At 39.5% G+C, this 58632-nt stretch overlaps 1 pseudogene; it reads right to left on the reverse strand.

The window, feature by feature from the left end:
• Positions 1-3309: 3309 nt before the first annotated feature.
• On the reverse strand, positions 3310-54225 carry LOC147579932 (potassium channel, subfamily K, member 16-like; annotated as a pseudogene).
• Between the last annotated feature and the right edge of the window lie 4407 nt (positions 54226-58632).

Here is a 58632-nt window from a genome sequence, read left to right on the forward strand (position 1 = left end):
AACCAGAAGATAGAAGTTACTTGTTGCGATCCCTCTATATCATACCTGTAAATACATCCTGAAGTGGAAAGAAAAAAGAAGGCTGCAGTGATCTTCCTTGTCGCCTCTCTGCCCTTGATCCTGGGGTCTGCTGGGGCGAACAGGCCATTCAGGTCAGATTTGACCCATGTGTCTCAGTCTGTTCAAGCAGCTGTAACAAAATACCATAGATTAGGTGGCTTATAAGCAACAGAAATTTATTTCTTATAGTTCTGGAGCCTGGAAGATCTGAGATCAGAGTGCCAGCTTGGCGGAGTGAGGGCTCTCTTCCTGATTTGTAGTCTTCTCACATGTTGGAAGGGGGCTGGGGATCTCTGTGGGATCTCTCCAACAAGACAGCTAATCCCAAACTAACCAGCTCCCAGTCAGCCACGCAATCACAAGGACATACACCCAATATGCTGACAACCATTCTGTGCTCATACAACCATTCTGTTTTTCGCTTTCAGCACAGTACTCAATACATTACATGAGATACTCATCCTTCCATTATAAATAGGCTTTGTGTTAGATGACTTTGGCCAAGGTAGGCTAATGCAAGTGTTCGGAGCATATTTAAGGTAGGCTAGGCTAAGCTATGCTGTTTGTTAGGTATACTTAACGTATTTTCATCTTATGGTATTTTCAGCATATGATGGGTTTATCCAGACACAACCTCACTGTGAGTCAAGGAAGGTCTATACTGTTAAAAGATAAACTGAGACATATTAAATATTTTAGGAGTTTACGTGAGCAAAAATAAATGTGAGCAAAAATAAATGTCAGTGCCAAAACAGAAGTGCTTAGGAGCACTCTGCCAATAGGAGCTGGGTACAAGAGCTATAGGATAAAGAGCTCACCAAACTCCACACCCGAAAAACAAATAACCCAGTGAAGAAATGGGCAGAAAGCATGAATAGACGCTTCTCTAAAGAAGACATCCGGATGGCCAACAGGCACATGAAAAGATGCTCAACGTCGCTCCTCATCAGGGAAACACAAATCAAAACCACACTCAGATATCACCTCATGCCAGTCAGAGTGGCCCAAATGAACAAATCAGGAGACTAGAGATGCTGGAGAGGATGTGGAGAAACGGGAACCCTCTTGCACTGTTGGTGGGAATGCAAATTGGTGCAGCTGCTCTGGAAAGCAGTGTGGAGGTTCCTCAGAAAATTAAAAATAGACCTACCCTATGACCCAGCAATAGCACTGCTAGGAATTTACCCAAGGGATACAGGAGTACTGATGCATAGGGGTACTTGTACCCCAAATGTTTATAGCAGCACTCTCAACGATAGCCAAATTATGGAAAGAGCCTAAATGTCCATCAACAGTGAATGAATAAAGAAATTGTGGTTTATATACACAATGGAGTACTACGTGGCAATGAGAAAGAATGAAATATGGCCCTTTGTAGCAATGTGGATGGAACTGTAGAGTGTTATGCTAAGTGAAGTAAGTCAGGCAGAGAAAGACAGATACCATATGTTTTCACTCTTATGTGGATCCTGAGAAACTTTAACAGAAACCCATGGAGGAGGGGAAGGAAAAAAAAAAGAGGTTAGAGTGGGAGAGAGCCAAAGCATAAGAGACTCTTAAAAACTGAGAACAAACTGAGGGTTGATGGGGGGTGGGAGGGAGGGGAGGGTGGGTGATGGGTATTGAGGAGGGCACCTTTTGGGATGAGCACTGAGTGTTGTATGGAAACCAATTTGACAATAAATTTCATATATTGAAAAAATAAATAAATTTTCAGTGATATCTCAAAATAAATAAATAAATAAAATGCATAGGAGTAAAAAAAAAAAAAAAAAGAGCTACAGGAAAGACCCAGAAGCAAAGCAAGGAAATTAATTGATTGGCTATAGCTCAGGCAAGTTGCCTTACTTGGGAAAATCTAATTGGCTGTTTGTAATTGGTTGTCCTCAGGTTTTTTGATTTCTTAACCTTGAGGCACTGGCAGGCTTAGATTGGGTTTGCTTCCTTAGGCTGCCAAGGCATTAGAAATCACCCCAGTCTAATGGCCTCCCTGTTTACTTTAACAATATATAGTGTATATACGTATATATACATACATACGCATATGCATATATATAAACAAAAGATTGGTTTTGCTTCTCTGGAAAACCCAGACTAATACAGGGTCAAATGCTGTCAAGAGCCTATGACTCTTGAATGACCAGTTTTACATTCTGTACACCTTGGTCACCTACACTCCACATCCAGTCCCAAGTACAGGCCAATGATTCTTGCAATTCTTTGGTTTTACAATACCTATTCTTCCTTCACAGACCACCATGTCCCCTGGAAGTTTATGCAGGGATTTAACTCTAGTTGTGGCCTGGCAGACAGGAAAGGCAGTGGATGTTACTTCTGAGGGGAACATTTAGTAGCTTGTCTGAGAGAGACCCCCTGAAGCATTTTCTAGCAGAACAGCTTCTCTTAACAGGGAAAAATGTGAATCAGTTCTGCAGCCGCAGGGGGTCCAGGCCAGAAGGATGTAGAGTCAAGATCCTCAGGAGTAGCCATCCCAATTTCCCTGTCCCAAGTTTCAGGATGCACACTAGGGCCCTAGCTTTTGCATAATATACCTGCTTTGACTGAGCATTCAGAGGTTTCTAGAGTGCTGTGACTCTAAGAACTAGGTTTTCAGGCTGTTGTTCAGCTATGACCTTCCACTGTAGGAGATAAAGGGCTTTTTGTAAGCTACAGAAAGGCTCTTAACTGTAGACACAAACACACCTTTGTCTATGTCCATACCCACACCTATGTCTACATAGAGAGAAATCACACTTCGGTCTTTTAAAAGGAACACAGTGAGCAATATTTTATAGTGTTAAAGACTAAATTTCCTCACTTTCCCAAAAAGGGTAATGCTATAATTTATGGATCATACCTTCTGAAATAAATCTCTCATGCCCTAACTTTAGGGTTAACATACTTTTTGTTTAATGCACAAAATTTTAAGAGGCAATGGATTGATAATTAGAAATAATATGTGAAGAAACAGATCTCAATGAAAAGAGCCTTATACAGTTTTGTACATGTGTATTTCTACCTTTACTGAAATACATGAGGGGACAAAAACAATGCAAACCCGGCTTTCAGAATGAGCTTCTATTGTATACAAATGCCAGTGTGAGTCCAAGTGTGGGGTAAGGCAGATATGGGGAAAGTTGACAAGGAGAGCTGAGATTTGCATTATATTTTTAAGGTATTTTTCTTAATGACAACACAAAATTAAAATAAATAAATGTTTTTTGTGCAAATATAATGTGCACAAGAGGTTTAGGGAGAAACACTTGGTTGTTTTACTATTCCTTCTTCCTGTTCTGACACTTTTGGATGTGTTCCATATAAACCCTTTGCAGTTTGGGTGGAGAAAACCTCCTCAATATTGATATCTAGCACCTGACTTCTTTTTCCTTCTCCAACTTCTATCTCAGATGTGTCTTTATGTAGCTTTGATTCCATTTCTTGAAAAACATTGGTTATTAAGTTAAACAGAATAGCAATCAAGGCAAGACCTTGGAGATTCCAAATTAATAATAAGATTGAATAAATGATGTTTCTATTCTCTTTCACAGGATTTGAAACTAAAGACAGGATGGAAATAACATGCAAATACTCAGATGGTGACTTTTCTCCATATTTTCTTTCTATTCATTAGTACCTAGAAAAATGCCTCCTTTTAGAATCTGATTCTGAGGACAAATTAGTTAAAATAAGGCATATCTAGGGGCATATGGGGCATAGGGGTATATCTGGGTGCCTCAGTCAGTTAAGCATCTGACTTCAGCTCAGGTCATGATCTCATGGTTCATAGGTTCGAGCCCCGCATCTGGCTCTGTGTTGACAGCTCAGAGCCTGGAGCCTGCTTTGGATTCTGTGTCTCCCTCTCTCTTTGCCCCTCCTCTGTTTGTGTGCATGCACCCACTATCAAAAATAAATAAACATCAGGGGCGCCTGGGTGGCTCAGTCGGTTAAGCCGCCGACTTCGGCTCAGGTCATGATCTCGCGGTCCGTGAGTTCGAGCCCTGCGTCGGGCTTTGTGCTGACAGCTCAGAGCCTGGAGCCTGTTTCAGATACTGTGTCTCCCTCTCTCTGACCCTCCCCCATTCATGCTTTGTCTCTCTCTGTCTCAAAAATAAATAAACGTTAAAAAAAATAAAAAAAAAACATTAAAAAATAAAATAAGGTATATCTAAAATTATCATTGCTTTCAAGGAAAGACTATAAATTACCCATATTCTGGCGCCTGGGTGGCGCAGTCGGTTAAGCGTCCGACTTCAGCCAGGTCACGATCTCGCGGTCTGTGAGTTCGAGCCCCGCGTCGGGCTCTGGGCTGATGGCTCAGAGCCTGGAGCCTGTTTCCGATTCTGTGTCTCCCTCTCTCTCTGCCCCCTCCCCCGTTCATGCTCTGTTTCTCTCTGTCCCAAAAATAAATAAACGTTGAAAAAAAAAATTAAAAAAAAAAAAATAAAATAAATTACCCATATTCAGACTCTTGCTTTTTAGAGCACACCTAGAGGGTAAAAATTTTCTTTCCCTTTGAAAATTGTCCTATTGAGGGGCACCTGGGTGGCGCAGTCGGTTAAGCGTCCGACTTCAGCCAGGTCACGATCTCGCGGTCCGTGAGTTTGAGCCCCGCGTCGGGCTCTGGGCTGATGGCTCAGAGCCTGGAGCCTGTTTCCGATTCTGTGTCTCCCTCTCTCTCTGCCCCTCCCCTGTTCATGCTCTGTCTCTCTCTGTCCCAAAAATAAATAAAAAAAACGTTAAAAAAAAAATTAAAAAAAAAAAAAGAAAATTGTCCTATTGAATACCATAATAAGTATAATATTTTGCAGTGAGTAATTTATTTACCATTGTTACTGCTAGGAAACCTTTGAAATGAGGGAAGGAAAAGATAAGTATGTAACAAAATCATTTAAAATAGGATTTAGATTCTATTAACAAAATTACGGTTCATTTCACTGTGCCACTTATCTGTACTACTGAGTTTAACATTCTAGAAATTCATTGCCTTTGTCATTAGAAATCCTGAGGAACTCTCTGAAGAAGGAAAAGAAAATCACTCATAATTCAATTATCCTAATACTTCAATACTGTAACTTTTACCTTCCCTTTGGGGGTCTTGTCATTTGTTTTTCATGACCGCAATCTACATGTTTGAAGAGACGCAGTGAAAAGAGCGTGAACTTTGAAGGCAAAGAGAAGTAACCAAAAACCAATAACACAATAAACACATTGTGATTTATCACAAGAATGCAATTTAACTGTGCTTATGAGAGCATAAAATAACAGAAAATATTTTAAATTATCAGACATTAAATTATTCAGTATTTACCTATAATTTCATAAATTAATCAGCTAAGATCAGTGAAGTATAATTATCAGAGAGTAAACTGAATAAGTACAACTGGAAGGCTACACTCACTTTTGATTTAAAAGGATATTTGGTTAACTGTCCCTGATGTAGCTTCTCCAAAATACCGCCTCCCAAAACATGTGTGCGTGTGTATGTGTGTGCATGCGCAGACACACCCACTAATAAAAGCAAAATATATCTAAGACTGAGAGTCCAATCTATTGACATAATCTGAGTGCATTGTTTACTAGCTAAAAAAAGCAAATGTAAGGAATTTCTGCATTAGTATGTGGAAAATCACAAGAGATGATCATCGCCACACTAACAGAGAAAGAAACCAGATAAGCTGCAAGATCAGATTTTATTTAAAAAAAAATCAGAGAGCTGAGGAGATGGAAAAAAAAATCCTAAATGAACCAAACGTTAGAAAGTGACAGCCGTTCCTAGGAGAGAAGCTATGCATGGCGACTTGTTTTCCTGTGGAGTGATACCCGCTGTGGGTGTATTCCGAGTACAAGAGAGGTTGTCCGCTGAAGCCTGGAAGCGGGGCAGGAGAACAGAGGGAACCTGCCTGAAGCACACCAGGTTTCACTGAGTGAAGGCAGCAGCCGGGACAGCAGAGAAGCTGGAGAACAACAAGAACAACCCAGGAACGCAAATGGCTGTAACCAGGCTGTAAACTAGAAAAAGATGCAATCCTGTGATTGTCTCACTGGCATTCAGTAACCAAACCTTGCCAAAGGGTATGTTTTCATTTTTGCCTCAAAATATTACAAGCCAGTGGTGGACTAAATCTAGCCAATGCTTCATGCAACAAAGCCCAGGTCCAGACTCTCTAAAAATGCAATAGTTTTACCCCTACACCGCCCCCCCATACTAGTAGCCTGGAAAAAGAAAGGTAATGGGTATGCCTTTTTCTGAAGGTAAACATTATTCTCTGCAGTCTCTACTACCAGAGGCTGGCATACAATAAAAACTTAAGAAATAAAATGTGACACACGCTCCAGAGAAAATGCAGTCCACAGTCTTAGAGATGGACAAAGTATTAGAACGATCAGATAGACATCTAAAATAATTCCCACAAATATGATAAAGGATATAGTAGAAACAATGGATAACATATAGGGGATAACAGTTGGGGAAATTTCAGCAGAGAGAAAGAAACGAACGAGAAGTAAATGGAAATGCTAGAAATAATTGAAATGTAAAAGTAATAGAAATGCTAGAATAGGAAGTGAAGAAATCATGTGATGGGCTTATCGTGGATACAGCAAAGGATATCATCAGTGAAACTGAAGACCGTTCAATAGATATTATTCAACATTAAGGACAAAGAGAAAAAAAAAAAGAACTTAACAAAAAAGAACAGAATCTCCAGGATCTCCGTTTGAAATCTTTGGGACCTGGGACTAGGCAAGATGTTCTTATGATATAAAAAGCATGGTCCATCAGGCAGAAATGGTAAGTGATATTTGATTAAGATTAAAAACTTTTTTTTTCCTTTTGGTATTTATTTATTTATTTATTTATTTATTTATTTATTTATTTATTTCAATATATGAAGTTTATTGTCCAATTGGTTTCCATACAACACCCAGTGCTCATCCCAAAAGGTGCCCTCCTCAATACCCATCACCCACCCTCCCCTCCCTCCCACCCCCCATCAACCCTCAGTTTGTTCTCAGTTAAGATTAAAAGCTTTTGATCTGCAAAAGAGATTGATAAAAGAACTAAAAGACAAATTATAGACTGGAAGTAAATATTGGGTGCTGTATGGAAGCCAACCTGACAATAAATTATATTAAAAAATATTTTCAAATACTATATCTAGCCAAGGACTTGTATCCAGAATATACAAAGAATTCTTAAAACTCAGTAAGAAAACAAAAGGTTTGAACAAATTTCAAAAGAGAAGAATGCAGATTTCAAATAAGCACATGAAAAGACAGTCGATATCATTAGGTACTAAGGACTTGCAAACTGAAACTACAAAGAGATCCCCCACTAATCCATTAAAATGGCTAAAGTTAAAAGAGAGAGAGAGAGAGAGAGAGAGAAAAGGCATAATCCAAAGGTTGAACAATAACAAATTCTCCTATATTGGGAATTAAACTTGTTCAGATACTTAGAAAATAATCTGGTAATTTTTTTATACAGATACATTTATCATATGACCCAGAAGTTTCACTCCTGGCTGTTTATTCAACATAAATGGAAACCTAAGTTTGTTACAAAAAACTATATGTAAATATCTATAGCAGTGCTATTCATAATTGCACCAAACTGGAAACAACACAACTGTCCCTCATCTACGGACTGAATAAACAAACGGTATATCCCATACCAGGGAAACTAGTCAGCATTAAAGAAAAAAACAAGAATTATTGATATATGCAACAATAAGGATGAATCTCCTATACATTATGCTAAGAAACCAGTCTAACAACTCAACATTCTGTATCATTCCATTTAAATAATATTCTGAGAATAAATAAGTAGTTGCTAAGGGCTAATGAGAAGGAGGGGATTCGATTATAAAAGGTTAGCACAAGAGAAATTTGTATGTGTGCGTGCACATATGTGTTAGGGGTGGGGTATTTGAACCATCTGTATCCTCTTTGCAGTGCTTACATGCACTTCATGCATTTTTCAAAATTCATTGAATTACATATAAAAATGTAAATTCTACTATCTGTAAATTTAAAAGAAGAAATACCTAAAATCAATAAAATAGTTGGAAAAAATTCACACTGCAAGATGTGTGAATGACCGATAAGCACATAAAAATGTGCTCAGCCATATTTGTCACCAGGGAAATGCAAACTAACCCACAATGACATATAATTTCATACCCATTGCAATGGTCAAATTCAAAAAAAACAAACGATACCAAATACTGGTAAGTTTGTAGGACAGTTAGAACTCTCATATATTGCTGATGAAAGTGTAACATGATATAACCCCTTTGAAGAACAATTTTAGCTTTATTTTATAAAGTTAATATACATCAACTTATGATCTGATAAAATTCTACCCTTACCTAATTACTCAGAAAAAATTAAAACATAGATTCACAAAAACTTGTATGAAATGTTCGTAGCAACCTTATTTATAATAGCCAAAAATTGGAGACAACCCAAATGTCCATCAACCAGAGACTAGATCTTTTAAATTGTGGTATATTCATGCAATGTAATACTGTACAGCAATACAAAAACAATGAACTAACAATGCAAAAGCATGAATGAATCTCAAAAACACATCAAGCAAAAGTAGAGAAGCACAAAAGCATACTCTATACCTCTATTCATTTGAAATTTGAAACATGCAAAATAACTCCGCTGACAGAAATCAGAAAGTGGTTGCTTCTTTGAATGAGAGGGAAGTGTTATAGAAATGAGCCAAAGAAAATTTTTGTATATTAGCCCTATGTTATTTCTTCACAGAAGGCCGGGCCACTGGCTCAAAAGCGCACAAGCACTAACTCGAACTATTCTACACCTGACTGTTTTAAAAATAGCCTAACTAAGCCAATTTTTAGTCATTTAGCACCCGCATGCTTTGCACATCCTGTGAAACTGTACCCAGCACCTGGTAACCATAAGATAAACATAGTAGCTATAAAAGTCTCCAAACCACTGCTGCTCTTAGAGCTCTCCGACACAGAGACCCTGACTCCAGGCTGCTGAGCAACACTGCCTAGATCCACAAGACCCCCTGATTCTCCTCTGCTCAGAAGTTCCCTTTCTCTCCTCTCCTGTGCAATGGCCTCCATGTTGTAGCCTCTAGATGCTTCCATGTGGTGAGGGATTTACCCTACCTGCAAACCTGTCAGAGTGCAGCTCAAGTAAAGCTCATACATGCTATTGCCACCTTACGGTCATATCCAACCCCTCGATCAGCTCGGGAATCTGAATTCATTGCAGGAATTGATAGCAAAGGATCATAATGATACTGTTGAGGTGATGGAATGTGACAAAATCTGGCTTCATTTTTGGTATTTGCTGACAGTTTCCAAGCCTCATCTCTCCTTCTTTCTGTCTTGGTTCACATCTGGGCAAACTTACAAGAAAGCCCTCATGTTCCCTCCCTTGCTGATGGTGGGAAGTTCAACCACACTGACACTGGCCCACTCGGGGGGGGGGGGGTTCATCCCTTCCCCACGCCCTCATCACGGTAAAAGCCAAAGCCAGCCACTCTTTCTTGCTCTCTCGGGCAATTTGTAGACCTGCTTGAGAGTTGTCCTGCTCTACCCAAAAAGCTTCATCATGTGTGATGACTTTATACAACTACAGCTAACCCTTGAACAACATGGGTTTGAGCTGCATGGGTCCACTTATACCCAGCTTCTTAAAAAATAAACACAGTATAGGGGCGCCTGGGTGGCGCAGTCGGTAAAGCGTCCGACTTCAGCCAGGTCACGATCTCACGGTCCGTGAGTTCGAGCCCCGCATCAGGCTCTGGGCTGATGGCTCAGGGCCTGGAGCCTGTTTCCGATTCTGTGTCTCCCTCTCTCTCTGCCCCTCCCCCGTTCATGCTCTGTCTCTCTCTGTCCGAAAAATAAATAAAAAAAAACGTTGAAAAAAAAATTTAAAAAAAAAATAAACACAGTATAGTACTGTAAATGTGTTTCTCTTCCTTACAATGTTAATAAATGTTCTGTTCTCTAGCTTACTTTATTATAAGAATACGGTATATAATAGATAGGACATACAAAATATGTGTTAATCAACCGTTGATGTTATTGGTAAGGCCATCAGTCAACAGTAGGCTATTAGTAGTTAAGTTTTGGGGGAGTCCAAAATTGTACATGCATTTTTTGATTGTGCAGGGGTCAGTGCCCCTAGCCCCCGTGTTGTTCGAGGGTCAACTGTATTACACATTACTCTATATACAACAGTCTATCACTACTCCCATATACTCTTGGGGTATGTGCGTGGCATCATCTCAACATCTAAACCAACGTTTGTTACAAAGTCTATTCTGCCTCTCTAGAGCGATCACAACACTGAGATATTCTATATACTGTTTTCTGAGCGGTTACACCGAAGCATATGCTAACCAAATATCACTGAACTGAATACTTATATCTGTCTTTTACCATAGTTAAGTTACATCTCAATTTCAAAAGAAAGCATATTTAAAGAAACTTCCATTTATGGTATTGGTAACCAAGGATATTTAGACCAACTTTCTACACTAAAGACAAATGAAAACATTTGATTACATATTTCAAAATGTTAAAGTCATCAGAAAACATAAAAGTTTAGGGAAATACTGGGCCACATTATGAATACCAAAGTACCTAAGCCATTTTTTCTTTGAAGGTATTTTCTGATTCTAGAACACTAGAGGATTGGTTTTGGCAGCTCCCGGTGGTGTGGTAAAAGCAACATGAAACAAAGTCAATATTTGAATCAGAAATAATCTCACCAGCCATGCAAAGAAGCAGGAAAATATCCTTATCCAGGAGGAAAAAAAAATCAATCAATAGAAATAAACTCACAAATGATAGAAAATGTTGAAATATCTGACAAGAACTTTAAAATCAGCTGTAAGTGAAATATTAAATTTTATTTAAAATAGCAGGTATTTCCATTTATGAAGAGTTTTTAATGACTTAGGGAAATCCTGATCTACATAAAAGGATACAGAATTATATATACTAATTATGTCAAGTGGGTGAAGATTTTTTTTAGATGTAGAGAATTCAGGTAACATATTGATAGGAGCTGATAGAATTATTATTCTTTTTTTTTTAATTTTTTTTTCAACGTTTATTTATTTTTGGGACAGAGAGAGACAGAGCATGAACGGGGGAGGGGCAGAGAGAGAGAGAGACACAGAATCGGAAACAGGCTCCAGGCTCTGAGCCATCAGCCCAGAGCCTGACGCGGGGCTCGAACTCCCGGACCGCGAGATCGTGACCTAGCTGAAGTCGTACGCTTAACCGACTGTGCCACCCAGGCGCCCCAGAATTATTATTCTTTAAAAAAACCTTTTTTTAATGTTTATTTATTTTTGAGACAGAAACAAAGCATGAGCGGGGAAGGGGCAGAGAGAGAGAGGGAGACAGAATCTGTGGCAAACTCCAGGCTCTGAGCCATCAGCACAGAGTCATCAGCACAGAGGCCGACGCGGGGCTCGAACTCATCAACTGCGAGATCATGACCTCAGCCGAAGTTGGACGCTCAACTGACTGAGCCACCCAGGCGCCCTGAATTATTATTCTTTTTATGATAAGAGAATATGATTAGAAAAATGGGTAGTAAGCTACATAATATAAGATGAAAAATTCTAGAATAAAATTAGTAGAAAATTTCTATGGGAATGCCTAGAAAATACCAACTATCTCTGCTCTGGGAAAAATGTAACAGACTTTTCTGAGTGATATTTAAAAATAGTTCTTAGAGGGGTGCCAGGGTGGCTCAGTCAGTTGAGCATCTGAATCTTGATATCGGCTCAGATCATGATCTCATGGTCATGGGATCAAGCCCCATTTTGGGCTCTGCACCGAGCATGGAATCTGCTTGGGATTCTCTCTCTCTCTCTCTCTCTCTCTCTCTCGTTCTGCCTCTCCCCTGCTTGTGCATGCTCTCTCTTTCTCAAAATAAATAAATAAACATTTAAAGAATAGTTTTTACAGTTTTAGGTGTAGCCTCAAAATATGTTTATTTTTATAAAGTTATCAACCTAGATGTTATTCATGATTTAATTTTTAGTCCTATTTAGATTAAAAATAAATATTATGGGGACTCTTTCATTTCTGGGTAGAATGGAGTAGCTAGTGATAGAACAATGCTCCAGATGAGAACTAGAGAAATCAGATAAATTTTAAAAGATTGTATGTTTAAAGGCACTAAAGAGTTGCTAAAGTAATAAAGACTAAAAAGATTAAGATACCAGGTAAGGAAAATAGGGCAGAAAATCTGCAACTGTTTTTTCCCTTGGCATTTTTGCTAATTCTGGGCACAGGCAAGAGGTTATGGATCTGGGCTTTATCTAAGAAGAAAGATACGACTGAGGAACAGGGACATCAGCAGAGCTTTTGGTTGTCCTGCATGGCTAGATTGACAAAATTGCAGATTTAAGGGTTTGAAATCTCCAGTTCATTTTCCCCTCCAATATACTGCCATATTCCGAAGCTGCATGAGGTTGAAGGCTAAAAAGTTAAGCCAAAGACCTTAAAAAGCAAAACAGAATTTCCAATAGATCCAAGCATCAGGACACAAAAGAATTAGCTTCAAGATCAACCTAAGGGAATGACCCTGTGAACACAACAGGCTTTCATTTGAAGAACTATGATTTGGGAATAAGAAGAAACCAAAAGGAGACTAAGCCTTGCCAAATTTTCTTTTTTTTTTAAATTTATTTATTTATTTTTTAATTTTTTTTTAACGTTTATTTATTTTTGAGACAGAGAGAGACAGAGCATGAAGGGGGGAGGGGCAGAGAGAGAAGGAGACACAGAATCGGAAGCAGGCTCCAGGCTCTGAGCCATCAGCCCAGAGGGGCTCGAACTCACGGACCGCAAGATCGTGACCGGAGCTGAAGTCGGACGCTTAACCGACTGCACCACCCAGGCGCCCCAGCTTTACCAAATTTTCAATCTAGTCTCAAATCAGATCATTCCTTGACTGAATTAAAGTGTTCAGTTATCCTCCCACACTCCTATATCTCTATATGTTTAACAGAGGAAACAGTAAAACCTCTCCACAGGAAGATAACATTACCTGAAGCATCTACAATTTTTAAAATATGCAATGTACAGCCTCCCACCAGAAATTATCAAGTATGCCAAGAGACAGGGCAATATGGCCAAAAATCAGAAGAAAAAAGACTGTTAAATAGGCCTACAGGTGTTCAGATATTGAAATTAGTAGATAAGAACTTGACAATAACCATGATTATATATTCTTAAATATAAGATAATATGGAAAACTAGATGGAAAGATGAAGAATTTCACCAGAGAATTCAAATACACCAAAAGGGTGGGAGAACAAAAAATATGATACTAAGAACTCAATAAATGGATTTAAAAGCACATTATATATAGAAATTAGAATTAGTAAACTAGAAGGTTAACAAAAAATATCTTGAGAGAAGACAAAAGAAAAAAAAAAGGAAAACAGAGAAAGTACATTAGAACATGTGAAACCCAGTGAGGAGGTCTTACATTCATGTAATTAGTGTCCCAGACAACAAGGAATACTCAATATTTGAACAGATAGTAGCTGAGAATTTTCAAAACAGATGAAAAATATCAATTCCTCAATTCAATAATCTGTGTGATCCCCAAGCAAAATAAATACAAAGTAAACCACATTGAAGTAGATAATAAATTGCTGAAAATCAAAGACAAAAAGAAAAGCTTAAAAGCAGGTATGGTGCTGGGGAAGTATGAGGTGCAAGGGGACGGCTCTGGACCTCAAAGGACCAACAATAAAACCAACAGTTGACTTATCAGAAATCGATGGAAACCAGAGAATGAAATGGAGTTATTAAAGTACTAGCTTACAAATCTATATCCAAAATGACTTATGTGCTATTTATCTTGACTCAGATATTTATGAAAACATTTAGGGTCTGTATGGATCTATCCATTTCCTTTCCCCCCTTTATTTTAGGAAGGAATCTGAAATGCTTTCTGAAAAATTTATGTAAGGTACATGATATAGGGTTAATCACTTAAGCCTGGTGTTTTGATTATATATGTCTTTTGCTTATGTGTGATCAAGCAGAGATACTTAGTTTGCAGGAATTACTCTGTATCTTATTCCCATAGTCAGTGATCACTGTGGTGTGCGGAGAGAGGGACCTGGACAGGGTGAGTTTATTTATACAATGAAGATCATTTATGTAAAAGGGGTGACCTCTATCTTCTCTCTTAAAGAAATCTGTTAAAATTTCCCTTTGATCATTTATTTTACATCCTGTTTCAATCTGTTTCTTTGATAGCTAACCTTATTTCAAAATTATTAAGCCTCACCTACTGTATAGTCTCCAAAACCAATTGCAGTTATGGTGGTGAATGAATAATAAACTCCTTCAAGTTAAGTCCAATTCTCTAATTACATGAAAACAGATGGTGGTAATACCAGAAAGAAAAGGAATCCGATCATGATGAAAAATACCCAAGGTAAACACTGTTCTAAAATATATTAGAAAAAGAGATAAAATGTTAGCATTTACGTCATAGACCAGCAGCATTAAAAAACTGTTTGTTCGGGGCGCCTGGGTGGCGCAGTCGGTTAAGCGTCCGGCTTCAGCCAGGTCACGATCTCGCGGTCCGTGAGTTCGAGCCCCGCGTCGGGCTCTGGGCTGATGGCTCGGAGCCTGGAGCCTGTTTCCGATTCTGTGTCTCCCTCTCTCTCTGCCCCTCCCCCGTTCATGCTCTGTCTCTCTCTGTCCCAAAAATAAATAAACGTTGAAAAAAGAAAAAAAATTTAAAAAAAAAAAAAAACAAAAAAAACTGTTTGTTCTACTAACTTAGAGTTCTTATTTACTCCTTCACCGCTGAAAGGCTTGGGGCCCTTACTATAAAGGGATCATGCCTTTGAATAATCCTGCCCCTAGGAGTTTCTCCAGGCTCTACCAGTCTACCTCCTATCATCCTGTGTTCTGTCATCTCTTGTCTTCTCTCCTGGTCTCTCCTTGTTTCCTAGTCTCTGCGTCTACACCATGATTTAAGATTAACTTCCATGTAACACTTTAACTTGACCCTCTTCCTTCTAAGATCGCCCTTGCCTACGTATCAGGCTACAGTTCTCCATTGTTCTAGGTACGGCCCACATACCCCCAGCCTACTCCAGGACACCTCACCCAGACTAAGCTCTACACCTTTCTGTGTGCTTGCATTATAAGGTAAATTAAACAAAGTGTCAGCTTCGTAGAAGATCAGGTCACTGACTGGCATCAGTGAATGGATCATTTACTGCTTAGAGAACCCCACAGAAAAAACCATATTTACATTTTCAAGCAGAATCAAGACATTCATCTTGTAATTTAATTTCTTCCTTCTCACTTTCTTTTTTTTATCGTGACTCAAGTCTCTACCCATTTATTATAAAGTCATCATTCATCCAGCATCTTTTGCCCATACTGCCAGCCAGCATTATAAGAAATGCAAAGCAAAAAAAGGGGGAAAAAAAGACATATTTTAGGCCTTCACCAAGCTTTGATAAATCAACATTTGGAAAACTTGTTTTTCATTTACATAAAAAATATCATTTACTTATATTTACATATAATTTACTTCATAACACCGGGGACTGTGAATTCTAAGTACCACAATGACAGGGCTGAGTTTTAAAAACACTATTGCCTAAGGAGATTTAGGTTTTTATAGTAATTAGTTGTAGTGGTCACATTAGATCCTGATGTGTACTGTATTTTCTTTTGTGGGGGCACAATTTAATATTTGTAGATTATTCTGAACGCTAGAAAGGGGGACACATGGGGAAGGGCTTTGGAATCAACCAACATTGGAAGGGCCCCCAACTGAGAAGTACCCCCTCCCCCAAGCCCTCCTGGATGATACAGAGAAAATTTAGGGGAAAAAGGCAGCAGACAGACATTTGGTATAGATTTTGTGGATTTTGTTTTCCTGTGGAATCAAGACGTGTTGAAGCATTCATTTCTCTGTGAGCATAATGAGAATGTTCTCATTTTATTACATTAAATCACATTCAGACAGAAGTTGAGCATTTCAAATGTTGGAAATGTCTTATTTGAATTCTGATAATATCTAGTGTAGTTTTTATAAGCTTTCCTGAGTGTGGATGGGCAAGATTGTGGGAGCTTTATTTGAGAGGGGAAATGGAATGAATTGGATTTGGCCCTGTTGTGATATAGTACTGACAGTGATTATGGACTATCTTAACCTGATTTCAAGGCTTCTGAAGACCACACCAGGGAGGGTTTGACCTAAGGATCTGATCGTTTCTGTTACTAGGTGGATTTACAGGAGAGGAGAGAAAGGTCGTTGAAGAGGTCCTTGAAAGCATATACGGATTTCCCTGAGAGGCACAGCAGCAGGCCTGGCTGATCACACCCTATGTCTTTATGTCCACTGGGTTAGCAGAAGAAACAAAAAGGCTGAGAAAGCTAGCTTGTAGTGAGGGCTAAGGGATCCCCAATCCACTTCTTCCCTACCATTGTGTCCAGGTAGGGAACACTCCAGGACCAAGGGCTCACTGTGTGTACTCACTGTGTCTACCTCCTGGAAGTTTTTCTATCTTCGGATTCAGTTATAGGATCAACTCTATCGTCTCAAATTCATGGGGAAGCCCTAACCCCTACTATCTCAGAATGTGACCATATTTGAAGATAGGGCCTTTAAAAAGGTAATTAGGTTAAAATGAGGTCAGTGGAGAGGGCCCTAGTCTAATCTGAGTGATTTCCTCATAAAAACAGATTAGGAAAGACAGCAGGGGCTGACACCAGGGGCTTCCCAGGACAGCCTTGTGAAGAGGCAATGCAAGGGCAGCCATTTGGAAGCCAAGGGAAGAGGCTTTAGGAGAAATCAAATCTGTCTGCACCTTGATCTTGGACTTCTAGTCTCCAGAATGGGAGTAAATAGGTTTCTGTTGTGGAAGCCACCAAATCTGTAGTATTTTATTATGGTGGTCCTAGCTGACTAATACTCTTTTGTCCCACAGGCCGAAAGATCTGCATCAACTTGGAGGCTACATTGCCTTGAGAAGTCTTAGTCTCCACTCAGTATTGAGGCAAACACTCTTCTTTTGGTGCTTGCACTTTCCTAACAGGCATTTGTCTAAACCTGCCATTCTTTCCCTCTTATCAATTACACATGAATGTGGGCCCAGGGGAAAGGACAGCAAAGAAGCCATTTAAGTTTGACCAAAGTTATCTTTATGATCCATCCTGAGTCGCCACAGGACCACATCCATTTGGTCCAAACACTTCAAAGCTATATAAAGCATCATGGAGTGCTGGTTTTAGCAAAAATGGACAAGATCTTGTAAGCCTGCTTATTTAAGTTTATTATTGAGTATCTTGCCCTAAGCTCAACACAATTCACATAGCACTCTTTCATTCTATAGGCCTGAGAAACATTGTTGTATGTGAATGTATTAAACAATCTATTGTACAGAGTAGTGATATGGAGAGAAGCAGAAGAGTTAGATTTTGGCTCTGATGTTAGAAATCTCGACCCTATCAGTTTGTTTCTATTGTTTTAGATAGTAATAGCTTCCCCACCTTCCCCCACCACAAATGGAGTTGTCTTGAGGACCAGATGATAATATTGTAAAACTAAACTACATATTGCAAATCTCTAAACAAATACTTATTCATACATGTGACTTAAAAAAAAAAACTATTCAGATATTACAATATTTCCCCCCCCCAAAGTTCTGTAATTGTCGGCTAAAGACTAATCACTTGATCCCAAATGTTTAAAATATTTTAGACTTAGTTTTTTGTTCTTACTGCCTCCCTGTCTCCCCATTTATGAAACAAGATTACATAAATCAGTTTTTACATATTTAACTTTTACAGCGAATAAAGTTGTGTTCTGTAAGCCAGAGAATTATTACAACTGGGGATAAGATAGTAAACAAACTGCATACAACAGTTTCTGGCCCCTCACTCAAAAATAAAACTTCTTTACACAATAATATATAACTAGCAATAAAAACAAACTAACTGTTAAATGCTAAAGATGAAAATTCACATGTACCCATAATAATATGAAAGTTTTGCTAGATGCTTAAAAAATATAAAACGATTAGAAGTTATACAGAATATATACAGTTTTTTCTTTTTAGCATGTTTCATTATCATGACAAATCCATTTTAACCACTAGTAAAGTTCTGTTTACAAGTTTGTGAATGGGCAGGGGAGATTTAAAAAGTTTGTGAATAGTTTGTTTAAATTATTAATATAAATACAATTTAATATGATATAATTGTAGATACATTATAATAATAATTTAAACAGAAGTAAATTATGAAAAAAATGGAATACAATTAAGTCATTAGACTTCATTAAGTAGCTTTTTAAAATACCATCACAGAGAGGTATCTATAATTTTGAAGCTAAAGAGATAATGAAATTTTAAAAAATACTGTGTAGGGAGTGATATCAGCATCATGGTAGCATAAGATATCCCTTGTTTTTGGCCCTGTTCCCCCAACAACAAAAATTTGGCATCCATCCATGGACAAGAGTGCCTTTGAGGAAGCTGTGGGATCCAGCCCCATATACCAAGGGACCCAAGAGGCATCTAGCCCACCTGTATGCCAGGTAATAGGCAGAGAAGCCTTGGTCCCAGCTGTGGACCCTCCAGTGGTCTATGAACCACCTCTAATTCCCCTTGGCTGCTGTGCTTTCTAGAGAACACTGACTAAGACAATCACTCCTAGGTGAGAGAACCTTTGTGGACCTCTAGGTTTCCAGAGGAAAAGTTCCAGCACTCCACTGGAGGAAAAAAAAAAAAAAAATCAGGCAAACAAAACAAGTTTGGCCACATTTGAATTGATAAGAGGAACAATTTGACTTTGCCTGTATCACCTCTACCTTAAAGTGGCCCAGCTGAGGGCCAAAAAAGATCTTTCTCTGCCTATGTTTTACCCTGTGGGGGAAAGAGAGAGAATGAGAGTGAGCACTCGAGTTTCTCTGTGTGGGATGCTGCCAAAGGGGCTCATTTCTCTCTCACCACATTCAGAGGACTGAATTGTGAGCTATGTGACTGGGGCAGGGGTGTGAAGAGGCTGAAGAGTACTCTTGGGGCATTAAAGGAACACAGATCCTAACTGTGTCTCAGATTCCATCAAGAAGCCCAGCTCTGACCACTGGGAATGCCTCACTGGCCCACAGGCCCCCCAGGGCTCTGTGTCTCACCCACACACTCTCCTTACCCTATGGCTAGCCCCCTGTGTACATTTCTGACATGTGTGAAGTCATGTGTTAAGGCTACTGAACAAGTGCAGAAAGTCAGCCAAATACGTGGGCCAGACAGGGACTACAAATTTAAGCTTTAGTGTCAGCTTTGGAAGAACAAAAGAGGCTGTCAGCACTCAGCTGGATGTGTTGAGGCTCCAGAGAAGGCACATTGGCTTAAGCATTCTGCCGAAAGAGCGAGAAAGAACAGGTACACACTTACAAGGTCTGAGATCGCCTCGGAATCTCCAGCAGGGTTGACAGAAAGTATTTCTATCTTGAAGCTAGTAAAACTGGAGGGGGTGTCTGCTATTTCAAATGAGAAGACAGCAACGCAAAACTTCAAAGCCCATGAAAAATCAAAGCAACTTGACACCGCTAAAGGATCACAATAATTTCCTGGTACCCAAACCCAAAGACAGCGTTCTGCAATTTACCAGATAAAGAATTTAAAAAGTAAAAAAGACCAGAGACAACAAATGCTGGCAAGGTTACGGAGAATAAAAAGTCCTTGTGCCTTGCCGGTGGGAATGTAAACCGGTGCGGCCACTCTGGAAAATAGTATGGAGGTTCTTCAAAAAACTAAAAATAGAACTACCATATTATCTAGCAATCCCCCTTCTGGGTATATGTCCAAAGGAAAGGGTAACGATCTCAAAGAGGTAGCTACACTCTCATGTTCACTGCAGCATTACTCACAATTGCCAAGGCATGGAAAAAACCTAAGTGTCTTTTGACAGATAGATAGATAAAGATACACACACATATAATTGTAGATACATTATAATACAATGAATTATTATTGTATTGTATTGTATTATTGTATTGTATATAATTCATATACAATGGATTATTATTCAGCTATGAGAAGGAAGTAAATACTGCCATTTGCAACAACATGGATGGACTTTGAGGGCATTATGCTGAGTGAAATAAGTAGGAGACAAAGATAAAGAGTTGACCCTTGAACAGTACTAGTTTGAACTGCACAGGGTCCACTTAAATGTGGATTTTTTTTTTTAACGTTTATTTATTTTTGAGACAGAGAGAGACAGAGCATGAACGGGGGAGGGGCAGAGAGAGAGGGAGACACAGAATCGGAAGCAGGCTCCAGGCTCTGAGCCATCAGCCCAGAGCCTGACGCGGGGCTCGAACTCACTGGCTGTGAGATCGTGACCTGAGCCGAAGTCGGACGCCCAGCCAACTGAGCCACCCAGGCGCCCCTACAGTACAGTACCATAGATTGGTGCACATCTTAAACTTATATAAGGTTCTATGTCAGTTATATCTCAATAAAGCTGGAAAAATCCTGTATACATATGTTTGTGTATACATTGAGAAAATTCTGGAAAGATATATAATGAACTGCGTCAGCTCAGTGATTAATTATAAGGTGTTAATACAAGTCGGAATCCCGTTCATGTGCCCCATCCTTCCATCCTCCCGAAAATAACCACTGTACTGACTTATACAGGAATCACTTCGTTGCATTTCTTAACAGCAGTGGTTCTTAAAGCGTGGACTGTAACTTCCAGGAGCCCCAAAACCTTTCTGCACGTCTACAAGATCAAAACTGTTTTCATAATAATACTAAGACATAATTTGCCTTTTTTACTGTATTGACATTTGTACTGATGGAGAGAGATGGTGTTAAAACTGCTGACACCACAAATATCAAGGCGACAGCAGCTGACTGTACTAACAGTCATTATATTCTTGAACATGAGGCATGCGTGGTTAAAAAAAAAGCCAGCCTCACTTAAGAATGTCTTAATCTAGTAATTTAAAAACTATTAAGTTATGAGTCTTGAGTACATGAATTTTTAATATTCTGTAAAATTAATTTTTTTTCCTGATATTAATATTCTGGAGAAAATGAGAAAGTATGCTTACTGCACTTCTGCTGATTACTGAGGTATTGTGCTTTTCCTAAAGAATAGTTTATCAACAAAAGCCTTTGAGCTGTTTGCACTCGATAATTTTTAGGAGTGGAAAGGCATCTTGAGACAAAAAAGTCTGAGAACTACTGCTTTATGGTTTTATCACCCTATGTGGATCCCTATACACTTTAATTTAGCTTGTCCAGTTTTTAACTTGATAGGAGTTTTACAGCTTCCCCTCCTTTTTTTTTTTTTTTTAGATGTTTGTTTATTCTGGAGACAGAGAGCATGAGTTTTGGAGGGGCAGAGAGAGAAGGAGACAGAGAATCCCAAGCAGGCTCCATGCTGTCAGCACAGAGCCCGATGCAGGGCTAGAACTCATGAATTGTGAGATCGTGACCTGAGCTGAAATCAAGAGTCAGACGCTTAACCAAGTGAGCCACCCAGGCACCTCCCCTCCTCCTTTTTTTAAAATGGTTATTTATTTATTTTGAGAGACAGAGAGGGGTGTGCACACTCACATGTGTGCGTGCATGGGAGGGGCATAGAGAGAGAGGGAGAGAGAGAGAATCCCAAGCAGTCTCCATGCTAGCACAGAGCCTGATGTGAGGCTTGATTTCACAACCATGAGATCATGATCTCAGCTGAAGTCAAGAGTCAAATGCTTAACCAACTGAGCCACCCAGAGGCCCCTCCCCTCCTTCTTTTAAAAACAGGTTTAGAGGAGAGAGGGAAGATGGCGGCGTAGGAGGACGCTGGGCTCACCGCGCGTCCTGCTGATCACTTAGATTCCACCTACACCTGCCTAAATAACCCAGAAAACCACCAGAGGATTAGCAGAACGGAGTCGCCGGAGCCAAGCGCAGACGAGAGGCCCACGGAAGAGGGTAGGAAGGGCGGCGAGGCGGTGCGCGCTCCACGGACTGGCGGGAGGGAGCCGGGGCGGAGGGGCGGCTCGCCGGCCAAGCAGAGCCCCCGAGTCTGGCTTGCAAAAAGCGGAGGGGCCTGACGGACTGTGTTCCGACAGCAAGCGCGACTTAGCGTCTGGGAGGTCATAAGTTAACAGCTCTGCTCAGAAAGCGGGAAGGCTGGAGGACAAAGGGAAGGAGAGCTGCTGAGCCCCCGGACGACAGAGCTCAGTTTGGTGGGGAACAAAGGCGCTCGCCAGCGCCATCTTCCCCGCCCATCCCCCAGCCAAAATCCCAAAGAGAACCAGTTCCTGCCAGGGAACTTGCTGGCTCCGCGCAAACACCCAACTCTGCGCTTCTGCGGAGCCAAACCTCTGGCAGCGGATCTGACTCCCTCCTGCTGCCACAGGGCCCCTCCTGAAGAGGATCACCTAAGGAGAAGCAAGCTAAGCCTGCCCCTCCTGCCCCTGTGCACCTTGCCTACCCACCCCAGCTAAGACGCCAGATCCCCAGCATCACAAGCCTGGCAGTGTGCAAGTAGCCCAGACAGGCCACCCCACCCCACAGTGAATCCCGCCCATAGGAGAAGGGAAGAGAAGGCACGCACCAGTCTGACTGTGGACACAGCGGTGGGCTGGGGGCAGACATCAGGTCTGACTGCGGCTCCGCCCACCAACTCCAGTTATACACCACAGCACAGGGGAAGTGCCCTGCAGGTCCTCACCACGCCAGGGACTATCCAAAATGACCAAGCGGAAGAATTCCCCTCAGAAGAATCTCCAGGAAATAACAACAGCTAATGAGCTGATCAAAAAGGATTTAAATAATATAACAGAAAGTGAATTTAGAATAATAGTCATAAAATTAATCGCTGGGCTTGAAAACAGTATAGCGGACAGCAGAGAATCTCTTGCTACAGAGATCAAGGGCCTAAGGAACAGTCACGAGGAGCTGAAAAACGCTTTAAACGAAATGCATAACAAAATGGAAACCACCACGGCTCGGATTGAAGAGGCAGAGGAGAGAATAGATGAACTAGAAGATAAAGTTATGGAAAAAGAGGAAGCTGAGAAAAAGAGAGATAAAAAAATCCAGGAGTACGAGGGGAAAATTAGAGAACTAAGTGATACACTAAAAAGAAATAATATACGCATAATTGGTATCCCAGAGGAGGAAGAGAGAGGGAAAGGTGCTGAAGGGGTACTTGAAGAAATAATAGCTGAGAACTTCCCAGAACTGGGGAAGGAAAAAGGCATTGAAATCCAAGAGGCACAGAGAACTCCCTTCAGACGGAACTTGAATCGATCTTCTGCACGACATATCATAGTGAAACTGGCAAAATACAAGGATAAAGAGAAAATTCTGAAAGCAGCAAGGGGTAAACGTGCCCTCACATATAAAGGGAGACCTATAAGACTCGTGACTGATCTCTCTTTTGAAACTTGGCAGGCCAGAAAGAATTGGCACGAGATTTTCAGTGTGCTAGACAGAAAAAATATGCAGCCGAGAATCCTTTATCCAGCAAGTCTGTCATTTAGAATAGAAGGAGACATAAAGGTCTTCCCAAACAAACAAAAACTGAAGGAATTTGTCACCACTAAACCAGCCCTACAAGAGATCCTAAGGGGGACCCTGTGAGACAAGTACCAGAGACATCACTACAAGCATAAAACATACAGACATCACAATGACTCTAAACCCATACCTTTCTATAATAACACTGAATGTAAATGGATTAAATGCGCCAACCAAAAGACATAGGGTATCAGAATGGATAAAAAAACAAGACCCATCTATTTGCTGTCTACAAGAGACTCATTTTAGACCTGAGGACACCTTTAGATTGAGAGTGAGGGGATGGAGATCTATTTATCATGCTACTGGAAGCCAAAAGAAAGCTGGAGTAGCCATCCTTATATCAGACAAACTAGACTTTCAATTAAAGGCTGTAACAAGAGATGAAGAAGGACATTATATAATAGTGACAGGGTCTATCCATCAGGAAGAGCTAACAATTATAAATGTCTATGCGCCGAATACCGGAGCGCCCAAATATATAAAACAATTACTCATAAACACAAGCAACCTTATTGATAAGAATGTGGTCATTGCAGGGGACTTTAACACCCCACTTACAGAAATGGATAGATCATCTAGACACACGGTCAATAAAGAAACAAGGGCCCTGAATGAGACATTGGATCAGATGGACTTGACAGATATATTTAGAACGCTGCATCCCAAAGCAACAGAATATACTTTCTTCTCGAGTGCACATGGAACATTCTCCAAGATAGATCATATACTGGGTCACAAAACAGCCCTTCATAAGTTTACAAGAATTGAAATCATACCATGCATACTTTCAGACCACAATGCTATGAAGCTTGAAATCAACCACAGAAAAAAGTCTGGAAAACCTCCAAAAGCATGGAGGTTAAAGAACACCCTACTAACGAATGAGTGGGTCAACCAGGCAATTAGAGAAGAAATTAAAAAATATATGGAAACAAACGAAAATGAAAATACAACAATCCAAACGCTTTGGGACACAGCAAAGGCAGTCCTGAGAGGAAAATACATTGCAATCCAGGCCTATCTCAAGAAACAAGAAAAATCCCAAATACAAAATCTAACAGCACACCTAAAGGAACTAGAAGCAGAACAGCAAAGGCAGCCTAAACCCAGCAGAAGAAGAGAAATAATAAAGATCAGAGCAGAAATAAACAATATAGAATCTAAAAAAACTGTAGAGCAGATCAACGAAACCAAGAGTTGGTTTTTTGAAAAAATAAACAAAATTGACAAACCTCTAGCCAGGCTTCTCAAAAAGAAAAGGGAGATGACCCAAATAGATAAAATCATGAATGAAAATGGAATTATTACAACCAATCCCTCAGAGATACAAACAATTATCAGGGAATACTATGAAAAATTATATGCCAACAAATTGGACAACCTGGAAGAAATGGACAAATTCCTGAACACCCACACTCTTCCAAAACTCAATCAGGAGGAAATAGAAAGCTTGAACAGACCCATCACCAGCGAAGAAATTGAATCGGTTATCAAAAATCTCCCAACAAATAAGAGTCCAGGACCAGATGGCTTCCCAGGGGAGTTCTACCAGACGTTTAAAGCAGAGATAATACCTATCCTTCTCAAGCTATTCCAAGAAATAGAAAGGGAAGGAAAACTTCCAGACTCATTCTATGAAGCCAGTATTACTTTGATTCCTAAACCAGACAGAGACCCAGTAAAAAAAGAGAACTACAGGCCAATATCCCTGATGAATATGGATGCAAAAATTCTCAATAAGATACTAGCAAATCGAATTCAACGGCATATAAAAAGAATTATTCACCATGATCAAGTGGGATTCATTCCTGGGATGCAGGGCTGGTTCAACATTCGCAAATCAATCAACGTGATACATCACATTAACAAAAAAAAAAAGAGAAAAACCATATGATCCTGTCAATCGATGCAGAAAAGGCCTTTGACAAAATCCAGCACCCTTTCTTAATAAAAACTCTTGAGAAAGTCGGGATAGAAGGAACATACTTAAAGATCATAAAAGCCATTTATGAAAAGCCCACAGCTAACATCATCCTCAACGGGGAAAAACTGAGAGCTTTTTCCCTGAGATCAGGAACACGACAGGGATGCCCACTGTCACCGCTGTTGTTTAACATAGTGCTGGAAGTTCTAGCAACAGCAATCACACAACAAAAGGAAATCAAAGGCGTCAAAATTGGCAAAGATGAAGTCAAGCTTTCGCTCTTTGCAGATGACATGATATTATACATGGAAAATCCGATAGACTCCACCAAAAGTCTGCTAGAACTGATACATGAATTCAGCAAAGTTGCAGGATACAAAATCAATGTACAGAAATCAGTTGCATTCTTATACACTAACAATGAAGCAACAGAAAGACAAATAAAGAAACTGATCCCATTCACAATTGCACCAAGAAGCATAAAATACCTAGGAATAAATCTAACCAAAGATGTAAAGGATCTGTATGCTGAAAACTATAGAAAGCTTATGAAGGTAATTGAAGAAGATTTAAAGAAATGGAAAGACATTCCCTGCTCATGGATTGGAAGAATAAATATTATCAAAATGTCAATACTACCCAAAGCTATCTACACATTCAATGCAATCCCAATCAAAATTGCACCAGCATTCTTCTCGAAACTAGAACAAGCAATCCTAAAATTCATATGGAACCACAAAAGGCCCCGAATAGCCAAAGTAATTTTGAAGAAGAAGACCAAAGCAGGAGGCATCACAATCCCAGACTTTAGCCTCTACTACAAAGCTGTCATCATCAAGACAGCATGGTATTGGCACAAAAACAGACACATAGACCAATGGAATAGAATAGAAACCCCAGAACTAGACCCACAAACGTATGGCCAACTCATCTTTGACAAAGCAGGAAAGAACATCCAATGGAAAAAAGACAGTCTCTTTAACAAATGGTGCTGGGAGAACTGGACAGCAACATGCAGAAGGTTGAAACTAGACCACTTTCTCACACCATTCACAAAAATAAACTCAAAATGGATAAAGGACCTGAATGTGAGACAGGAAACCATCAAAACCTTAGAGGAGAAAGCAGGAAAAGACCTCTCTGACCTCAGCCGTAGCAATCTCTTCCTCGACACATCCCCAAAGGCAAGGGAATTAAAAGCAAAAGTGAATTACTGGGACCTTATGAAGATAAAAAGCTTCTGCACAGCAAAGGAAACAACCAACAAAACTAAAAGGCAACGAACGGAATGGGAAAAGATATTTGCAAATGACATATCGGACAAAGGGCTAGTATCCAAAATCTATAAAGAGCTCACCAAACTCCACACCCGAAAAGCAAATAACCCAGTGAAGAAATGGGCAGGAAACATGAATAGACACTTCTCTAAAGAAGACATCCGGATGGCCAACAGGCACATGAAAAGATGTTCAGCGTCACTCCTTATCAGGGAAATACAAATCAAAACCACACTCAGGTATCACCTCACGCCAGTCAGAGTGGCCAAAATGAACAAATCAGGAGACTATAGATGCTGGAGAGGGTGTGGAGAAACGGGAACCCTCTTGCACTGTTGGTGGGAATGCAAATTGGTGCAGCCACTCTGGAAAGCAGTGTGGGGTTCCTCAGAAAATTAAAAATAGACCTACCCTATGACCCAGCAATAGCACTGCTAGGAATTTATCCAAGGGACACAGGAGTACTGATGCATAGGGGCACTTGTACCCCAATGTTCATAGCAGCACTCTCAACAATAGCCAAATTATGGAAAGAGCCTAAATGTCCATCAACTGATGAATGGATAAAGAAATTGTGGTTTATATACACAATGGAGTACTACGTGGCAATGAGAAAAAATGAAATATGGCCTTTTGTAGCAACGTGGATGGAACTGGAGAGTGTGATGCTAAGTGAAATAAGCCATACAGAGAAAGACAGATACCATATGGTTTCACTCTTATGTGGATCCTGAGAAACTTAAGAGAAACCCATGGGGGAGGGGAACAAAAAAAAAAAAAAAAGAGGTTAGAGTGGGAGAGAGCCAAAGCACAAGAGACTGTTGAGAACTGAGAACAAACTAAGGGTTGATGGGGGGTGGGAGGGAGGAGAGGGTGGGTGATGGGTACTGAGGAGGGCACCTTTTGGGATGAGCACTGGGTGTTGTATGGAAACCAATTTGACAATAAATTTCATATATAAAAAAAAATAATAAAAAAATAAAAAAAAAATAAAAAAAAAATAAAAACAGGTTTAACTGACGAAAATAAACTTTGGACAACTTCATAAGTTTTGACATATGTATCCACCTGTGAAACCACAATCACAATTATGATAATGAATTTGTCTACCAACTCTAAAAGTTTCCTCATTTCCTTTGATGGTCTGACTTACCCAGCTCTCCACACCCTATCCTGACCTCTGACCTTAGACCCTAACAGGTCTGCTTTCTGTCACTCTACAATAGCTTGCATTTCCTAGAATTTTCTGTAAATCATACGGTATGTAGTCTTTTTTTTTTTTTTTTTTTTTGGTGTGGCTTCTTTCAGTAAGAATGATTACTTTGAGGTTTATCCATGTTGTGTAGTGTTAAAAATAGTTCATTACTTTTATTGATAAGTATTCATATATATATACATATATATATATATATATATATATATATATATATATACTATTCATATATCAATCACAGTTGTATATTCATTCACTTGTTCATGGACATTTCAGTTGTTTCCAGTTTTGAGCTACTACAGATAAGGTTGCAATGAATATTTATGTACTAATCTTTGAAAGGACATAAGCATTCATTTCTTTTAAGCAAAGACCTAGTAATGAAATGGCTAGATCATAAAGTAAATGTATACTTAATTTTTTTAAGGAATTGCCAAAAACTGTTTTTAAAGGTGATTGTACCATCTCATGTTCCCATTTCATGTATGAGAGTTCCAGTTCCTCCATATCCTTGCCAACACTTGGTGTGGTCAATTTTTTTCTTTTGAACTGTTATGTTAGATGTGTGTTGGTATCTCATTGCTGTTATTATCCTGCATTGTCCTAATGACTAATACTTAGGATTTTTTTCTTAGCATTTTTTAATGTGCTCGTTTGCTTTGTGTATATTTTTTTACTGGTAAAGGTGTGTTTAAGTCTTTTTCCCATTTAAACATACTGAAGTATTACTGAATTTTAAGAATTCTTAAATATTCTAGATGCACACCCTTTTACTGGGTATATAATTTGCAAACATTTTCTCCCAGTCTGTAGTTAGTCTCTCCATTGTTTTAACAGTTTCTTTTGAAAGGCAGAAGTTTTTCACATTTTAATCTTAAGGGTCAATCAGGCTTTAGGTCAGTGTCTCTTAAACTTTTGTGTGCATCTTTATCACCTGCAGGGCTTGTTAAAACAGACTCATGGACCTATCCCAGAGTTCCTGATTCAGAACTCATGGATGGGGCCTGAGTATCTGCATTCCTAAAAATTCCCAGATAACATTGATGCTGCTATTCCTGGGACCATGCTTCGAGAGCCAGTCATCTAGATCAGTTTCTCAGCCTTGATACTAATGACATTTTGGACCCAATAATTCTTTGTGGTGAGGGCCTGACTTTTGCATTGTAGAATATTTAAGAGCATCCCCAGCCTCGACCACCTAGATGCTAGTAGCACTTCCTCCTGAGTTGTGACAATTGAATATGCGTCTAGACATTGCCTAATGTCCCTCTTGGAAGGCAAAAATCACTCCAGTTAAGAACCATTGGTCTGGATCCATGGTTCTCAACCTTGTTGCACACTGAAATGACTTGGAGTGGTTTAAAAACCATTGAGGGGTCGCCTGGGTGGCTCAGTCAGTTGAACGTCTGACTTTAGCTCAGGTCATGATCTCATGGTTCGTGGGTTCGAGCTCCACATCGGGCTCTGTGCTAAAAGCTCAGAGCCTGGACCCTGCTTCAGATTCGCTGTCTCCCTCTCTCTCTCTCTCTGCCTCTCCCCTGCTCACACTCTGTCTCTGTCTTTCAAAAATGAATAAACAGATGAAAGGAGAAGATGGTGGTGTAGGAGGACGCTGGGCTCACTGCATCCTGCGGATCACTTAGATTCCACCCACACTTGCCTAAATAACCCAGAAAACGCCAGAGGATTAGCAGAACGGAGTCTCCGGAGCCAAGCGCAGACGAGAGGCCCACGGAAGAGGGTAGGAAGGGCAGAGAGGTGGTGCTCGCTCCACGGACTGGCGGGAGGGAGCCGGGGTGGAGGGGCAGCCCACCGGCCAAGCAGAGCCCCCGAGTCTGGCTGGCAAAAGCGGAGGGGCCAGACAGAGTGTGTTCTGACAGCAAGCGGGTCTTAACATCTGGAAGGTAATAAGTTAACAGCTCTGCTTGGAGAACGGGAGGGCTAGAAGACAACGAGAGGGAGAGTTGTTGACCCCCCCGACAGAGCTCAGCTTGGCGGGGAACAAAGGCACTGCCAGCGCCATCTCCCTCGCCCATCCCCCAGCCAAAATCCCAAAGGGAACCAGTTCCTGTCAGGGAACTTGTTTGCACCCGCAAACACCCAACGCTGTGCTTCTGCAGATCCATCCCTCCAGTGGCAGGTCTGACTCCCTCCCGGTGCCGCAGGGCCCCTGTTGAAGCCGATCAGTGAAGGAAAAGCCAGCTGAGCCTGCCCCTCCCGCCCCCGTGCACCTTGCCGATCCACCCCAGCTAATACGCCAGATCCCCAGCACCATAAGCCTGGCAGTGTGCAAGTAGCCCAGACGGGCCACACCACCCCACAGTGAATCCTGCCCCTAGGAGAGGGGAAGAGAAGGTACACACCAGTCTGACTGTGGCCCCAGCAGTGGGCTGGGGGCAGACATCAGGTCTGACTGTGGCCCCACCCACCAACGCAAGTTATGCAAGACTGCACAGGGGAAGTGCCCTGCAGTTCCGCACCACTCCAGGGACTACCCAAAATGATGAAACAGAAGGGTTCCCCTCAAAAAAACCTCTAGAAAACAATGACAGCTAATGAACTGATCAAAAACGATTTAAACAATATAACAGAAAGTGAATTTAGAATAATAGTCATAAAATTAATCGCTGGGCTTGAAAACAGTATACAGGAGAGCAGAGAATCTATTGCTACAGAGATCAAGGGACTAAGGAACAGCGAGGAGGAGCTAAAAAATGCTATTAATGAGCTGCAAAATAAAATGGAGACGACCACAGCCCGGATTGAAGAGGCAGAGAAGAGAATAGGTGAACTAGAAGATAAAGTTATGGAAAAAGAAGAAGCTGAGAAAAAGAGAGATAAAAAAAATCCAGGAGTATGAGGGGAAAATTAGAGAACTAAGTGACGCACTAAAGAGAAATAATCTACGCATAATTGGTATTCCAGAGGAGGAAGAGAGAGGGAAAGGTGCTGAAGGGGTACTTGAAGAAATAATAGCTGAGAACTTCCCTGAACTGGGGAAGGAAAAAGGCATTGAAATCCAAGAGGCACAGAGAACTCCCTTCAGATGTAACTTGAATCGATCTTCTGCACCACATATCATAGTGAAACTGGCAAAATACAAGGATAAAGAGAAAATTCTGAAAGCAGCTAGATATAAACGTGCTTTAACATATAAAGGGAGACTGATAAGACTCGTGACGGATCTCTCTACTGAAACTTGGAAGGCCAGAAAGGAATGGCAGGAAATCTTCAATGTGATGAACAGAAAAAAATATGCAGCCAAGAATCCTCTATCCAGCAAATATGTCATTTAGAATAGAAGGAGATATAAAGATCTTCTCAAACAAACAAAAACTGAAGGAATTCGTCACCACTAAACCAGCCCTTCAAGACATCCTAAGGGGGATCCTGTGAGACAAACTACCAGAGACATCACTACAAGCATGAAACCTACAGACATCACAATGACTCTAAACCCATATCTTTCTATAATAACACGGAATGTAAATGGACTAAATACGCCAACCAAAAGACATAGGGTATCAGAATTGATAAAAAAGCAAGACCCATCTATTTGCTGTCTACAAGAGACTCATTTTAGGCCTGAGGACACTTTCAGATTGAGAGTGAGGGGATGAAGAACTATTTATCATGCTACTGGAAGCCAAAAGAAAGCTGGAGTAGCCATACATATATCATATAAACTAGACTTTAAATTAAAGGCTGTAACAAGAGATGAAGAAGGGCATTATATAATAATTACAGGGTCTATCCATCAAGAAGAACTAACAATTATAAATGTCTATGCGCCGAATACAGGAGCCCCCAAATTTATAAAACAATTACTCACAAACATAAGCAACCTTATTGACAAGAATGTGGTAATTGCAGGGGACTTTAATACCCCACTTACAACAATGGATAGATCATCTAGACACATGGTCAATAAAGGAACAAGGGCCCTGAATGATACATTGGATCAGATGGACTTGACAGATATATTTAGAACGCTGCATCCCAAAGCAACAGAATATACTTTCTTCTCGAGTGCACATGGAACATTCTCCAAGATAGATCATATACTGGGTCACAAAACAGCCCTTCATAAGTTTACAAGAATTGAAATTATACCAGGCATACTTTCAGACCACAATGCTATGAAGCTTGAAATCAACCACAGGAAAAAGTCTGGAAAACCTCCAAATGCATGGAGGTTAAAGAACACCCTACTAAAGAATGAATGGGTCAACCAGGCAATTAGAGAAGAAATTTAAAAATATATGGAAACAAATGAAAATGAAAATACAACAATCCAAACGCTTTGGGATGCAGCGAAGGCAGTCCTGAGAGGAAAATACATTTCAATCCAGGCCTATCTCAAGAAACAAGAAAAATCCCAAATACAAAATCTAACAGCACACCTAAAGGAAATAGAAGCAGAGCAGCAAAGACACCCCAAACCCAGCAGAAGAAGAGAAATAATAAAGATCAGAGCAAAAATAAACAATATATAATTTAAAAAAACTGTAGAGCAGATCAATGAAACCAAGAGTTGGTTTTTTGAAAAAATAAACAAAATTGATAAACCTCTAGCCAGGCTTCTCAAAAAGAAAAGGGAGATGACCCAAATAGATAAAATCATGGATGAAAATGGAATTATTACAACCAATCCCTCAGAAATACAAGCAATTATCCGGGAATACTATGAAAAATTATATGCCAACGAACTGGACTACCTGGAAGAAATGGACAAATTCCTAAGCACCCACACGCTTCCAAAACTCAAACTGGAGGAAATAGAAAGCTTGAACAGACCCATAACCAGCGAAGAAATTGAATCAGTTATCAAAAATCTCCCAACAAATAAGAGTCCAGGACCAGATGGCTTCCCAGGAGAGTTCTACCAGATATTTAAAGCAGAGATAATACTTATCCTTCTCAAGCTATTCCAAAAAATATAAAGGGAAGGAAAGCTTCCAGACTCATTCTATGAAGCCAGTATTACTTTGATTCCTAAACCAGACAGAGACCCAGTAAAAAAAGAGAACTATAGGCCAATATCCCTGATGAATATGGATGCAAAAATTCTCAATAAGATACTAGCAAATCGAATTCCACAGCATATAAAAAGAATTATTCACCATGATCAAGTGGGATTCATTCCTGGGATGCAGAGCGGGTCCAACATTCGCAAATCAATCAACATGATATATCATATTAATAAAAGAAAAGATAAGAACCATATGATCCTGTCAATCGATGCAGAAAAAGCATTTGACAAAATTCAGCAACCTTTCTTAATAAAAACCCTCGAGAAAGTTGGGATAGAAGGAACATACTTAAAGGTCATAAAAGCCATTTATGAAAAGCCCACAACTAACATCATCCTCAACGGGGAAAAACTGAGAGCTTTTTCCCTGAGATCAGGAACAAGACAGGGATGTCCACTCTCACCGCTGTTGTTTAACATAGTGTTGGAAGTGCTAGCATCAGCAATCAGACAACAAAAGGAAATCAAAGGCATCAAAATTGGCAAAGATGAAGTCAAGCTTTCACTTTTTGCAGATGACATGTTATTATGCATGGAAAATCCGATAGACTCCACCAGAAGTCTGCTATGAATTCAGCAAAGTGGCAGGATACAAAATCAATGTGCAGAAATCAGTTGCATTCTTACACACTAATAATGAAGCAACAGAAAGACAAATAAAGAAACTGATCCCATTCACAATTGCACCAAGAAGCATAAAATACCTAGGGATAAATCTAACCAAAGATGTAAAAGATCTGTATGCTGAAACTATAGAAAGCTTATGAAAGAAATTGAAGAAGATATAAAGAAATGGAAAAACATTCCATACTCATGGGTTGGAAGGATAAATATTGTTAAAATGTCAATACTATCCAAAGCTATCTACACATTGAATGCAATCCCAATCAAAATTGCACCACCATTCTTCTCGAAGCTAGAACAAGTGATCCTAAAATTCATATGGAACCACAAAAGGCCTCGAATAGCCAAAGTAATTTTGAAGAAGAAGACCAAAGCAGGAGGCATCACAATCCCAGACTTTAGCATCTACTACAAAGCTGTAATCATCATGGTACTGGCACAAAAACAGACACATAGACCAATGGAATAGAATAGAAACCCCAGAACTAGACCCACAAATGTATGGCCAACTCATCTTTGACAAAGCAGGAAAGAACATCCAATAGAAAAAAGACAATCTCTATAACAAATGGTGCTGGGAGAACTGGACAGCAACATGCAGAAGAATGAAACTCAACCACTTTCTTACACCATTCACAAAAATAAACTCAAAATGGATAAAGGACCTGAATGTGAGACAGAAAACCATCAAAACACTAGAAGAGAAAGCAGGAAAAGACCTCTCTGACCTCAGCCGCAGCAATTTCTTACTTGACATATCCCCAAAGGCAAGGGAATTCAAAGCAAAAATGAACTATTGGGACCTCATGAAGATAAAAAACTTCTGCATAGCAAAGGAAACAACCAACAAAACTAAAAGGCAACCAACGGAATGGGAAAAGATATTTGCAAATGACCTATCGGACAAAAGGCTAGTATCCAAAATCTATAAAGAGCTCACCAAACTCCACACCCGAAAAACAAATAACCCAGTGAAGAAATGGGCAGAAAACATGAATAGACACTTCTCTAAAGAAGACATCCGGATGGCCAACAGGCACATGAAAAGATGCTCAACGTCGCTCCTCATCAGGGAAATACAAATCAAAACCACACTCAGATATCACCTCACGCCAGTCAGAGTGGCCAAAACGAACAAGTCAGGAGACTATAGATGCTGGAGAGGATGTGGAGAAACGGGAACCCTCTTGCACTGTTGGTGGGAATGCAAATTGGTGCAGCCACTCTGGAAAACAGTGTGGGGGTTCCTCAAAAAATTAAAAATAGACCTACCCTATGCCCCAGCAGTAGCACTGCTAGGAATTTACCCAAGGGATACAGGAGTACTGATGCATAGGGGCACTTGTACCCCAATGTTTATAGCAGCACTCTCAACAATAGCCAACTTATGGAAAGAGCCTAAATGTCCATCAACTGATGAATGGATAAAGAAATTGTGGTTTATATACACAATGGAGTACTACATGGCAATGAGAAAGAACGAAATATGGCCCTTTGTAGCAACGTGGATGGAACCGGAGAGTGTGATGCTAAGTGAAATAAGCCATACAGAGAAAGACAGATACCATATGGTTTCACTCTTATGTGGATCCTGAGAAACTTAACAGAAACCCATGGGGGAGGGGAAGGAAAAAAAAAAAGAGCTTAGAGTGGGAGAGAGCCAAAGCATAAGAGACTCTTAAAAACTGAGAACAAACTGAGGGTTGATGGGGGGTGGGGGGGAGGGGAGGGTAAGTGATGGTTATTGAAGAGGGCACCTTTTGGGATGAGCACTGGGTGTTGTATGGAAACCAATTTGATAATAAATTTCATATATTAAAAAATAATAATAACATGAAAGGATAATGCAGTCAAATCTAATTCTAATAAATGCTACATTAACAAAAAAATGAATAAACATGAAAGATTAATTAAATAAATAAGATAAAATAAAGTAAAATAAATAAAATAAAAACCATTGAGTTTCCACCTTCAAAGATTCAGATCAAATTGGCCCGGAGTGGAGCCTAGGCATCAGGATTTCTTAAAGTTCAAAGGTGATTATATTGTACAACCAAGCTTGGGACCACTGGTCTAAACTCTAATTACCTGTGCAGATTTTATAGTAACAATAGACTTCCAAAAATAACACAAGAAAAAACAAAGAAAGTGACACCCCACATTCTGAAGCCTCTCTGCCCCCAGAGTAAGGACTCTGATTATATCAATTAATGGGATCTCATCTTGCCTACCTACTCCCTGTGGGCATTCTGAACAGGATCCCATCTTTATGTTCCTTTATAGAAAATAAAATACAGTTGACCCTTGAACAAGGTGGGGGCTAGAGGTATTGACCACATATAGTGGGAAACCCATATAACTTTGGACTCCCCCCAAACTTAACCACTAATAGCCTACTGTTGACCAGAGGCCTTACTGATAACAGTCAACTAACATATATTTTGTATGTTATATGCATTGTAAACTATATTCTTACAATAAAGTATTTAGAGAAAAGAACATGTTATTTAAAAAAAGCATAGGGAAGAGAAAATATATTTACAGCACGATACTGAAAACAATCTGCCTATAGGCAGTGCACCCAGCGGTCCCTCAGATCTGTCGCTTGCTTCAACAGTATTTGGGCAGAACAGGCCCAGGGATGCCCCTCTTCCAGCCTCCCACCACCCTCCAACCTCTTTTCCAGTCACAATATTTAGAATTGTCTTCTCAGCTACCCTCTGTCTGTGGGACCAGCCAACACTGTTTTCTGAGCTTAGCTGCTTATTGCTGATCAACCATGAGCCCCCAGATCCATCAGAATTATTCCACTCAGGTGGAGGCCACCATCAGCTACCTGGTCAACACGCATCTGCCGGCCTCCTACACCTCTCTCTCTGGGCTTCAGTTTCAAATTCCACCATGTGGCTCTGGAAGGTGTGGGCCACTTCTTCTGTGAGCTGGCTGAGGAGAAACACTAGGTCACCAAGCCTCTCTTGATGCAAAACCAGCACGGCAGCCATGTCCTGTCCCAGGAGGCAGAAGCCAGCCCAGGATAAGGGGGTAAAACCCCCAATGCCACGGAAACTGCCAAGGTCCTAGAGACGCGCCCGAGGCAGGCCCTTCTGGATATTTATGCCCTGGGCTCTGCGCTGGCAGGCTCCCATCCCTGTGACTGTGGAAAACCACTTCCTGGATGAGGAGGTGAGCTGCATCAAGAAGACAGGGACCATCTGACTAAGGTCCGCAGGCTGGCCAGTCCTAAGGACTGGAAGAGGATCTCTCAGAAAGGCTCACTCTTTCATGTGACTGGGAGCCTCCAGGACCCAGCAGCCCTTCAGGGGCCCTTCTGGCATCCTCCTGGCATCATGGTTTCTGTCTGATTATCTCAGCCACGATAGGGCTCTTTAAATACCCTAGAGCCCTCTCCTAAGCTGTGGACCAAATGGAAACAATAAAGCTTTCATAGTAAGGAAAAAAAAAAAAAAAAACCCTAGCAAATAAAAAAAAAGTATTTAAGTGGACCCATGCAGTTCAAACACATGTTGTTCAAGGGTTAACTGTAGCTTCTTGAAGAATGTGTACAACTTAGCAATGTGGTAATAAATTATTCAATTTTTAAATAAAGAACTGTGTTTCTAATTTTTTAAAAAGAGTAAAACCTGTGCTAATTACTAAGGTGACCACACATGTTTTTTTTTTTTAATTTTTTTTAACGTTTATTTATTTTTGAGACAGAGACAGAGTATGAACAGGGGAGGGGCAGAGAGAGAGGGAGACACAGAATCTGAAACAGGCTCCAGGCTCTGAGCAGGCAGCACAGAGACTGACCCGGGGCTCGAACTCATGGACCGTGAGATCATGACCTGAGCCGAAGTCGGACGCTTAACCGACCGAGCCACCCAGGCGCCCCATGACCACACATGTTTCAACCTGATACGTAGACAAAGCTTTGCATCTCTCAGGTCTGCACGACCTCTAATTCTTTGGGTAATCTTGGGTAAGTCATTCAGCCTTTATAAAATGTTTTCCTCTTCTGTAAAATAAAGGAGCTGGCTAAATGACTTTGAGAACATTTAGGTCATACCAATTCACCACTGCTCATCTTATAAGTTAAATGATTGGAGGCAAATCACCTAAGAGGAAACAGATGGTCTCTTGAATGCTGGATTTTCTCTTGTGTTTCATAACACAGGGTGCTTTGCTTTTTCGACTCCTACAAATTTCATTCAACATGAATCCAGTAAATATAAAATGTCACGTGCCTGGTCAATCTAAGGTTGTGAATCCATAAACAAAATTTCTCTCCCAGATATGTGTGTGTGTGTGATTGTGTGAAAAGAGAGAGAAAACTTAACCTCATTTATTCCCTTATATTTAAGGTAGTTTCCAAGGTTTTCAAATGGCAGAGAAATTAATTTACCAAGATGTTTAAAGAATATGATAGAGGGATTCCAATTGCAGCAAAGACAACACGGAACATCTGTCCACCAGCAGTTCTAGGAAATATTATTCCATAACCTGATAAAAGAAAAAAGGATAAATGCCATCCCCCTCAAAATATGGTAACTTGGTATAATTTACACATTTGACACTGGGCTTTGAGAACAAATCTTTAGTCGTTGGTACTCTAAGAGGCCTAGCACACACAGCACATATTAAAAAACAAAACAAAACAAATAAAAAAAAACATGAGAATTCAGATTTCACTCTAAGAAAATAATCAAGAAATGTGAATGAAAACGAAAAAGATTTTTCACAGTATCAGTATTACAAATTAAAAAAAAAATTGGAATCAGTATACCTGTTCAGCAATAAAGGAACCTGATCATGTACAATATGGTATATCAATGCAATGAAATATTGTGAGATCTTTAAGGATCATAATGAAATATATATGACTAGAAAGATACTGATGACATATTGCTCTGAGAAAGCCGTCTAAAACTGACTATTGTCATTTATATACGAAGAACTTTCTGAGACAAAAGGTTGACAGTTCAGGTATGGGGAGCTGTGAGATTATGCTCAATTGTTTAAAAATTGTGGTTTTCTATGTATCCAAGTTTTGCATGTAGCACATTCTACTTTTGCAAGCAAACCAGAAAGTGAAGAGCATTTGCTTTATTTATCAACTAATTTTTAAAATGCATGCCACAGTTTATGAGCTCGGGCCTTCACCCAGATTCCTTTGAACCTGTTGGTATACTCTCATTCCCAGGTGCCATAAGTATCAACTGTGAAGGCAGCGTGTCCTTCTCTCGAGAAGTGTCCCTAGCCCAGTGGAGATGCTGCACCTGGGAGGTCTGCCCACACCTCACCTTGGGAGGCACGAGTCCCAACAGCTGACTGACAGAGGGTTATAAAAACACATCTTGTGGGGGCGCCCGGGTGGCTCAGTTGGTTAAGCATCAGGCTTCAGTTCAGATCATGATCTCATGGTTCGTGAGTTCGAGCCCTGCATCAGGCTCTCTGCTGTCAGTGCAGATTCTGCTTCAGATCCTCTGTCCCCCTATCTCTGCCCCTCCCCTGCTTGCACACGTGCTCTCTCTCTGTCTCAAAAATAAATAAACATTAAAAAAAATTTGTGGTGTAATTTAGTAATAAATTATCTGCGGTGCAATCCCTGCTTCAGAGCTACTCTGTTGGATTAGACTAATGTTTGTGGTCATACCTCCCTTTGTTGATTTATCAATTTTAGGTATTTTGTAACTGAAAGGGATTCAACCCCTATAACCATCTTCTTCCATCTCTCCAAGTTTGATATTTATATTACCACTTCTCATTCTTCTATGTTTGCCTTTGTACTTAAAAAAAAATACCTCTGTTTAGGGGTGTCTGGGTGGCTCACTTAAGCGTCCAACTGTTGGTTTCAGCTCAAGTCATGATCTCATGGTTTGTTAGTTGGAGCCCCAGGTCCAGCTCTGTGCTGCAGCCCAGAGCCTGCTTGGGATGCTCTCTCTCTCCCTCTCTCTCTGTCCCTCCCTAACTCGTGCTTTCTTTCTCAAAGTAAATAAACTTAAAAAAAAAACACTGTTTAAATATTTTTTATAAATTCTCGATTCCTGATATTGTAATAAGGAGTTTACCTTCCCTATTATCTTTTCTCCCTCTTTCCTTCCCTTCGTAATCATTCCATATTCTAGGTTTTTTTTCTTTTTTTAATGTTTATTTATTTTGAGGTGGGGAGGGGTGGAGAGAGAGAGAAAGAGAGAGAGAATCCCAAGCAGGCTCAGAGCTATCAGTTCAGATCCTGACTTGAGGTTCGAACTCACACACAGCGAGATCATGACCTGAGCCAAAATCAAGAGTCAGACTCTCAACCAAGTCACCCAGGTGCCCCTCTGGTTTCTTTTTTTATCATCCTCTGTAATAGCATTTGCACCCTGTTCTGCAGCTACAACCTACCCCTTTGGGGAGCTCCTTATTCTAAGAAAAAAAATTTTTGAACCTCATTCATGGGTCCTTTTTTGCCCACGAGTTGATGATGCACCTTTTGGGGGAGTGCGAGAAGAGAATGAAGTCCCAATTGACTTATTTGGGCACATTTTTCTAGCTTTGAAACATTTTTTTGTTGAGATGGGGTGGGGGTGGGGGACAACTTTTTTACTCCCCACACTTTCTGGTTCAGAGACCATACTTTTAGGCCAAGATTTTAAGAGACCCAAGTGTAGGAAAGAAGAAAAAATGTCCTTTTCACAGACAGCCATGAATATTGCCAGCTTCCCTTTTTTATCTTAGTAGACCTAGTTCTGGAAGGGTACCTGCCCCTTAAACTGACTACTTTATTTCATTATATCTAAGATACCAAACATATAAAGATATGGACAGTATGCAGGCAGTTCCTTATGCAAAACATTTATCAAATATTTACATCCTCAGAAAAAAAAGCACAATATCTACCAATTGTAGATATGATGATTAAAGAAGTCATTAAAGAGTTTCTAAACGTCCAAAAGGAGGCACTAGTCTTATTTCCTAAGGGAGGTATTCCTGATAAGATGAGAGAAGTCATCATCTGCAAATTAAGAGAAAAAACAAAAACCAAAGTTTGGGGTTGTGTAATTTATATTTCTTCAAGAAGAACACTAAAGAAAATTAGTTTCATTTAGTTGGGTTAAAAACAAACCCATATTTAACTGGGTGAAGTTAGAAATTTTCCTTAGGCTCAGGTGAAATAGAAATGCTTAGGATGATCATTTGTGATGAAGAACCGTATTTGTTTTCGGGGTGTCATAACTTTAAGAAGTTGTATATGGATTAGATATGACTATAACAATATTTTTTGAGGAAACTGGTGAGAGTGTGTATATAAATTTAGCATAAGGATTAAAATGTTAATAAAGTTCAATTATTTTAAAGTAATTAACAAATCTGGGTCATAGATAGCTATAGAGAGACTTCCAATTTAAGCAAACTGCGAACATGAGAAATAAAAGAAAAATAATAATAAGAGCACAGTGATTTTATCACATCACTGGAGAAAAGAAAGGAGTTCATGACAGAGCCAGCAATTTCTGGAAAGTTTATAATACACAGAATTTTGTTGGTGAAAGAACCTTGGCCAAATCTAAATCTAAAACAGTAATTGTAACAATGGGGTGTCCTGGTTGGTTAAGTGTCCAACTCTTGATTGTGGCTCAGGTCATGACCTCATAGTTTGTGAGTTTCAGCCCTGTATTGAGCTTGGTGCTGACCATGTGCAGCCTGCTTCAGATTCTCTCTCTCCCTCTTCTCTGCCCCTCCCTCCCTCTCTCTCTCTTAAAATAAATAAACTTTTTTAAAAAAAATTTTTTTTAACGTTTATTTATTTTTGAGACAGAGAGAGACAGAGCATGAACGTGGGAGGGGCAGAGAGAGAGGGAGACACAGAATCGGAAGCAGGCTCCAGGCTCCGAGCCATCAGCCCAGAGCCTGACGCGGGGCTCAAACTCACGGACGGCGAGATCGTGACCTGAGTTGAAGTCCGACGCTTAACCGACTAGAGCCACCCAGGCGCCCCAAAATAAATAAACTTTAAAACAAAACAACAATAAAAAAAGAATGTACTTTTTTAGGCTACCTAGATATTTCTTTTCAAGAAAGTTAAGTTATATGGTTATTTTTCATCCATTAGAAAATCAATACAATCAGACTTTTTTCCTTTTCCTGTAACAATTAAAATTGCAAAGTCGGAATCTTTTTTTTTTTTTTTTTTTTGGTTGCAATCTTTTAATGTATTGTTGCCTGTTTTACGTAAGGATAATACCGATGTTACCACAGAATTTACAGACTAAAACAATTCTGGCCAGAGTAGACTCACGTCTAGATGACTATAGCTTAATTTTTGATTTTTGATCTAGCCGAGTTTCAGTAACACCTTTCAGGACAGATATATGTGTTAATATGGGGCGCCTGGGTGGCTCAGTTGATTAAGCATCCGACTTTGGCTCAGGTCATGATCTCATGGTGCGTGAGATAGAGATAGCCCTGCATCAGGCTCTGCACCTGGCATGGAGCCTGCTGGGGTTTCTCTCTGTCCCTCTCCTCTTGCCCCTCCCCTGCTCATGTGTCCTTGTGCATGTACACACTCTCTCCCTCAAATAAATAAATAAATAAATAAATAAATAAATAAATAAATAAAATAAAGAGTAATAGTAGTGACCTGTTCAAGAGGTCAGTGCCTTAATTCTCTAAACGCTCCTGAGAAACTGCAAATACAGAGTCAGGGAGAAAGTGGAAAGTGATACAATGAGGAGAATAATTCAAAGATTTTTTTCTGTGCTTCCTGATTCCTTATGAAATGTCAGAATAAATCTGGTACTAATATATCAAAACTAGACATGGATAGCAGAGGTATAAAGGAAGGAGGGAGAAAAGGAATAAAGGAAGGACATTATAAACTGCCTATAAACATAGAAGCCCAAATCTAAATAAAATATTATTAAATAAAATCTAGCAGAGTTATAAAAGAATACATTATGACTAAAAGCATGTACTAACATTGAATAGGAAATCACTAAAAACATAATAAATTTAATATAAATATATATAATAATATAATAATAAAGGTGAAAGCATATATTATTTTAATTAGTACAAAAATAGGTGAAATAGTTTTAGGGTAATATTTTGTAAGTTAGAAATAGGAACAGAATGTTTAAATTTGATAAAACAAGTAACTATAACAAACTCCAGCAGCTTCATGTTTAATAGTGAAATATTGGCGGTATTCTATTTCAAATACCTCTAAAAGCAAGGTAAGAATGCCATTATGGGAGTCACAGATAAATCTAATAGCAAAATTAAAATCCTAAAATTTCAGATATTGTAGTGGTTGGATACAAAGTACAAAATATGTTTGATTTGTTTAATGAGACAAAAAAAAAAAATAGAGACAGGTAGGAATACAAGATTATCAAGAAACACCAAACAAATTTAAAGAGGATAAAATAGAACTTCCAGAAAGGAAAAATATAATTCTCAAAATTAAAAATTCAAAACATTAGAAAAGAATATGGAGTCAAAAAGAAAATAAGGAAAGGTATGTCTTATTGTATTACTCAAAATACAGCAAAAAAGACAAAATAGCAGAGAATGTAAAATAGGAGTTAAGAGAAGTCAGAGGAGTGAAATAATAGGTCAATAATATTGGTCATTTAAAAAAAATTAATGAATTTCCCAGAATTGGTAAGAGAAACAACTATGAAGATTCAGGAGGCAAACCCCAAGCAAAATAAAAACAAACGTTACATCTAGACTGTTAAATTAAAACTGAAAAAGAGCAGAGATCAAAAGAAGCTCATAGAATCAGAGAAAGTAGTTTCTGATGCCAGAGAGAAAAGATAAATTACCTACAACAGTATAGGCAATTAGATTGACAGAAAATGCCTTAAAAGCAGCTGAAGGAAGCTACAAAATAGTGAAATAATTTAGTCTCCCATGTTCTGAAAGAAAACAATTGTCAACCTAGTATTGCATACTCTGCTAAAATACATTTCAAGAAAGAAGATGAGATGAATACACACTTAGGCCAAAACAAAACGAATAAAAAAAGAGTGCTTTCACTAGCAGACTCTCACCAGAGAAATGTATTAAAGATGTATTTCATAGAAGAATTAAACTGGACCACTTTCTTATACCATACACAAAAATAAATTCAAAATGGATGAAAGACCTAAACGTGAGATAGGAAACCATCAAAATCCAGGAGACAACAAGCAGCAACCTCTTTGACCTTGGCCACAGCAACTTCTAACTAGACATGTCTCCAGAGGGGAGGGAAATAAAAGCAAAAATGAACTACTGAGACCTCATCAAGATAACCTTCTGCACAACAAGGGAAACAATCAAGGAAACTAAAAGGCAAATGGCAGAATGGGAGAAGATATGAGCAAGAAAAAAAGGGGGGGTTAATATCCAAAATCTATAAAGAACTTATCAAACTCAACACCCAAAAAACAAAGAATCCGGTAAAGAAATGGGCAGAAGACATGAATAAAGCACTTTCCAACGAAGACATCCAGGTGGCTAACAGACACATGACAAGATGGTCAACATCACTCATCATCAGGGGAATACAAATCAAAACTACAGTGACATACAACATCACGCCTGTCAGAATGGCTAAAATGAACAACTCAGGAAACAACAGATGCTGGCAAGGATATGGAGAAAGAGGAACCCTGTCGTATTGTAGGTGGGAATGCAAACTGGTGCAGCCACTCTGGAAAACAGTGTGGAGGTTCCTCAAAAAATTAAAAATATAACTACCCTACAACCTAGCAATTGGGTGACCTACTAGGTATTTATCTAAAGGATACAAAAATGCTGATTTGAAGGGCACATGTACACCAATGTTTATAGCAGTGCTATCAACAATAGCCAAATATTGGAAAGAACCCAAATGTCCATCAAATGATGAATGAATAAAGAAGATGTGGCATATATATATATATATATATATATGTATATACATATATATATACATATACATATATATATGCCATGGTATACTACTCAGGAATCAAAAAGAATGAAATCTTACCACTTGCAACAATGTGGATGGAACTAGAGTGTATTATGCTAAGCAAAATAAATCAGGCAGAGAAAGACAAAACATGATATGATTTCATTCATGTGTGGAATTTAAGAAACACAACAGATGACCATAGGGGAAGGGAAGGAAAAATAAGATAAAAACAGAGAGGGAGGCAAACCTTAAGAGACTCTTTTTTTTTTAATTTTTTTTTTTTTTTTTACATTTTATTTATTTTTGAGAAACAGAGTGAGATAAAGCGTGAGCAGGGGAGGGGCAGAAAGAGAAGGAGACACAGAATCTGAAGCAGGCTCCAGGCTCTGAGCAAGCAGTCAGCACAGAGCTCAACGCGGGGCTTGAACCCACAAACTGAGATCATGACCTGAGCCGAAGTCGGACGCTCAACCGACTGAGCCACCCAGGCGCCCCCTTAAGAGACTCTTAAATACAGACAACAAACTGAGGGTTGATGGAGGGGTTGTCTGTGGGGTGGGAGGGGGGGATGGACAAAATGGGTGATGGGCATTAAGGAGGGCACTTGTTGGAATGAACACTGGGTGTCATATGTAAGGGATGAATCACTGGGTTCTACTCCTGAAACCAGTACTACACTGTATGTTAACTAACTTGAATTTAGGTAAATAAATTTAAAAAATAAATACAATGACATTTAATATTCATACAACAACAAAAAGATATATTTCACTAGGAAAATTATCCCTGAAAGAACCCCTGAGATGAAGAAAGAATTAATAAAGAAACCAATAAAATGTGAGCAAGTCAAAACAGAAACTACATGTATAATAATACATATGGGAGTTTTAAAAATGAGACTGAACAAGAACACTCTGCGATGACATGTTAGATGAGAACAGGGTGATGGTAACCAGAGGTACAATACCCCAAGAGACAGACTGTAAGCATTAAGAGAAGGGAAGCAAATGAAATGAGCACAACTGTCCAGATGGTTTGGAAGTAATTTCTAGAATGGGACATAGAGAGGGGGATCCCCAAAGAGCATGACGATGTTGCTGAGTTGAGGAGACAGAGATTGGATTTCTGTAAAGCTCAGGTGGCTACAGTTTGTGGGCAGAGTTTCACAGTGGAGGAAGCTACACAGAGAATGAGTTCTAGATATCTACACTGAATCTTTGGCTGGCTGAAAAACATTCTGCACATGAAACAGATGCAACTTTGTAAGGCTGGTCAAAAACAATTTTCTGAGCGTGGCAGACAGACTCTCAAAGTGGCCCCCATGGTCTAGTGTTCATGCCCTGAGTGATCCCTTCCCTTTGACAGTGGGTAGGACCTGTGATTTATTTCTAGTGACACATAATATATCAAAAGTGGTAGGACACCCATGATCCCAATTATGTGATTAAGATCAAATGAGATTGTGTGTTGCTTCTGCTAGTCTCTCTCTACCTTGTTGGCCTTGAAGAAGGAAGCTGCCATGTTGTAAACTGCCATGGGCAGGGACCTGGAGATAGCCTTGGCAGACAGCCACTGTGAAACTGGGATCCTTGGTCTGACAGCTGAAGGAACTATATGTAGCTAAAAGCTACATGAGTTTGCAAACAGGTTTGTCCCCAGTTGAGCATTGGATGAGACCACACCCCTGTCTGATACCTTGACTGTAGTCTTGCAAAGGACTCCTCTAAACTGTGCTGAGACTCCCGACTTACAGAAACATAATAAATATGTTTTAAGTTTGTGTTAATGTTGTTCTGAAGCAACAGTTAACTAATGTATTGGGAAAAACCAATTACTGTGGCCTGTAAACTGGAATATTCCTGGAGTTCACACCAGGTTAGGAACTGTTTGAGTTTTCTCAGCTGGGGTGAACAAGGCTTCGTTGTGTGTTCAGGGCATTCAGTAGAGAACCCAAAAAGGCTGGGACTAAGGAGTGCAGCACAATTTGCTCCTGAGAAAGGGCTACTTTAAGCCTAAAAGGACCTTAAGACAAATCTTGAAAGGATTAAAGTAATGTGTAAGTAACTTATTTAATTGCCTGTCACAGAACGCTAAGGAATTTAAAGGAATATAATAAAACAAAGCATCTCAAAACAATTTGCAATATCTATCATCTGATTTCTAAAAATCAATGGACATACAAAGAAGCAGGAAAATGCAACCCATTACCAAAAGAAAAACTACTTAAGAGAAACCAACCCATAAATAGTAATTCCATTAAACTGATGGAGTTTGTAGACAAGGAACTTAAACGGGCTAATATAAATATGCCCAAAGATGTAAGGAATCATTAACATAATGAGGAGAGAAATGGAACACGTAAGAAGAAACCAAATGAAAATTCTAGAAATGAAAAATACAATATCCAAAAAAAGAATATTTCACTAGATGAGATTTTCAGAAGAAAAGATTAATAAACTTAAAGATACAGAAGTAGGGGCGCCTGGGTGGCGCAGTCGGTTAAGCGTCCGGCTTCAGCCAGGTCACGATCTCGCGGTCCGTGAGTTCGAGCCCCGCGTCAGGCTCTGGGCTGATGGCTCGGAGCCTGGAGCCTGTTTCCGATTCTGTGTCTCCCTCTCTCTCTGCCCCTCCCCCGTTCATGCTCTGTCTCTCTCTGTCCCAAAAATAAAAACGTTGAAGAAACTATTAAAAAAAAAAAAAAAAGATACAGAAGTAGATTTTATTCAAACTATCATAAGCAATGCAAACCAGAAGACTGTGGAACACTTTCAAGGTGCTGGACTAGAATTGTATATCCAATGAAAATGTCTTTTTAAAAAAGGCAAAACAAAAACTTTTTCAGACAAATAGAACCTGAGAGGATATATCACCAGATTTTTGTGATTCTTCATATGCTGAGTACTTCTGGATTGTATCATCTACATTTTCAATATTATGTTATGAGACTCTGAGGCTAATTTAAATCGTATGTTGGATGCTGATATTTTCATGTTAGCAGGCAATCCACCTGTTTAGATTCAGGCTGCGAGTTCCAACTCACATTCTATGGAATGTGTTCACCTCCCATGGCTTCTGCAGTATCATTTGGACCTGTCCCACATGTCCATCCCTCGGGGGTCAGTCTGAGACCCAGACTCAGGCCTACCCACTAGCTCAGTGCTCAAAGTCTTTGATGTGCAAATTAGGATCAGATCCAGGCATGTGCATGTCCGGGTGAGTCCAGATCTTCAGCAGTTTGATAGGCTCACTTTCCCAAACAGTTTCCTCTCTGTGATCTCCCTTTCCTATTCCTGGGGGCTCCCCTTGTTGGTCTTCTAGCCAGAAACCAGCTACTACTTTCATGATTGCACTGTATCTGGGGCCAGACGGTGGGGGAGAGAGAAAGGAGGAAGAAAAGGTGAAGGATTTGGCTCTGGCCTTGAAACTACGACTTCAGGGAACAGAATTTCCCTCAGGACTTTGCCTCTTGTGGCTTCCTTGTTGCTTCCACTGTTGCTTTTGTCACCACCCTAGGATTGCCTGACAGCTTGGGTGCAAGACAATGAAGAAAAGGAATAAATGGGAGAATTTCCACACGTTCTCTGAGCCATAAGAGCTCCCTTCCTGCTCCTGAGCCAGAACTAGAGGGTGTCTCCAAGAGCTCTCTGACTATTCACTTCTGACTTTTGAGTGCATTAAGGTTAGTCTGGGGGTGGGGGCATACCAGAGCGGGGAAAATGGTTAATTCGCTGCCAGTACAGTGCTTCAAATTCTGGTGTTCTTCCTCAATATCTTGCTGCTACTATTTACTTTTCAGATTCTTCAAATACCTGATCTATATATTCTCTCTAGATTTTATAGTTACATTCCGGGGGGCAGAAAGCGTGCAGTGTGCTTACTCTACCTTACCCATTACGGGAGGTCGGTCAATCGACTTTGGACAAAGTTGCCATGGCAATCTATGAAAAAACAGATAGTCTTTTCAACAAGTGATTTTGATACAACAGGTTGTGCGCATTAAGAACACCACCACCAAATCTTGATGCTTACCTCACACAATTCACCAAAAATAACTTGAAATGTATCGTATAGATACATATAAAAACCAAACTATAAAACTTCTGGAAATCTTTGTGACTTTAGTGTAGCCGAAAACTTCTTAAATAGAACACAAAAAGCACAACCCTTAAGAGAAAAAATTATAGACTAGAATTTATAAAAAAAAAATACAATTCTCTTCAAAAGAAACCACCAATAAAATGAAAATCAATCCACAGTCTAGGAGCAAATATTGGCAATTCATATGCCTGACAAAGTGCTTTTCCCCAAAATGTATACCAAACACTTATAACTCTGCATTAACAAGACAAATGAAAACAAGGGCAAAAGATTTGAACAGACACTCACAAGAGATGATATAAAAATGGCCAATAATCTCATAAAAATGCTCAAGATAAATAGTCATTAGGGAAGTGCAAATTAAAATCACATTGAGATATCATTAGATGGGCTAAGAGACTTTACAACATCATTTTTTTGGTGGGGTGTAGAGCAATTGAATTTTCACTTTTGCTGAATGGAGTGTAAAATGACATAACCACTCTGGAGAACCACTCTGTTTGGCAGTTTCCTATAGAGTCATACATACTCATCCGCATAGTTCATTTCACATAGTAATTTCCATAGTAATTCCTTCCCTAGGCATTTACCAAAACAAAATAAAAACATGTTTCCTCACAAATACTTACATAAAAAAATATTTGTAGCAGCTTCATTTATGATAGACAAACCTAAAAACAACTCAAGGCTCATCACTGTGAATGGGTTAACAAAGTTTGGTATAGATATATAATAGAATACTACTCAGCAATAAAAAGAAAAGACATACTGATAAATGCAGTAATGTAGCCTAATGTCAACAGTATGGAGGTTCCTAAAAAAATTAAAAATAGAAATACCATATGATCCAATAATTCCACTATTGTTTACCCAGAGAAAATAAAAACACTAATTGGAAAAGATATACACATCCCTATATTTATTGCAACGTTGTTAATAATAGCCAAGATACGGAAGCAACCTGTGTCCACCAATAGACAAATGGATAAGGAAGATGTGGTTGGTATGTATGTACATATGTATGTATATATGTATGTATGTATCTATCCATCCATCTATCAGCTACATTATAGAATACTACACAGCCATAAAAAGGATGTCTTGTGTTATTTGAGACAACATGGACAGATCTAAAGGGTATTATGCCAAGTGAAATAAATTAGATTAAGAAAGACAAATACCATATGATTTTACTCATAAACGGAATATATAATAAAACAAAAAACAAATGAACAAATAAAGAATAGAATCAGACTATGAACGCAGAGAATAAACTTATGGTTGCCAAAGGGGAGGGGGTGGGAGGTTGGGAAAATAGGTGAAGAGGCGTGGAAGATACAGGATTACAGTTACAGAATAAATAAGTCACAGGAATGAAATGCACAGCATAAGAAATATAGTCAATAATATTGTAATAGTGATGCATCCAGACTGTAGCTACTTGTGAACATAATGTATAAACTTCTCAAGTCACTGTTATACACCTGAAATTATGTAACATTGTATGCCAACTATACTAAAAAAACAAACTCAACCCCCCGACAAAATAAAACGAAACAAAATCATGCCAAATAGAAGAAGCCAGCCGTAAAAGACTGCATTACATGATTCCTTTATACTAAGTGATTCCAGTTTGTCTTTAAGAATAGTCAATATCATCACATAATAGTTCTCCCCAAATTCAAAGAAATTTCAGTCAAAACCCCAGCAGAATCCACCATAAATTTGACAATCTGACCTTGAAATTTAAACCCAAGAATAGGAAAGTTTATTCCAGGACTTTTTGCAAGGCTATTGTAATTTAAATAGGAGGGAATAGAATCAAAAGCCAGAAACAAATTTATGTCCAAATGAGAACCCAGAATACGATAGAGGTAACACTAAAAGTAATGAGAAATAATGAATTAGTCAATAAATTGTTCTGGAACAATGGACTCTTTATAGAGAAAAAATACGTTCAGCTAGATCCTACTTTACACATACACAGAAACACACATGCATACACAATCCAGGTTAATAATTTAATTAGAAATTAACTATTTAAATGTAAAAACAAAACCCAAAATTTTAAGACTTTTAGAAGAACGTTTAAGAAGATGTTTTTGTGACATTAAAGTTGGGAAAGACATAAACTGTACAAACGGTAAAGAAAAAGAGTGATAAGAATGCCTACATTAAAATTATATTTACTCTACCACAAAAGATAGCATAAGGAAAGATTTAAGGGGAATGTGCCCAGAATTTAGACCATAACAATCTCTGGAAAAAAGTGGAAGGGAACTAAGCCGTATTTCCTGCCAAAGTCTGATCTCCTTTTCGGAACATCTGTCTGCACTTTATATGGAATACTGAAAAGGATCGTTTCAATCAGAATATTTTTAGTTTTTATACTCATGTGGTGATTGCGTTGTAATTTATTCCTTCTCTGACTTCCACCTTCTTCCACCTTCCTATTATCTGCTGCTTTCTTTCCTCTTTCCAGCCTGCATGATTTCTTATTCCTACTCTTCCCTGTCTGGCCCGCAGCTACGATGTAGTTTCCTGTTTGGGTAAACTATATGTAATCTCAACGAAGGAAGTTATTGCACAGAATCTCACATCCAATGGCTTCTCCGCATAGGTAGCAGTCTTATGACTCTGAAAATAACCGTATCTTCATCTCTTACCTGCACGAAGAGTTCCACATCTTCTTGAGTCATACTAGAACGCTTTTCCAGAAACGCAATTTTTGTTTTAACTGCCAGCTGGTGCTGCTGTACTTCCAAGTCCTTCTCCAAGGCTTAAAATATCATCGCCCCAAGCACGAGGTACAGTGTATAGGTGAGCAACAGTGTGCCCTTCTGGAATCTGGTGTTTATCTCCTCTTTATATACTGGAATGAGGGTCAGAGAATTCAAATCACTTTCATGTAAGATGTAATGTCCTCTCAGAAGAAATCCAATATAACAAAGCAAAACAAAATTCTCAGGCACAGAATGTGAACTCCCTTTTATTAACCTACCTTTAAACAACTAGACAAAAGAGACCAATCCTAAATAGTCATGGTAACAGAAAAATAATTCCACTTTGTTCCTGACTAGAAATCTGCTTACTTTAAAAAAAAAAAAAAACAAAAAAACAAAAAACAAAAAAAAGCTGAATTGTGCTATTTGGGGAGATAGGGAAATATGGCGGGGTCGAAGTTCGCCAAACGACTCAGTTATTCAGTCAATTTCCTTAGAGGACATTTTACTATGGAGTATGTCCAGCGAACGTTTTTAAAAGAGTACAACGTTGATGCTTTAATTGATAACATGGATTACGTTAGATCATTCACATTGTACCAGTTACTAGCAGTAACTTACGTATCCTTGCTGTGTTGTTACCTTCCTCTGTAAAATGGAGATAATAATAGCTACTTGATAGGGTTGTTACAATGGTTAAACGAGGTAAGACGTGTAAACCCTTAGAATGAAGCCTAGCAAATAGGAAATCTTAGCTAGTGGTTGAAGCCGGGGTGATGTTTGTAGTAGCAGCAACAGTGTGGCAGGAGTATCTAGTCTGTATCCGGATTCCTTTACCCCGAGCTCTGCAAGCACGAAGCAGAAAGGAACGGTATCATTGCCGGCAAGATCAAGGAGACTCTTAGCTGAATAAGGCCAGATTCTGATAGTAAGAAAGGTGAAGCCCCTGTGTGTTTCACGTGCCTCTGGGACATTGCTTTGAGACAGGCATTCGTAGCTTTGAAGAAGCAGTGTTCTCCACTCAAATCTGCCTCTTCCACTTTAGAGAATGGGGCAAACCTCAGTAGCACGGACCCTCATCACTCGGCTGGGCTTTCTTTGCCAATGGGGTTTTAAAAATAAAGCTCCTGGGGCGCCTGGGTGGCTCAGTCGGTTAAGCGACCAGCTTTGGCTCAGGGCATGATCTCGCAGTTTGTGAGTTCGAGGCCTGTGTTGGGCTCTGTGCTGACAGCTCAGAGCCTGGAGCCTGCTTCAGATTCTGTGTCTCCTGCTCTCTCTCTGCCCCTCCCCTGCTCATGCTCTGTCTCTCTCTGTTTCTCAATAATAAATAAATGTCAAAAAAAATGTTTTTAATGAAAGCATGTGACTATATATTTTGTATGTGATATCCAGAACTCTTAAGAAAACATGACAATCACAAGCACATTTAAAGCCCATATGCTTAAAACATCTGATATGTACCCTAATAGCAACATTACACAAGTAAACATATCAGAGTCAGTTATTAATATACATTTCCAATGTCAAATAATACATTTAAGCATACTGCATGTAAATAATTCAGAACGACAATAAATCAGTACGATCTCGTCTAAGCAGTCCTTTCACTTTTCCATTTCCACCAGAATAATAATATGCTTTTATGATCTTCTATTTCCATGTTTAAATTTTTTTTTTCCAACGTTTTTATTTATTTTTGGGACAGAGAGAGACAGAGCATGAACGGGGGAGGGGCAGAGAGAGAGGGAGACACAGAATCGGAAACAGGCTCCAGGCTCCGAGCCATCAGCCCAGAGCCCGACGCGGGGCTCGAACTCACGGACCGAGAGATCGTGACCTGGCTGAAGTCGGACGCTTAACCGACTGCGCCACCCAGGCGCCCCTCTATTTCCATGTTTAAACTAACAATAGATACTGTGACTAAAAAAAAAAAAAAAGAAAGAAAAAATATCTGAGTTAAATCTACTCTGAGTTTCCTTAGGTCTGCCTGGCTTCAGTAAAATATTAAGAAGAAGGAGAAATCAAATAATTATGACCTAAAACTACAACAATGTTAATGTCAGTTGTATTGCAATAAAAAAAAAATACTTTCAGGAGCCATTACTTAGAAGAGCATTAAAAACGAATGCATCGGGGCGCCTGGGTGGCTCAGTCGGTTGAGCGTCCAACTTCAGCTCAGGTCACGATCTCACAGTCCGTGAGTTCGAGCCCCACGTCGGGCTCTGGGCTGATGGCTCAGAGCCTGGAGCCTGCTTCTGATTCTGTGTCTCCCTCTCTCTCTGTCCCTCCCCCGTTCATGCTCTGTCTCTCTCTGTCTCAAAAATAAATAAAAACGTTAAAAAAAATTAAAAAAAAAAAACAAACGAATGCATCTGCTTTAGCCATGTTTTGCACGAGGGCTTTCATTGATCTCTTGGGATAACACACTGGCCTGGAAGATTTTAAAGCTTTCATTAATACCACTTGGAGGTGTATTCTCCGGTCATACTACCAAGCCAAGGCTGATCCCCACCATCTCTGTCACCCAAGACCAGGCCCCCACTCTAGTGAGGCAATTTCAAAGTAATCCTACTGCTAGATCGAAAGTTTTGCGATTCAACTTGTAGGCCGGATTGCTGAAAAGGGACATTTTGAGCTCGTCTAAATGAGCCTTTCACTCCACAGTTCCACCTAGAACCTTGGGGACAGCTAGTTCTAACATAGTCGCCTCCCTATTATTACCACATCCTTCCCGTTGGCCATGCCCAGGAATGTGATTCACAGACATTCTACACCCACACTCCCCTCACCTGCTACATCTTTGCTGTGGCCTCATTTGGCTCACGCTTCCTGTTCTATCAGGCCAGGATAGATCCCTTTCTTGGCAATGATGTGGCTCCCATTGGGAACCTCTTTACATTCACTCCTTCAGACCACTTCAACTCTTGTCCCTTCAGACTCATGCTCAATACTGTCAGGCCTCTGCTCTACCTGTGTTCTTTCTACCTTTGTCTGCATGCTGAAATGTTCTTCAGTCTTCCAGACTTGGATACCTGACATCATCTGTGATGACCTCTCTGATCCTAAGTAGAGAGAAGTTTCTCTACTGTTAATTATAGCATATATTCAAGCTCTGTCCCCTACAAAAGGTGTAGATAGACTTTACCTTATTCAAGTTTTACCCCCTTTGAATACCTAATAGGGTTTTACACACCCCGAAATGCTTCTTGGATGCAACTGAATAATTTCCATACAGCTTGTATTATTGACAAACTTTGTATTTTCCTCTCTAGATTATAATATCCAGAGACAATATAAACTATTGCAAAAATCATAGGCTTTGGAGTTTGGCAGCATTGGGTTTGATTCCTGGCTCAGTCATTATGTAGTTTGTGACCTTGGATAGCTAATGCCTCTGAATCTATTTTCTCATCTGTAATGTAGATTTCATCATGCCCTTGCATTATCATTTTGGATTTGAGTTTCTGTGCAGACTGCCTGACACAAGATAGCGTCTCAATAAATAGCTTTTATGACTATATAACTAGGTGTAATAATTGTCTTTGCAGAAAGAATCTGCATGGCACATTTGATGGTGACTTCCCTCTAGTGTTATTTAAAAAAAAAATGTTTGTTGAGAGAATGGAAATGTGGTAATGAACAAACTTGGGGATGGGGTCTTGACCCAAAGTTTCTGGGAATAAGTCTGTGAGAAACATGAATGGGTCATTTCTCCTTTTCTTGAACCCCAGAGAACCAAGTGGGATTCTTCTTCCACTAATTTATTCCTGGCTGTTGTGAACTAGGAATGAGACAGCTGTTTGAGTGTGTGAACCAAGAATGTGTCTCCCAAACTCTGAGGGAAACATTGGAACTGTTCCAGGTTTTTGTGGACATGAGTGACTTTAAACTTGGACCAACCTTTATGGCTATCCCAAACTGTGTAGAAGGAGGTCACGGTGTCCCTGTATTCAAATGTCCTAGTGGCAGATCACTATTGAACTGGCAGTGTCACCTGCATTGTAATGCTGGGACAGACTGAAGGGTAAGATGGGTCAGCTTACTACAGAGGGAAGCTCCCAGACGCTAAATAACAAGTTGGAACTCTAGGGAAGAAAATTATCAATGTTATGCTTTTTACTTCAAAATAGTAACCTAAAGAAGAGGAGGAAAGGGAGGAGGAGGGGGAGGAAGAAGTACAGAGGAAGAAGGAGGAAGAGGATGAAAAACGGAAGCTCTGCTGTTCTAGACACTTATCATGATTGAATCTTTCTGATCCACTTTAACACCATATAAAGTAATTTTAATTCTGCTGTTTTTATAGATGAAGAAACTGAAGCTTAGACAATTTAAGAAATTTGTCCAAGATCACACAGCCATCGTGACCTCAATAAGGTGAGATTCAAAATAATGTCTAAATAGCCCCAAACTTATGGGTGCCCTTCAATACTATTCATTCATGTATTAAATAAATATCAGTTGAGTACCTATTTATTATCTCTTCTGGCACTGAGGATATAACAGTGGACAAAATAGACAATAATTCCTGTCTTGCCGGAACTTGCATCCTAGTGGGAGGGTTCAAATAACCAATCAATCAATCGGTAAGATACACAGAAAGTGAGATAATGAAGAATGCTCTAGAGGAGAGTAGAATCACGAAGGGAGTGGTGGAAGTGAGGGGCCAGGGGGCCGCCACTTTTTTAGAAAATTGCTTGTTTTTTAAAATTCCAGTATAATGTGCATTGTTATATTAATTTCAGGTATACAATATAGTGATTCAACAATTCTATACATTACCATCCTCCCACCCACTTCCCTTCTGGTAGCCACCCGTTTGTTCTCTATTATGTAAGAGTCTGGGTTTTTGTTGTTGTTGTTTATTTCTTTTTCTCTTTGATTGTTTCATTTCTTAAATTCCATGTTTGAGTGAAATTACATAGTATTTGTCTTTCTTTGACTTGTTTCACTTAGTATTATACCCTCTAGATCCATCCATGTTGTTGTAATGGAGATTTCATTCTTTTTAAGGCTGAGTATTATTCCATTGTGTATGTGTGTGTGTGTGTGTGTGTGTGTGTGTGTGCATATTCATATATATACTCACATCTTCTTTATCCATTCACCTACAGACGAACATGGGCTGCTTCCATAATTTGGCTATTATAAATAATGCTGTAATACACAATAAACATGGGGGTGCATATATGTTTTTGAATTAGTATTTTCATATTCTTTAGGTAAATACCCAGTAGTGGAATTACTGGATCATATGGTAGTTCTATTTTTAATTTTTTGACTAATGTCCATACCTTCTTCCACAGGGGCTGCACCAGTTTACATTCCCACCACCAGTGCAAGAGGGTTCGCTTTTCTCCACATCCTTGCCAATGCTTGTTGTTTCTTGTGTCTTTTGTTTTAACCATTCTGACAGGTGTGAGGTGGTATCTCATTGTGATTTTGATTTGTATTTCTCTGATGATGAGTGATGTTGAAAATCTTTTCATGTATCTGTGAGCCCTCTGGATGTCTTCTTTGGAGAAATGTCTAGGTCTTCTCCCCATTTGTTTTTTGGGTGTTGAGTTATAGAAGTTCTTTATATATTTTGGATACCAATCTTTTAACAGATATGCCATTGGCAAATACCTTCTCCCATTCAGAATGTTGGCTTTTTGTTCTGTTGATTGCTTTCTTTTCTGTGCAGAAGCTTTTTATTTTGATGTAGTCCCAAGAGACATCAGGAGATCTATCTAGAAAGATGTTGCTATGGTGGGGACTGCCATTTTAAATGGCACAACTAGGGAATACCTCACTGACAAGATAAACGTTGGGCAAAGACCTAAAGGATTAAGGAGGAGAGTTGTGAGGATCTAGGAGTAGGCTTTCCAGGCAGTGGCAGTGACAAATGCAAAAGCCCTGAAACTAGAATATTAGTTCATTTTTATGTGTGTGAAGAACATTGGGGAAGCCAGGGTAGCTGGAGCAGATTTACTGGGGGAAGAGTGGGCACTCCACAAAATCAGAGTGCTGTTGCAAACAAGAGAGAATGGATGCTATGTGATTGAAAACAGCATTAGCGCATACAGGATATGTGGAGGAAATTCATAAAAGAAATAAATGCATAGATAATGTCTGTGATTTAACCCCAGGAGTTGAACGCCTTAACTCCAAGGAGTTGAACAGGAGATGGGATGGAGCTTAGACTTTCCATTTAATATGCTTCTCTACATTTTTTTTTAATACCAAGTCTATATTTCATTTTTAAAGTTTATTTAAACAAAGGAATGAGTACTCATAGAAATGTACCTAGGTATGGGCACAAGAATACTTATTTCTTCACTTATAATAAGTAGGGAACTGCTTTTCATAATAATAATAAGTAGGGAACTGCTTTTAGAAAATGGACTATGCATAGAAGGCAATATAAAGATAATGATAAAATACATCTACATACTGGTGTGGAAAGAGGCCTACAGTCTAGAACTCAAAACACTGGAGCAAGAAATTTATCTTATAGATGTAATTGAGTAAACGTGTCTGTTTATTTATGTGCCAATGTACAAAATTCCTCCAAAAAGTTGTTCCTGCAATAATAGCAAAACGCAATGGAAACTATCTGTTCAAATTATGGAACAGGATAAAAAAAGCTAGCACTCTAATGCTAACCTATTAAACAGTCATTTAAAATTACTGCATAGATCTGTATTTAGCATGAATGATGTGAAGTATATTTTAAATTGATAAAAAGCAAGTTTTAAAATTGCAGATGTGGAAGAATACACTTTTTCTTTTTAAAGAGAGGGAGAGAGAACAAGCAGGGGAGAGGGGCAGAGGGAGAGAAAGAAAATCTTAAGCAGGCCCCATGCTCAGCACGGAGCCTGACGTGAGGCTCAATCCCACAACCCTGGGATCAGGACCTGGGCTGAAATCAAGAGTTTGAAGTTCAACCTACTGAGTCACCCAGGTGCCCCAGGAGGATTCACTTTTTATAAAATATCCTAGAATATAAGCTCCATGAAAGGAAGGACTTTCATTTTAGAACTGTATTTTCTATACCTGGTTCCTACAGCACGGCTTACACACAACAAATACCTGTTAAAGGTTTAGAGAATAAATAAAAATGTGCACCCACACACAAAAACACAAAACCACAGGACCTGTCACAATATG

Source organism: Puma concolor, chromosome B3 (assembly GCF_028749965.1).
Source record: "Puma concolor isolate L17-30 chromosome B3, mPumCon1.1.hap2, whole genome shotgun sequence".
NCBI lineage: Eukaryota > Metazoa > Chordata > Mammalia > Carnivora > Felidae > Puma > Puma concolor.